The following is a 71,389-nucleotide window of genomic DNA, read 5'->3' on the forward strand; positions in this document are numbered from 1 at the left end:
AAGCTCCGATGAATGAACCGTTTTAGGCACCGAAACCTTCAGAAAGCCTTGTCAGAGATATGTTGATTTATTTTCCCTTTTGTAAATATAACTATTTGCACATCGTTACAACACTGTACATAGCCATAATATGACATTTGAAATGTCTATATTCCTTTTAAACTTTTGTGAATAATGTTTTTACTGTTAATTTTGTATTGTTTATTTCACTTTTGTTTATCTAGTTCACTTGCTTTGGCAATGTGAACATATGTTTCCCATGCCAATAAAGCCATTAGAATTTAATTTAAAATTATATTTGAGAAAGGAAGAGACAGGAAAGACATTGGTCAATGCATGAGGGAACGTGTAACGCCCCACCCAGCAGACTATTGACCAATCGCATTCACGTTGTCATGCTACGTCACCCAATATTGGGTTTCTGAGCTAGCGCCATTCACTCCCATTTCAATTCAATTCAATTCAATTCAAGGGCTTTATTGGCATGGGAAACATGTGTTAACATTGCCAAAGCAAGTGAGGTAGACAACATACAAAGTGAATATATAAAGTGAAAAACAACAAAAATTAACAGTCCCATTTCCCCATCTCCTCAAAGGGATCGACTCAATTCAAAGGGCTTTATTGGCATTGGAAGCATGTTTACGTTGCCAAAGCAAGTGTAACAGGTTAGGTATATCTGGCCTCGTTTATGTGTCAATGAAGGAAACCTCGCGGGCTGATCTTCTTCGTTGGGGTTTAACGGCGGGTGGCATCCAATATTATATTACATTACCGCCACCGCGTGGGCTGATCGATGTTGAATCAAACGTCACACTGCAAACGTTTTTCGCTTTACGTGTTAATAAGGTTTCGTCCATTGAGAATGCGGAGACACAAAACACTTCCGATATGCTGTCTCTTTTATAGGGTTTCCACTATATAGCACAGGCACAAAGTAAAAATTGGACATATCGTAAAAAAATTGTGAAAACAAAACATATATTTTGGATTTTAATTTAAGTTTATGCATAAGGTTAGTTTGAAAATTACATTTTAAGGAAATTAAATTAAATACTTTGTGGCTGTGGTAACTAGTGACGACCCCTTTCTAGTTTCGCTAGCTGTGAGCAGTGTGAACAAATTCCGAACGAATCTATTTTCGTAGATAGCTGCCCAAAAAGAGACCGAAATCAAGGTAATATGAGCATATTGCTCGTTAAATACATGCTTGTTTGGTTATATATTCGACCTTGCGAAAATGGTCCGTTGTATTTTAATAAACAACAACGTTACTTGACATAGCTAGCTAGTTGGCCTGGTAAGTTAGCATGCTGACAAGCATAATGAATGGGACTCCGGACCATTCCGTACTAGCTAGCTAGCTTCTCCACATGTGTTTTAGCCTGTTTGCTAGTTAGCTGTCAGCTAGCTATACAGTTGGTTAGCTGCGCCAACTGGCACGTCTGTCTTTTCAAATTAGGTTGTCGTTTGTGTCAATTTGAGTAGCTAGCTAGCTAGCTAGGTGTTGAGCCAGCGATATGAAACAGGGAAGCTATCCAAGATAAATTACTATTAGCTAGGTATCTATGTGTCATCGCAGGGTATAGATTGCTGTCTGTATTCTTTGCCAGCAACAATACAGGTTGGGGTCTAATTCAAGGTAATGTTGTGGCATTGCGAACCCAGCCTTGCTAATGTAGTAAGCCATTGTAATAAGTACAAAAACTAGTGACAGGTTGATGTCAGAGTGAAAGGGAACAATATGCACACGATTTCCGAAATTGACCCCTGGGCTGTGAGAGCTAAGCCTGGTAGAATTGTCTGCCATGTACAAATATAATGTTAATATTAAGCATGTCCCATAATTTCGTTGTTTGGTTCAAGAGCTGTGCATTGTTTAATTTCTGTTGCTAAATGTTTTGTTGCTGTTGCAGATGCCTCCAAAGAAGGGAGAAGGACCAAAACAACCACCACTGATTGGACGTTTCGGGACTTCTTTGAAGATTGGGATTGTGGGATTGCCGAATGTTGGGTATGGACATGACTACAATTTAGTAGTTGCCCATAGTTGTAAAGTAGGGTTTGGAGAATCATTAGCATGATTCACACTATAGCGCCAACCAGGGTTGCATATTTTGGGGAATATTCAGAGGAGGAAGGAGGAAACTTTACGTGGGAATATATGGGAATTAACGGGAATATATGCAAATTAATATTAATACCATTTAAATGTAGATGCTTTTTGCATTGGATATATTTATCATATGGAGACAGAAACATAAATATTTTACCTTCTCATAAGTAGACATCGTCACTCAATGCCTAGGTTAACCTCCACTGTACTCACATCCTACCATACATTTGTCTGTACATTATGCCTTGAATCTATTTTTCCACTCCCAGAAATCTGCTCCTTTTACTCTCTATTCCGAACGCACTAGACGACCAGTTCTTATAGCCTTTAGCCGTACCCTTATCCTCCTCTGTTACTCTGGTGATGTAGAGGTTAATCCAGGCCCTGCAGCTCCCAGCACCAATCCTATTCTCCAGGCGCTCTCATTTGTTGACTTGTGTAACCGTAAAAGCATTGGTTTCATGCATGTTAACATCAGAAGCCTCCTCCCTAAGTTTGTTTTATTCACTGCTTTAGCACAATCCGCAAGCCGTGTCTGAATCCTGGCTTAGGAAGACTACCAAAAATCCTGAAATTTCCGTCCCCAGCTACAACATTTCCCAACAAGATAGAACTGTCAAAAGGGGCGGAGTTAGCCTGCAGAGTTTTGTCATACTATCCAGGTCTGTGCCCAAACAATTCGACCTTCTACTTAAAAAGATTGTTGCTTGTTATAGACCCCCCTCAGCCCCCAGCTGTGCCCTGGACACCAAATGTTAATTGATTGCCCCCTATCTATCTTCAGAGTTCGTACAGTTAGGTGACCTAAACTGGGATATGCTTAACACGCCGGCCATCCTACAATCTAACTTAGATGCCCTCAGTCTCACACAAATGATCAAGGAACCTACCAGGTACAACCCTAAATCTGAAACCATGGGCACCCTAATAGATATCATCCTGACCAACTTGCCCTCTAAAAACACCTCTGCTGTCTTCAACCAGGATCTCAGCGATCACTGCCTCATTGCCTGGGTCCGTAATGGGTCCACGGTCAAACAACCACCCCTCACTGTCAAACGCTCCCTAAAACACTTCAGCGAGCAGGCCTTTCTAATCGACTTGGCGTGGGTGTCCTGGAAGGATATTGACCTCATCCTGTCAGTAGAGGATGCCTGGTTGCTCTTTTAAAAGTGCTTTCCTCACCATCTTAAATAAGCATGCCCCATTAATTTTTTTTTAAAAACTAAGAACAGATATACCCCAGACTTGACTGTCCTTGACCAGCACAAAAACATCCTGTGGCGTTCTGCATTAGCATCAACTAGTGATATGCAACTTTTCAGGGAAGTCAGGAACCAATATACACAGTTAGTCAGGAAAGCTAAGGTTAGCTTTTTCAGACAGACATTTGCATCCTGTAGCACTAATTCCAAAAGTTTAGGGACACTAACGTCCATGGAGAATAAGAGTGCCTCTTCACAGCTGTCCACTGCACTGAGGCTAGGAAACACTGTCACCACCGATAAATCTATGATAATCGATCATTTCTGAGTATATTGATTCCTGACTTACCTGAAAAAATTCATATATTCGATGCTAATGCAGAAAGCCTCATGATGTTTTCGTGCTGGTCTGGGGTGAAACAATGGCTATATCTGTTTTTAGTTAGAAAGGCCTGCTCGCTGGAGGGTTTGACAGTGATGAGGGGTGGTCATTTGACCGGGGATCCATTACGCACGCAGGCAGTGATCGCTGAGATCCTGGTTGAAGACTTGAGGGCAAGTTGATCAGGGTGATATCTGAGAGGGTGCCGGATTACAGATTTAGGTTTGTACCTGGTAGGTTCCTTGATAATTTGTGTGAGATTGAGGGCATCTAGTTTACGGCCGGGGTGTTAAGCATGTCCCAGTTTAGGTCACCTAACAGTGCGAACTCTGAAGATAGAAGTTGGGTGATCAATTCACATATGGTATCGAGGGCACAGCTGGGGGCTGATGGGGGTCTACTTGCACATCATCTGCACATCTATCACTCCAGTGTTAATGCTAAATTGTAATTATGTCGCCTTCATGGCCTATTTATTGCCCTACTCCTCTATATTTGCACACACTGTAAATAGATTTTTCTTGTTTGTGGTTTTTGTCACACTGCTTTGCTTTATCTTGGCCAGGTCGCAGTTGTAAATGAGAACTTGTTCTCAACAGGCCTACATGGTTAAATAAAGGTCAAATGTAAAAAAAATAAATACTTAATTGCAAATGATTAAATCCTTCCAATAGAAATAAAAACAAAAAACAATTTAGTTACGAATTGAACTTTATTTAAATGAGTTGACTCTTCACATGGGGCGTTTTCGCTGAACAACAAAAGGAAGAGAATATTGAATGATCCCCAATGATCCATCGCATCTCCCGAAAACATTTTCAACATGCATCTGTAAAATGATAGTCTAGAAACTAAAGCTTTGGTTGTCTTCCTCTCAGGCTTCCATGTCTTCTCCCTGGACCTCCTCAATGTCCACCTCTTGAACATTACTCTGAGGCCTCATCTTCACTGTCACTTTCCAACCTTGTTGAGGATGGCTCGTTGTCAGGCTCAAAAAGCCAAAAATTTGCCTGGATGGCCACCAATTTTTCAACCCGTGTATTGGTCAGCCTGTTGCGTGCTTTAATGTGTGTTCCCAAACAAGGACCATTTGCACTCTGAGGCGGCTGATGTTGGTGGGATTGAGGAGGATGATGATGATGATGATGAGGGAAGCAACAGGGGAAAGCGCCTCAGATCCACAAAGTCCCTTCCACCAGGTGGTTGATGAGATATGTTGGCACGACTGCCATATTGCATCTTCATCCCAAAGCCTTTGCTTGGAAATGTACTTCGCCAGACTGCCAAGAACCTTGCTATCATCCAGACCAAGGTGGCAAGGCACGGTAGTGATGACACCATAGGCCTAATTTATCTCTGCACCAGACAGGATGCTCTTCCCAGCATACTTGGCAGAAGTCTTCACACTTTTTGATATATTTCAGAACTGCAGTTTCCTCTGCTTGGAGGAACAGTGAAGTGGGCAGGGCAGTACAGATTTATTCTCTTACATCTGCATGCAGAGTCTGAACATCAGACAGGATGGCATTGTCTCCCTCAATCTGTGCAATGGTTACTGCTGTAGGTTTCAGGCTGCTTACCACTCTCTCCCAAAATACATCATCCAGGAGGATCCTCTTGATGGGGCTGACCATATCTGCAGACTGTGATATTGACATTTCTTGGAGAGACTCCTTCCCCTCTAGGAGACTGTCAAACATAATGACGACACCACCTCAACGGATGTTGCTGGGCAGCTTCAATGTGGTGCTCTTATTCTTCTCACTTTGCTTGATGAGGTAGATTGCTGCTATAACTTGATGACCCTTCACATACCTAACCATTTCCTTGGCTCTCTTGTAGAGTGTATCCATTGTTTTCAGTGCCACGATGTTCTTAAGGAGAAGAGTCAATGCATGAGCAGCACAGCCAAAGGGTGTGATGTGAGGGTAGGACTCCTCCACTTTAGACCAAGCAGCCTTCATGTTCGTAGCATTGTCTGTCACCAGTGCAAATACCTTCTGTGGTCCAAGGTCGTTGATGACTGCCTTCAGCTCATCTGCAATGTAGAGACCGTTGTGTATGTTGGCCCTTGTGTCTGTACTCTTGTAGAATACTGGTTGAGGGGTGGAGATGTTGTTAATTATTCCTTTCCCACGAACATTCGACCACCCATCAGAGATGATTGCAATACAGTCTGATTTCTCTATGATTTGCTTGACTTTCACTTGAACTCTGCATCTAGAAAATGAGTAGATCAAGCATGTCTGTTTGGAGGGGTGTATGCTGGGCGAAGATCATTCAGAAATCTCTTCCAATACACATTGCCTGTGAGCATCAGAGGTGAACCAGTTGTATACACAGCTCGAGCAAGACATTCATCAGCATTTCTCTGACTACGTTCCTCCATTGAGTCAAAAACACTTCTGATTCCAGGAGGACCATGAGCTGTTGCTATCGATAGTGTCTGATTCATCATTTTCACCTCGAATAGAAGTAGAGGGACTTTTGTCAGAGGTTGCTTGTTGTGAGCGCTGAGGGAACTTTATGCACTTGGCATCTTTGTTGCATTCTTCACATATGATTTAGCACAGTATTTGCAAATGTACACAGCTTTTTCTTCTACATTAGCTGCAGTGAAATGTCTCCATCAGATACATCAGATACTGCCCGTGGTATTTTCCTGTAAAGATTAGGAAAAAAATAGTTTAAAAAAATACAGTTCCATGTACAGATAAATAGTTAAGCAGTTAGATTAAGCAACTCCATTGTAAGATAAATATTTTAAGATTAAACATGTATGGAAACCGGTGAATTTACACTCCTCAGCAGGCTCAAGCAAGCTAAAACCCACATGGTAGCAGAAACTAACTAGCAGAAATAGTTAGAAATGATTTAAACACACTTTGCTGTAGGCTACAATTTACTAGTTAACAACAAAATAATGTATGTCATATAAAATATATTCACCCCACCCAGTATTGTAATCAAAACTTACCAGAAAGCATGTAGTCCTTGGCTCAGACAGTGTAGTAGTGTGGGCTCAATAGCGTCTCATTAGTGTGCAAGATCTTGAGATCAGCTGTACATGAGATGGAAGAATGCACTGTGTATGCAGAGGGTTGAAATTCCATTGAATTGGGGATAGTTTAACCAAAATATGCCACAAAACCTATAATTGCCTTGTGTATCCCACAAAAAAAGGTTCAATGTTCTAAGCTAACTTTTTTTAAATGAATTTAAGCAAAATTTCCAAAATTCTCGGGCTTAACTTCCCATGGAAGAATCCTGTAAATTTACCGGAAAGTTTCTGACCCTTTGCAACCCTAGGGCCAACACAACCTGTACTGTGCTGGCTGCATGTCAGTACAGTGCGAATCAGACAACAGTATCTGCTTTGGTTGTTCAGAAGACCTTACCATGCAGATGTCTTGGGCTGTAGAATAGTGACAAACTTTGTCTTGTCATTTTTGTCTACAGGAAGTCAACATTCTTCAATGTGCTGACCAAGAGCCAAGCCGCAGCAGAGAATTTTCCCTTCTGCACTATCGACCCCAACGAGAGCAGAGTACCCATCCCTGACGAACGCTATGACTACCTCTGCACCTTCCACAAGCCCCTCAGGTAGGGTTGTGTTTGTGAGCAGAGTGCACATTCATGTAGAATGTTACAACTACTTCTGCACCTTCCACAAGCCTTGGAAATGTATGTATGAGTAAACACTCTGTACATCAAGTTTGTGTGTGTAACTTCTCCATCTCTTTCTCATTGGACAGTAAAGTCCCAGCGTTTCTGAATGTGGTGGACATAGCTGGGCTGGTGAAAGGAGCTCACGCTGGACAAGGACTGGGCAACGCCTTCCTGTCTCACATTAGTGCCTGCGATGGCATCTTCCACATGACACGTGAGTTTAACACACTCACAGAAACTCACACACATACACTGTAATCCTGGTGTACATTTGTAATGCCAAATCCGCATTAAAACCGCAAGCGTGTTTTCAGCTTCCATTCTAATCAATGGGGCACTCATACCTACTCGATGCTAGCACAGTTCAGATGTGCATGAACAATATACTCAATTCCTATTTTAGCAGCTTTGTGACGTCCAGCACCATTGCATAATCTGGACATAAATGTGTGTAGGTGCGTTTGAGGATGAGGACATCATCCATGTGGAGGGTAATGTGGACCCAGTGAGGGACATTGAGATAATCCATGAGGAGCTACGGCTGAAGGATGAGGAGTCTCTTGGACCAATCATAGATAAGTTGGAGAAGACTGCTGTCAGAGGAGGAGACAAGAAACTCAAACCTGAATACGTGAGTAGAGTGTGTGTGTGTGTGTGTGTGGGGTGGTTGATGAGTGGCCTATTGGGTCTGAGACTGAGGTCCGAAGCTGTGTGTGCGTGCTTGATTCAAGCGCTTGAAACACTTTTCCATGTCCTCTCATAGATTGTTTGAGACCCACAGGCGTGCCTAGGGAGAAGGGGCCACAGATAAAATCAGAATTCAGCATTTGTTTACTCATGTTCTCTCCTTTCATTCCCTTCTTCCCTCATCCCTCACTCAGGACATCATGTTGAAGGTAAAGAACTGGATTTCGGAGGAGAAGAAACATGTCCGCTTCTACAATGACTGGAACGAGAAGGAGGTAAGGACTATGTGTGTGTGCTCACAAAAGACAGAGGGCAGAGTACCATTAGTTGCAGGGGCCTGTATACCAGAACACGCACATAACCCAGTGTGTTGTCTGTGTATGCAGATTGATGTGCTGAACAAATACCTGTTCCTCACGTCCAAGCCCATGATCTACCTGGTCAACCTCTCAGAGAAGGACTACATCAGGAAAAAGAACAAGTGGTCAGTGGGTTCTCTTTCTTAATTCCTTATTTCCTGTCTTTCTGAATCTTACGTGATTTGGCTTGTGATGCCTGGCAACCATTATCTGAGGAGCTGAAATGCTACTTGTTGAGGGTCTGCACTTTGCTTGCAGTAGGGGTTTATTTTATGATTGTGGCATTTTGTGCAAAAAATAATGTTTTTCTAATAGAGTTTTTTTCTCTCTATCTATATACATAGGATTGTCTTCTCTTAAATATACATTCTCTCCCAGGCTGATTAAGATTAAGGAGTGGGTCGATGCCCATGACCCAGGAGCTATGGTCATACCAGTGAGTGGAGGTCTTGAGGCCAAACTACAGGACATGACCGACGAGGAGAAGGACAAATACTGTGAGGAGGCAAAGACTCAGAGGTACACACACGGACAGATCAAATACACAATGAACACATTTTATGATATTGCAAACCGTTACCTTAATAACTGTGTGTGTATTGCAGTGTACTGACTAAGATCATTAAGACGGGCTATGCAGCTCTGCAGTTGGAATATTTCTTCACAGCGGGACCAGACGAGGTTAGAGCGTGGACTGTCAGGGTAAGAGACACAGTTTGGTTATCTCTCTCCCACAATGAGGTGTGGGTGTGAATATCACAGCGTTATGTATTACTCCTCTCTGTCCTACAGAAAGGCAGCAAGGCGCCCCAGGCGGCAGGGAAGATCCACACTGACTTTGAGAAAGGTTTCATCATGGCAGAGGTCATGAAGTTCCAGGACTTCAAAGAAGAGGGCACTGAGAATGCTGTCAAGGTGTGTGTACTTGTGTGAGGCTGAGAGAAAGATTTACTGTGTCGTGGGTGTAGATGGCATGCCATAAGTACTTGTCAAAAGTTTTTTGTCTGATCTTCTCTGGATAAGACCATCTGATAAAGATGGCGCTGTATTGGATGACCTCTGTTTTGCGAGCTCTGACCCAACTTTGCTTTTTTGGGACTATTGCTGTTTATTTTTCCTTTATTTTCAAAGTGTATCCATTATAATTTCTTATAACCAACAATAACACCATATCAGCAGTTACTTATCCCAAATCCGGCCTCAACTTTGACTCATCTGCCGTAGGCTCTTTCTGTAATTCCGCCCCAATTTTCCTGGTACCCAAGGGGAAACATTGGCTTTACAGAGGGGAATCCTGGTGAGATTAAGGCGAAGGGAAAACTGGCCACCATTTCCCTCCATTCCGTTGGCCAATGTACAGTCACTTGAATTACATTTTGACTGCGGATTTGCAACCAACGAGTCTCTTGTAAACTGCAATATTCTCTACTTTTCTGAAACATTGCTTTTGGACAAGATACCACCCCTTGGCTATCCAACTCAATGAATTCTCCATTCACCGAGTAGATAGGACAGTAGATTCATGGAAATTGAGAGGGGGAGGGGTGTGCCTCTATCAACAACAAATGGTATTCTGACTTGAGCGCAAGCACGCCCCCATCCACATCGACAGGGCTGCAGTGTAGCGGGTTGAGAGCTTCACGTTCCAAATTACTAAGGACTTAATGGTCCACACACACATGCGCAGTCATGAACAGCTTCTATCCCCAAGCCATAAGACTGCTAAATAGCTAACAAAATGGCTACACAGACTGAGTTGACCCTTGTATTTTTTCCTATGCATACTGACACTCCAACACACACAACATTTATACTGACTCTACACACACACACTCACATACAATCTTAATTTATGCTGCTGCTACTCTATCATACATCCTGATGCCTAGTCACCTTACCCATATACATATCTACCTCTATCGCTCCAGTATCCCTGCATATTGTAAATATGGTATTGGAACTTACCTGTATATAGCTCCTTACTTTCTTGTGTTCTTATTTTTATTTGTGTATGTTTGTTCTACCTTGTTATTTTTTTGTACTACATTGATATTGATCACTGCATTGTTGTGCATGTGATATTAACTTGAAACTTGCTAAATTACTTTGTATAATGTCAATAAAGTTTTTCTGGTTTGATTTGTCCCGTAGGCTGCTGGGAAGTACAGGCAACTGGGCAGGAACTACATTGTGGAGGACGGAGACATTATATTTTTCAAATTCAACACACCCAATGCACCCAAGGCAGCGAAGAAGTGATGGGACCAACGCGACCAGTACATTAACACAGGGTTCTTGTGTCCCGTCTCATTTTGTCCTCGAGGGCCGCAGTGTCTGCTGATTTTCTCCCCTCTTCCTGGTATTATGAATGTGAGGGTAGAATTAGAATGATTGATTAATTCTATGTATGGTAGGATAAAAATCGAGTGCACACTGCAACCATTGAGGTCAGTACCAGGTCCTGAAGTGTTTGCTGGTCAGTTTATTTGGTCAGGAAAAACTCCTGGCCCTAGTCAGGACTGATTGGAACAAGGAGGGACCATTATTATTATTTTAAGTAAAGTAGGCATCTCTGACTGTGCCTGACCAGAAACCACCAACGTGACTTCCGTATTTGCCCCACCATACAAAATCTGCCCTGGTGCCTTTTTTTTGTTGGCATGGGACCCTGATTATTGCACCTACCCATACACTATATGAAATGTATATCTTTGCCCACCTCACACAAGACATTGCTGCAACATTGTGAATAAGAGGAAGATATAAATCAGTCTTCTGACACCCCTGGCCACGTTCATATTTTGAGGTGAATATTGCTTTAATTTGTTCTGGTTCCTGAAAGGAAAACATCAACTAGCTAGCTACTTAGCTAAACAATGGAAGGTGCACAATCCATGGCTACAAAGCTAGCTGGCGAACTAGCTACCTACTCTGTAAGTTAGCTTGACATGCTAGAAATTAATAGAAGCAAGTTACTAAAATAAATGTTTTATCTTCTGAATCAATTAGTTTTTCCTGTCTTGAATGTAGAAGTTCTAGTTTGTAATCTCCCTCCCAAAAATGCAATCTCAGACTTTGTCAGTGAATCAGGTCTCCATGGTAACCAGACACTTTCTGCCATACAGTACATGCCTTCAAACTACCATAAAACCCCTTTAAGTATGCCCTTACCTAAGGAAAACGTTTGAGGGACTCTTATGCAACACTCCAATTCCCTTAGGTAAGGGGAAATTCTAAGATGTTTTGTGCAACTGGGCCCGGGCCTGACACAAGCATTTTCATGGAAACGCATGCACTGCAACCACAATATAGATCAACAATACACTAAAACAAGACCACAGATTCAGTTTATGTTCAAATGTGTCTTAATTGATGGATGTTCAGGTGCGTGTTGAACCAGGGTGTATGTGCTGTGTTGTATTTTGAAGTGGATGGGGATGCTTGACCATCCTACCAATCCTCGACTTCGGTGATGTCATCTATAAAATAGCCTCCAACACTACTCAACAAACTGGATGCAGTCTACCACAGTGCCATCTGTTTTGTCACCAAAGCCCCATACACTACCCACCATTGCGACCTGTACGCTCTCGTTGGTTGGCCCTCGCTTCATACTCGTCGCCAAACCCACTGGCTACAGGTTATCTACAAGTCTCTGCTAGGTAAAGCCCCGCTTTATCTCAGCTCACTGGTCACCATAGCAGCACCCACTCGTAGCACGTGCTCCAGCAGGTATATCTCACTGGTCACCCCCAAAGCCAATTCCTCCTTTGGTCGTCTTTCCTTCCAGTTCTCTGCTGCCCATGACTGGATCGAATTGCAAAAATTTCTGAAGCTGGAGACTCACATCTCCCTCACTAGCTTTAAGCACCAGCTGTCAGAGCAGTTTACAGATCACTGCACCTGTACTTAGCCTATCTGTAAACAGCCCATCCTACCTCATCCCCATACTGGTATTTATTTAGCTCCTTTGCACCTCAGTATCTCTACCTGCACATTCATCTTCTGCCGATCTACCGTTCCAGTGTTTAATTGCTATATTGTAATTACTTTGCCACCATGGCCTATTTATTTCCTTAACTTACCTCATTTGCACTCACTGTATATATACTTTTTTGTTCTACTGTATTATTGACTGTGTTTTGTTTATTCCATGTGTAACTCTGTATGTGTCGAATTGCTACGCTTTATCTTGGCCAGGTCGCAGTTGCAAATGAGAAATTCTCAACTAGCCTACCTGGTGAAAAAAAAAAAAATGCTTGTAACAGGCTGGGGGGGAACATGTTGATACTGCAAAATAGATTATATGCACAGAGACAGGTTCTGTGCATACGAGTCTTGGTTCATGCAAAAAATATTCCTTGTTGCAATGACTATTTTCCAGCACATATTCTTGAACATTTTCAGCATAACTGAAGCAGTTCCTTACAAAAAGCAGAGGCAATGAGCAACATCTGGCTGGCAGCCTCACAGAACATTGTAGCCAAGATGTTCACGATCACTGGACTTAAAGATAGCGGAGCTTAGTTGCAATGTTAGCCAGCTAACCTAGTAGTGTAACACGGTGAATATACGGATACATTAATACGAAAAATATTGGAACTTAAACGGTGTTGCAATTACATTTTGGCCATTTTCCCAACACTTCCTGCTCCTTAATTTCAACCATAGATTCCCAGATATTTGAGGTTCTTTAAAAACAAACAGGAAGCCGATATCCCATAAAAATGACGGACATATCGCTTGGCCATAGAAGTCTCACCAAACCCCAAAGCTAACCAATCAATTTTGAGAAGAACGGCGGGACTTCCTGTTACGTTCTTGTTAGCGCCCCCCCTTTTTGTGTTTCCCTCACTGTCAATCAAAATAGAAAAAAATCGACCCGAATTCACCGATCAACACAAGCCCGCCTTTGATAAAAGATAATAATGTTCGGAGTTTAGTTGATCAGATAATCTTTCGATTATTACAATTCACGATATGACTGGTACATAACATTTAACCCATCGAAGCATACAACCAACCGGTGAGTTTGTACGTTACAACCGATAGCAGGCTAGCTACGGCTTTTAATCTTTTGCAGGAGACCTATGCTAGGTAGTTAGCTAGTTAACAAAAGTAAACATTCAATCTGTGTCGAAATCCGCCTTGAAACATTGTCGCAAAGTTAGGGTTTGCAGTTTATTCTTCATCGACTGAAGTTTGTCTCTTTGCAGCATTTTAGGAGCGGCAAGCTGTGAGAAATGTAGTGTTTTGCTCAATTTTCCTATCTCTCCATGCTAGCGCCAGAGCAACGTTTGAAACAAGAGGAAATGGCTACCGCGGACGTGGAAGGCAGTCAAAGCGAATTCCTACAGCACGGCGGAGCCTCGGAAAACCAGGTACCCCAACGTTTTCTATCTCGTATTTCGACTCCTCCGAGCTACTACTGTGTGGTGTTTTTAGCTAGCTAGAAGTTCACACGTTTTAAATGTTGCAGGGGGTGTAAAGCTAGTATACTTCCGCCGCTGTGTTCCCCGCTATAACGGCCACCCACTTTACCCCTCTAGAACCCGCCCATAGTGGGTAGGACACAGCCCGTCACTTGGTCAGGTCGCTGATATTTAGCTCGTCTACCTGGGGCTAAAGGGGTACAGTGGGGAAAGGAGGGGTGAGTGGGGAAACCGAACAGAGAACGTGGGAATCTGTGCACCGGACTACAAAATATCTCCCCCACGCCCATGTTGTAGCGATTACGTATTTTGTCTAGCCACTCTAGCTCTATTCGTTGTATGAAATAAGGGACTCTTAGATGTTTTTTGTCTAGTTGTGGTGACTAGCTCTCGAAAACGATTATCCCTATGTAGACTGTTCAGCTGTTACTTTCGCCCACATTTGGCTCCATGTGAATTACAATTCCGAAGCTGTGTTATAACATTTAGAAACGCCAATCATTGCGTTCAGTGGTTTTCAAAACATATGCTAATATCCGCCTTATCTTTCATATCAGCGGGAAATTGTATTTAAAATAAAAAAAATATACTAACTGTAGCAGTTTTGCACAGATCGACAAGCTGTGTGTCTCCAGTTGATGAACTACACTTCATCTCCAGTCTTGCATACACACGTGTTCGTGGCCGCCTATGTCTCTTCTGTCTTTGTAAATAAGCGATGTAACATGGAGATATGCCCGTGTGGAACACAAATCCTATAAAAGTTGTGTAGTAATTTTAACCATTTGTTTAAAAACATTTTAAAAGTATTCCTGATATGAAAAAACGTACAGCAAGCGATGCGTGTTAATGTTTAGACTATCGTCGGGGCTCTTACCAAAACTCTCCTGTCAGAATATAATGTATTCGTCAATAGGCGCTGAATTGGGTAGATGCGTTACATGCTTGAGGAAGTTTGGATCCTTTCTTATCAAACCACTTAGCTACGCCATAGCCTGTATAGCGGATTCAGAAATATTTAGGTTCATGGTTGATTTCTCATTTTTGCCAAAGGGAAATGTCTTGATACTACTGTATTATTACTAGTCCAATGTTGTAGATACCTATAATATAGGATTGGATATCTATTTTAACAATATCCACAATAATTGTCTTGTCTGCTGACACTGTATTGTGATATCAAACCATACTGCATGCCATTTTGCCCTATTCACAGCATGGAGCCTGCACTCTGGTATCTATCTCTGTACCTCTAGCTCTCATCTCAGATAGTACAGAAATGTCATTTCCAAATCAATATTTTTGCTTCATATTCTTTGTGAACTACAATGCAACGGCGTAAGACTTATGGCCAATGCCGTCTGTAACTAGACCAACTTTTTTGCATTCCGCAACATTGAATCTGAGTAACAATTTATGAATGTGTGTCTTCTCTCTGTCAGACCACAGACATGACCGCCATCCAGCTAACAAGTTCAGACCGTTGGGAGTTGTTAACCCCGGTCTCGACCGGGAAGGATGCGCAGCAGGGAGTCGTCCACATTCCTAACTCTGGCATGATGACCTCTAACGGCCAGTATGTTCTCCCTATCGGGAACATGGACAGTCAGCCCATCTACGTCACAGCATCTGGTAACGACGGCTCAGCCAACGGAGTGTCCAGCATACAATACCAGGTAGTGTACTGTACACACACATGCATATACACTACAGGGCCAAAAGTATGTGGACATGCCTTCAAATGAGTGAATTCGGCTATTTCAGCCACACCCGTCGCTGACAGGTGTATAAAATCGACTACACAGCCATGCAATCTCCATAGACAAACATTGGCCCGTACTGAAGAGCTCAGTGACTTTTAACGTGGCACCGTCATAGGATGCCATCTTTCCAACAAGTCAGTTTGTCAAATTTCTGCCCTGCTAGAGTTGCCCCAGTCAACTGTAAAAGTCGTCTGTCCTCGGTTGCAACACCCACTACCGAGTTCCTAACTACCTTTGGAAGCAACGTCGGCACAAGATCTGTTCGTCGGGAGCTTCATGAAATGGGTTTCCATGTCCGAGCAGCCGCACACATGCCTAAGATCACCATGCGCAATGCCAAGCGTCTGCTGGAGTGGTGTAAAGCTCGCCGTTGTTGGACCTTGGAGCAATGGAAGCGGGTTCTCTGGAGTGATGAATCACGCTTCACCATCTGGCAGTCTGACGGACGAATCAGGGTTTGACTGATGCCAGGAGAACGTTACCTGCCCAAATACATAGTGCCAACTGTAAAGTTTGGAGGAGGAATAATGGTCTGGGGCTGTTTTTCATGGTTCGGACTAGGCCCCTTAGTTCCAGTGAAGGGAAATCAACGCTGCAGCATATGATGACATTCTAGACAATTCTGTGCTTCCAGCTTTGCGGTAAGTTTGGGGAAGGCCCTTTCCTGTTTCAGCATGACAAAGCCCCCGTGCACAAAGCGAGGTCCATACAGAAATGGTTTGTCGAGATTGGTGTGGAAGAACTTGACTGGCCTGCACAGAGCCCTGACCTCAACCCCCCCACAAACACCTTTGGGATGAATTAGAACGCCGACTGCGAGCCAGGCCTAATCGCCTAACATCAGTGCCCGAACTCACTAATGCTCTTATGGCTGAAACTGCAGCAAAGTTACAAAATCTAGTAGAAAGCCTTTCCAGAAGAGTGGAGGCTGTTGTAGCAGAAAGGAGGAACCCACTCCATATTAATGCCCATGATTTTGGAATGAGATGTTTGACGAGCAGGTGTCCACATACCTTTGGCCATGTAGTGTGTGTATACACATACATACACACACATGCACTTGCACACACACACCTCTGTTAGCAGAATGTCCAGTACCAGGTCGATTATCATGTTAGCCCTTACACACAATATTCTCTACACACAAATGCCGAACTCTCCCATGTCATCCCTCAGATCCACAACTCAGATGGAACTCTGGCAGGCTTCTCTGCACAGGGATTGGACGATGGCTCGGGCCAAATCCAGCTCATCCAGGACGGTAGCCATGGCAATATCGGAATCAGCATCGCCACGACGACAACCTCTGACCTCCTAACGCAGGCCGGGCATATGCAGCAGATTCAGGGCGTGTCATTGGCCGGGGGCACGACCTATAGCGGCGCGGTTCCCATGGGGCTGTCGGGGGGTAACATAACTTTCCTCCCTATCAACAGCATAGACCTCGAATCACTAGGGCTTGCCGGCGCTCAGACGGTTCCCATAGCAACGACGACCGACGGTCAGCTGATCATGGGCTCCCAAGCGCTGGAGGGGCAGGAAGGTGCAGCCAAACAGCTAGCGACCCTAGTTAGTGAAGCTAACGGTAACACAGACCTCTATGTGCCAACAACCTCATCATCCCAGCTGCCTGAGACCATCGACGGGACGGGGGTTCTGACCCAAGCTACTGCCGTGTCTGCCGGGGTTTCAGACCCATCCTCAGAGAACTACAACTCACACAACCACCTGCAGCAAATACAGGTCAGTCATATGACATAGAATTCCCTAGGCTTTATTCCCAGTGCCCTACACCACATATAACAGTCATATTACAGTGAGCCTTCATACAGGAAAAAAAGTTACTAGTCTTGTTTAACTTGTCTTCAGCAGGTCATATCATATTACTATGTATGTTGCTGTAGGTCCTCCTCGGGACACTGTTCTAAGAGCATGGCTGAAAAAAAATACCATGACTGAATTAAGTCTGTTTCATCCAGGTGTCCACTTCTCATGCCTCGTCCCTCTCGCAGCCCATCCTACAGCTGTCGGGGGACAACCAGGGGGCCCAGGGACAGGATCTATCCCAGTCTGGGCAGACGCTCCAGAGTGTCCAGCTCGTCAACCCTGGAACCTTCCTCATCCAGGCCCAGACAGTCACTGCTTCGGGACAGATACAGTGGCAGACCTTCCAGGTAGGTTGTGTGGGTGTGTGTTTATCTGTTTCACTACCGTACGTAGGTGTGTGGGATCATGCATGTGTGTAACTCTTTCTAACGCACTCCCTCTCAGGTCCAAGGGGTCCAGTCTCTGCAGGGCCTCCAGCTCCCCCAGGTCCAGGGGGGCCAGCAGCTGACTCTGGCTCCTGTCCAGGGCCTCTCTATGGGTCAGGGAGGATCCATCACCCTGCCTAACCTCCAGACTGTTACAGTCAACTCTATAGGACAGCCAGGGATACAATACACACAGGGAGAGGAGGCCGGCAGTCCTGCAGGTAGGAACATGCATATGTATACACACACACACATACATACAAACTCTCCATCTTTCTATTTCTTTCTTACTTTGTCTCTCTCTCTTTCACACACACAACTATCTCTCCCCACAGACATCCAGATAAAGGAGGAGCCAGACTCTGAAGAGTGGCAGCTGAGTGGTGACTCCACCCTCAACCCCAGTGACATCAACAACCTGCGTGTCCAGATGGATGACGAAGACATGGACATGTCCACTGGGGAGGGCAAGAGGTTGAGGAGAGTCGCCTGCACCTGTCCCAACTGTAAAGAGGCTGGAGGGAGGTGGGTTGGAAAGACACACACACAACATATTAACACAAATAAATATATATATATATATATATATATATATATATATATATATATATATATATATATATATATATATATATATATATATATAAAGGGTGGATCCTAGCTTTTAGCTCAGTGGGTTAATGTGGTCAAACCGCATTCTATACTCAGTAGGGTCCGTTTCTACCAAGACAATTCAAATTCAAATGACTGCAAGAAGTTGACTTTGTGTGTTGACCCCAACCCTCTCTCTTGTCACCACTTCCTCCCAGAGGGTCGAGTCTTGGTAAGAAGAAGCAGCATATCTGTCACATCGTGGGCTGTGGGAAGGTGTACGGTAAGACTTCTCACCTCAGGGCTCACCTCAGATGGCACAGCGGAGAACGGCCCTTCGTCTGCAACTGGATGTTCTGTGGCAAGCGGTTTACCCGGAGTGACGAGCTACAGAGACACAGACGGACACACACGGGTAGGAATACACACGAACACCATCTTCACTACATAACACACGCTTAACGCTCACCACACTTATTTTTTCACCACTCTCTACCTCTTTTTCTCCCTTTCATTTCTCTGTCCAGGAGAGAAGAAGTTTGTGTGCGCACAGTGTTCAAAGAGATTCATGCGTAGCGACCATCTGGCCAAACATATAAAGACTCACCAGAATAAAAAAGGTGTGGCTTCCTCCTCATTGTCTCCGCCCCCCAGCGACACCATCATCACCGCAGACGGAACCACCCTCATCCTTCAATCAGCTGCTGGTGCCCATGACCTCCTAGGCAATCAGGAGATCCCACTGCAGCTGGTCACTGTGGCGCCCGGTGAGGTCATGGAATGAGGGCGTGGCTTATAGACTGGCCAATAAACAGGGACCGTGTGGGCTTTTCTCTCCCATTTTTTTTTATATATGAATATATATATATACGTAAATATATATGACAAATATATATATATTTTAAGTAAGAGTTATCATGACTTTGTTTTTTATTTGCAGTCTTTTTATAGGCAGGCAAACAAATGACATTCAATGTTGTCTCTATGTACACACAAACAAAGATGCACACACACTCTCGCAAACATGAATACTCACTACGAAATGCCTTATTTTGTATCATACTGTTGTATAAAATGCTGGAGATGCATGTGTTTTTTAAGCTTTTGCAGATCATGTAATTGTGTTAGGATGCAGGGAATAGGAAAAGTGTAGTAGCCCTCTCTCTAGAGTGATTGATTGATTAATTGACTATATTGAATCATCAATCGCTTTCTCTAGAGTGGGTGTTTGTGTATTGAGAGACTACATGTGGCTTCATTAACTCTTCACCTGAAACGACAAGCATAACACCCTTTTAAGACCTTGTGAACGCTGTCATAGCCATGATATAACACTTTCTTTCTTTAAATTATAAAACACTGACGGAGTTTATAACAACCAATATCTGCATAATGTTAGACCTTTAATGTAGTGGTAGAGTTGGGCTTGCACATTGATTCTCCAACACATACCTTTTATAAGTTAACAATGTTCTGATCAATTAATGTTTGGATTGATTGAAACTTTGCTAACCAATAAAGTTATGTCTGTGTGGACACTTTTTATTTTATATATATATTTTATTTCCATGTAGATTTTTTTCCAGCCCTGTACCCCATGAAAGTGATGTGACCTCATGCTATTAAAGCTTGTGACATGCCCTGTAGTTTCAGGTGAAGCGTTATTAGTGGTTGGATTGATTTGGTGATAAGTTGGCCTTACATGCTGATCTAGGGTCAGTTTAGCGTTTACCCCCTTAATGTTTGAGGTTAGGATTTGGAGAGGGTAACCTGATCCTAGATCATCTGCCTGAAGGAAACTTTGACCCACAGCAGAATGTTTGAGTCATCAGTCTAGCCAACACGAGCACACTTGCAGTGCTTGCTCAAGTCAACTGCGTCTTCAGTTAAACTTGTTTTTTAACTGTTGTTGTTTTCACATTTGTGTTGTATAGTCACATTTTATATTCTGTTTCTATGACTAGCTTAGTCTGGGACTTGTCAGAAGGAAGCGTCTCATATCGGTTTCTACCCATGGAATTAAAATGAGTTAAAGGACACAGGTCTGAAAATCAACTCGATTTCTCAATCGCCCACCCAAAATGGTGGCAACATTTTGAACTTGCCATTTTTGCATTTCTGGAACAGCTGAGGTTCACTGACCAGTATATTTAACATTTCAAATGGTACATCAAATATGGCTGCTGGAGCACGCACCCACTGCAAGACATTTAGTGGAGTCCAATTTTCTACCCTTCTCCCAAAGTGTGTACTCGTTCACTCACCCTCATGGATTTAAATGGAACTTATTGGGAGTGGATTCGGGTGGAAACTTCGTCCAGACATTTTTCTACCAATCCAATGCACACATCTGGGTGAAGCGTAGAATCTGAATCGCAATATTCTACTCATTCGAATTCTATAATGTTCCCACTCTCTTGCTAGTTGCTACTCATTGTAAAGGAAACAATCATGCCATTATTATTTCTAAATGTTATTGTAATCTTTCCTTGTCAGTATGTGCATGTCTTAGCGTCCACTTACCTGTATATTATCTTCTATTCACATTGTTTATAGAAGCCATTTTCTTTAGATAAATAATTTTCTTGTATCAAAAGCTTTTTTTTTTTTAAGAAAGTGTCAAATTTTAATGTTACTTTTTGTAAAACCTTTTTTCAAATGGATCATAATTAAAGCCTGAATCCTTCCAATGACAGACTGTGCGTGCGTGCCTGTTTGTGTCATACTAGTTATTGTATGATAACAGCAAAGATGTTTCCTCTGGTTACAGCAATCTTTGGTTGCAGTACTTCTGAAAACAATAGGTGGCAGCAAAGCCATGTGTGGCAGGATTACCTTAATTGACATCCACGAAGAAGAACGGTTTGTTTTCAACAATGGTTTTTACGAAGAAGAAACTGCAGGTTTGTTGTAATAATTATGTTCTTGTGTCTTTAGCTGTTCGTTGCATTATGTTCTTGATAGGAAATTTAAATAAGAGGCAAAGACAGTAAATTTAGAAAACTGAAACATCTGTCACTTCATTGCACTAGTAAGAGTAAGTATCCTAGCCATGTATATGACTAAACCACATATTTTTATAACTAACCCAAGATAGACCAGAGCCTGTCGTTTCCAATGGTAGCAAATTAATCATAGAGGACAGAACAAGCATGAAGGGGGGCAGAGCCAAGCACGAGCTAGTGTGCTAAATGTCGCATATATTTGCATATTTCCGTTAGAGAACACCTACTCTGAAGTGCGCGTGTGCAATAACTCAATTTGCCTTTGTTCTAAACAGGCAAAGGGCAAAGTCTACAAAAACTCCACTCTGTTTGTTAGAGATTATAGTTTTGGAAACAGAAAACTGTATGGAGATGAATTACATAATTAGCAGAATTCCGGTCAAAATCTCCCACTGCTGGCATTTGGGCTTCACTTTTATACATCCGGTTAAATATCTGTCTCATTGTTCTGTCTGTGACTGAACAACCAATGGAAGGGGTTTAGTTATCATAATCTTTGACTATTGTTTTTTTCCAAGTTGCTACCTAGTAGTAGTGTCGTCTTTTTTTTTTTTTACCCGAGTTGGTTAAAATCGAATAATTGATTTCAAGACTGGGCTGAAAATCGTTCAGTTCGCATTTCGCTTTTCGATGGCCTAGGTAGACGATAGTGCATGGGTGCTAGATCTGCACTATCGGGCTCTCAAAACACTGAAACAGATTGTATTTATTTTATTTAACCTTTATTTAAAAATAGGCAAGTCAGTTAATAACAAATTCTTATTTACAATGACAGCCTACCGTCAGATACGGACATACCGCTTCATTATTAGAGTCCTACTAGGAAGACTACATTTCCGTTCTAGAGGACTGACATGAGTATGATGCTGCCCACTATGAAAGGCTTATTTTGTTTGAAAATAGGTGATGTGTGCTGTGTTCAGACTTCACGGATCCCATGAGATGATGCGGCGCACTCTACAGATGTTTAAATTTTTTTTTAATTTGAACTTTTATTTAACTAGGCAAGTTAGTTAAGAACAAATGATTATTTACAATTACGGCCAAACCCGGACGACGCTGGGCCAATTGTGCGCAGCTTTATGGGGCTTGCCAATCACGGCCGGTTGTGATACAGCCTGGATACGAACCAGGGTGTCTGTAGCACTGAGATGCAGTGCCTTAGACCGCTGCGCCACTCGGGAGCCTCACGCCTATTATTTACTATGCTATTGCCCTATTCGGACGGGTAATACTAAAATCGTTTCCCGAAGGTGTCGGCAAAATTGTGACGTATTTGTAGGCATATCATTGGAAGATTGACCATAAGAGACTACATAAGAGACTACATTTGTGTCACACGTGTCCGCCTGGTGTCCTGCGTCGAAATTGGTGCGCAAACGCCAGGTGCAAGTATTTTTCTATTTGATAGAGAGAAGTGACCAGGCTTCCACGAACGATATCATTGAAGAGATATGTGAAAAACACCTTGAGGATTGATTCTAAACAACGTTTGCCATGTTTCAGTCGATATTATGGAGTTAATTTGGAAAAAAGTTTGGCGTTTGGTTATGGTTGAAAAGCATATTTTGAAAATCTGAGATGACAGTGTTGTTAACAAAAGGCTAAGCTTGAGAGCTAGCATATTTATTTCATTTCATTTGCGATTTTCATGAATAGTTAACGTTGCGTTATGGTAATGAGCTTGAGGCTATAAATAGGATCCCGGATCCGGGTTTGCTAGTCGCAACTGGTTTTGAGTAACTATTCCTTCATTTGAAACTGACAGCTCTATTACACTACTGTGTAGCTGTGTTTACTATAGTTTTTATGTTGCACTACTTACAGTAGGCTACATACAGTAACTATGCTAGTTTCCAGTGACTATCCTAGTTTCCCTTCGAAACTCACTTTTCAACTATTACACTACGGTCTTGCACGGTGTGTAGCTGAGGTTACTCGTTTTCTGTTGTAGTTACAGTTAAGACAGTAACTATCCTAGTCTCCCCTTGAAACTCCCATTACAGCTATATTACACTGCTGTTTTTCACACAGTGCGTAGCTGGGTTGGTGCATGATAGTTTCTATTACTCTACTTTACAGTACATACAGTAACTATCCTAGCTAGTTTCATTTGGAAACTCACAACACAATTGCACTGAGGGTTTCAGTATATACAGTGAGGCAAAAAAGTATTTAGTCAGTCACCAATTGTGCAAGTTCTCCCACTTAAAAATATGAGAGACGCCTGTAACTTTCATCATAGGTACACTTCAACTATGACAGACAAAATGAGAAAAAAAATCCAGAAAATCACATTGTAGGATTTTTAATGAATTTATTTGCAAATTATGGTGGAAAATAAACTTTTGTTATTGACCAAATACTTATCTCAATACTTTGTTATATACCCTTTGTTGGCAGAGGTCAAACGTTTTCTGTAAGTCTTCACAAGGTTTTCACACACTGTTGCTGGTATTTTGGCCCATTCCTCCATGCAGATCTCCTCTAGAGCAGTGATGTTTTGGGGCTGTTGCTGGGCAACACAGACTTTCAACTCCCTCCAAAGATTTTCTATGGGGTTGAGATCTGTAGACTGGCTAGGCCACTCCAGGACCTTGAAATGCTTCTTACGAAGCCACTCCTTCGTTGCCCGGGCGGTGTGTTTGGGATCATTGTCATTCTGAAAGACCCAGCCACGTTTCATCTTCAATGCCCTTACTGATGGAAGGAGGTTTTCACTCAAAATCTCACGATACATGGCCCCATTCATTCTTTCCTTTACACGGATCAGTCGTCCTGGTCCCTTTGCAGAAATTCCGCCCCAAAGCATGATGTTTCCACCCCCATGCTTCACAGTAGGTATGGTGTTCTTTGGATGCAACTCAGCATTCTTTGTCCTTCAAACACGACGAGTTGAGTTTTACCAAAAAGTTATATTTTGGTTTCATCTGACCATATGACATTCTCCCAATCTTCTTCTGGATCATCCAAATGCTCTCTAGCAAACTTCAGACAGGCCTGGACATGTACTGGCTTAAGCAGAGGGACACGTCTGGCACTGCAGGATTTGAGTCCCTGGCGGCATAGTGTGTAACTGATGGTAGGCTTTGTTACTTTGGTCCCAGCTCTCTGCAGGTCATTCACTAGGTCCCCCTGTGTGGTTCTGGGATTTTTGCTCACCGTTCTTGTGATCATTTTGACCCCACGGGGTGAGATCTTGCGTGGAGCCCCAGATCGAGGGAGATTATCAGTGGTCTTGTATGTCTTCCATTTCCTAATAATTGCTCCCACAGTTGATTTCTTCAAACCAAGCTGCTTACCTATTGCAGATTCAGTCTTCCCAGCCTGGTGCAGGTCTACAATTTTGTTTCTGGTGTCCTTTGACAGCTCTTTGGTCTTGGCCATAGTGGAGTGTGACTGTTTGAGGTTGTGGACAGGTGTCTTTTATACTGATAACAAGTTCAAACAGGTGCCATTAATACAGGTAACGAGTGGAGGACAGAGGAGCCTCTTAAAGAAGTTGTTACAGGTCTGTGAGAGACAGAAATCTTGCTTGTTTGTAGGTGACCAAATACTTATTTTCCACCATAATTTGCAAATAAATTCATTAAAAATCCTACAATGTGATTTTCTGGATTTTTTTTCTCATTTTGTCTGTCATAGATGAAGTGTGCCTATGATGAAAATTACAGGCCTCTCTCATCTTTTTAAGTGGGAGGACTTGCACAATTGGTGGCTGATTAAATACTTTTTTGCCCCACTGTACATACTTACTGGGCTCTCATTTTTGATTACTTATCTAAAGCCTTTGATATAATTATAGCCCCAGACCCATTGACCGCTCTGTTTGGTACAGGTGATGGGAATAACCAGGATGGGAAGGCTGTCTCGCTTTGTACTCTATTAGCCAAAAGGCTCATATTGCAATTTTGGAAATTGGAGACTGTACCTACCTTTGAAATGTGGTTACGGGATTTAGGGAATGTAATACATATGGAAAAGATTCAATACAATACCTCCAATAGAAGTCCAATGTTTTACAAAATATGGCAGCCGATACTGGATAAATGGTCTAGTCCCGCTTCATAACTGGGTTGACGATCTGCTGCTACTCTGTGCTGTACTCCACTCAATATTTATTTTTGGCTTAACTACCCTGCTTGTAATGACTATATGCTGTCTTCCTATACATGTACCACCAAATAGGATTTTGTTTTATTTTGTGTATGTGTGAGTTAAGTTTAGTTTTGTCCTCTAAATTGGCCATCCCATTCAACAGTACAATGAATGTCATTGTTAGTATTGCTGTCTTTTTTATTCGATTTTTTATTGGAAAAGAATAAACATAATATTTAAAAAAAATGTTTTAAAGAGAAAGAGTGCCTCAGCATCATCTTCTCCTGCCAGCACTTTCATCACTACTTATATTGTGGCCAGCAGCATACCACCCTGCATACCACTGCTGGCTTGCTTCTGAAGCTAAGCAGGGTTGGTCCTGGTCAGTTCTTGGATGGGAGACCAGATGCTGCTGGAAATGGTGTTGGACTACAAAAATATCCCAATTCCCCAGGGCATTGATTGGGGAAACTGCCCTGTGTAGGGTGCTGTCCTTCGGATGGGATGTTAAACGGGTGTCCTGACTCTCTGAGGTCATTAAATATCTCATGGCACTTATCCTAAGAGTAGGGGTGTTAACCCCGGTGTCCTGGCTAAATTCCCAATCTGGCCCTAAACCATCACGGTCACCTAATAATCCCCAGTTTACAATTGGCTCATTCATCCCCCTCCTCTCACCTGTACCTATTCCCCAGGTCGTTGCTGCAAATGAGAATGTGTTCTCAGTCAACTTACCTGGTAAAATAAAGGATCAATATAAATGGTTGAGAGCTGGTCACCACTGAAACTGACCACAAACCACTCATTGCCATATTCAGTAAACCTCTACTCAATGTGCCCAAGAGGCTTCAAAGCATGCTCCTGATGCTGCAAAACTACAGCCTGAAGGTTGTCTACAAGCCAGGACCAGAGACACACTGAGCAGGGCAACAGCACAATGTACAGGCAGAGGCACTGTCTATCAGCGGCATGCCATCTGTTCAACAGATCAATCAGGCAGACTACTTAAACGTCACAGATCACTGCCTAGCCCAGATCAGGCAACACACTGACAAGGACGAACACCTACAGTCACTGAAGTCCATGGCTCTCACAGGTTGGCCTTCCCTGAAAGAGGAGACACCTTTCACAGTGAGAGAATACTGGACCCTTTGAGATGAGATCAGCGTGCAAATTGTTTCTTGGTCAGAAGGTCATTATTCCCAAATCCCTACATGCAGAGATTCTTACCCGCATACACTCCAGTCACATTGGAGGTGACGCAAGCTACCACCAGGCTCGTGAAACATTATACTGGCCAAACATGCAAGCAGAAAGTAAAGACTTTGTCAGCAGCTGTACACTCATGAACAGCAAAAATAAACCATGATGTCACACGAACTGCCCACAAGGGCCTGGAAAATCGTCAGCATGGACTTCTTCAGCCACAGACAAAAGGACTATCTTCTAATTGTTGATCACTACTCTGACTTTTGGGAAATTGAACTGCTCCCTGACTTGTCTGAAGAGACGGTAATACATCGCTCCAAGGCGCAGTTTGCATGGCAAGGTCAGCCTGACAAGGTCATCACGGACAATGGCCCACAATTCACTGCACAGTTCAAGCGTTTCGCCTCAGAATGGGAGTTTGACCACGTGACCTCCTCTCCAAGACAACCAAAAGCAAATGGCAAGGCAGAGTCAGCTGTCTATATTGCAAAAAAACCTGTTAAGCAGGGCCTTGCATGACAGCAACGACCTATGGAAAGCGATCTTACAGTGGAGGAACACACTCACCGAATACATGGACAACAGCCCAGTACAACACCTTCTGTCCAGACGTCTGAAGACTACCATCCCCGTAGCTAACAAGCTACTTGAGCCCTGCGTCATGGTTGGCGTCATGGACAAACTGCGTCACAGAAAGCAGCTCGTTAAGTGCTTCTACGACTGGACTGCTCGAGACCTACCAGAGCTGGAGGTGGGTGAAACGATAAGGATGAAACCGCTGCTGGGAGACCCACACAGGACTTTGGAGGCTGGGCACGTGCCTACAGAGAGTTGCACCACATTCTTACCTGGTAGATGTTGGTGGCTCCCTCCCTCTATCGCAATCGGGTGGATCTGCCCGTGGCAGAGCAGACGAACCAGAACACACCATACACTCACCTAGATGAGCTGGATCACAGTCCAGGTCTAAGGGTAAGGGGGTGCAGAATTGAGACATGAGCCAACTGAAGGTGAGGCTTCTACCTCACCAAGCTCTCCAGCTCGTGGCCCTAATCCTACCCCTGTCAGAGCCAATACTTACTGACGGGTGGGTCGCCTGTGCAAGCCACCGGACAAGCTTACTCTGTAAGCCACATATGTCAGAGTCAAGGCCCGCGGGCCACATCCGGCCCGCAAGAAGGTTTTTTACGGCCCCTGGGATGATCTTGATTTATTATTAGAACCGGCCCGCAGCAAGCCGGCAGCCCGCAGATCTTTTACACGCACCAATACTACATTTCCCACAATGCAAAGGTGACGCACCGAGCAGTAGGCTGCTTCATTTCAATATTTATTGGCACAGCAGTCGTCAGCATCACAGTAAAATTTACTTTCAGATACCCATCAAAAATGGCAAAACGGAAGGTGGATACTGAGAACCGGGGGTTTCAAACAAGGTGGGAGTCGGAGTATATGTTCACGAAGGTAGCTGGAAAACCTGTGTGTCTTCTGTGTGGAGAAAGTGTGGCGGTACTGAAAGAGTATAATCTGAGACGACATTATGAAACGAAACACGCGGACACACACGCGGACGCAACTGTCAAGGCCAGTTTTATTTTGGCAGAAGAGATCGCTAAATCAGCCCGGCCATTTACGGAGGGGGATTTCATCAAAAACTGCATGATTAAAGTTTGTGACGAAGTTTGCCCAGAAAAAAGGCAACTCTTTTTAAATGTGAGTCTGAGCAGAAACACCATTGCCGAGAGAGTAGACCAGTTGTCCATCAATCTAAAAGAGCAGCTTGTGAAAAAGGGAAAAGATTTTATTGCATATTCCTTGGCTGTGGATGAGAGCACCGACATTTCTGACATTGCCCAGTTGTCAATTTTCATCCGCGGAGTGGACTCCAACCTAAGCGTGACAGAGGAGTTTTTGGCTTTACGTCCTATGCATGGCACAACTACGGGGCATGATTTGTATGAAGAGGTGTCAAGATGTGTAAATGAGATGGAGCTGCCTTGGGAAAAACTCGTGGGTTTGACAACCGACGGAGCACCTGCGATGTGTGGACACAGGAGCGGACTGGTGGCGAAGATACGGGAAAAGATGCAAGAGGAAAACGCGACAGGTGAGCTGACAGCTTATCATTGTATCATACACCAGGAAGCGTTGTGCGGTAAAGCCTTGAAAATGGAGCATGTAATGAGCATCATCACGCGCACAGTTAACTTTATCAGAGCCAAAGGTTTGAATCACCGCCAGTTCAAGGCATTTCTGACGGAGTTAGAAACGGAGCATGGTGATTTGCCTTATCACACAGAGGTGCGATGGCTAAGCCAGGGAAAGGTGCTTCAAAGATGTTTCGAGCTTCGTGAGGAGATTTGTCTGTTCTTGGACAGCAAAGGGAAAGACACAACACAACTCCGAGACGAAATGTTTCTGTGTGAAATGGCTTTTCTGTGTGACATTACGAGTCATCTGAATGCAATAAACTTGCAGCTGCAGGGTCGGGATCGTGTCATCTCTGATATGTACAGTACAGTGAAGGCATTTAAAACCAAACTGACTCTGTGGGAGACGCAGATGCGGAAAGAAAATTTGAGCCACTTTCCCAGCTGCCAGACCATGAAAGAGAAGCTCTCTACCAGTGCGTTCCCGAGCACACAGTTGGCTGATAAAATAGGTATGCTTGCCGCTGACTTTCGACGCCGATTTGCTGACTTTGAAGCACAAAAAAGCAGGTTGGAACTGCTCGGTAACCCATTTGCTGTTGACGTGGAAAGCTCACCACCAAACCTCCAAATGGAGTTGATTGACCTCCAATGCAATGATGCACTGAGGGCAAAATATGCGGCAGTGGGTGCTGCGGAGTTCGCCCGTTTCCTCCCCGGCACAATGCCCCAGCTGCGCATCCAGGCTGCTCAAACGTTGTCTATGTTTGGCAGCACATACCTGTGTGAACAACTGTTTTCTTTGATGAACCTGAACAAAACATCACACAGAAGTCGACTTACTGCTGAACACCTCCACTCAATTCTGAGGATTTCTTCAGCTCAGAGCCTTACCCCGAACATTGATGAACTTGTGGAAAAGATGGGACACCACCAAGTATCACCCTCAACCTCAAACAAGTGAACATTACTGTGCAATCACATATTTAGAGTTTTTACTCAGTTCAAGTTTAAAAGTTAAAATTTAATATTTGTTTTCACTGCATGTTACTTCTCCTTAAACAAAGTGTTGTTTTTGATTAATAGATTTTTGCACTTTATTTTTTTGTATTTCAATCCAATTATATTTTAAAAATATTTCAGTTGAGTGGATGATAGAAAATTGCTATTATTGTTTTTTCTTTGAAGTAAATTTAGCCCACTTTTGCTAAAATAGAAAATATAGTCTACTGATGGTGCCTTGAATACCGGTTTCTTTCATTTAATGTTCATGTTATGGGGATATTTATATAAAGGAAATTTGTCTTTTGTGTCTGTTGAAAATTAAAGATTACTGACAGAGCCATAAGAAAATATTGCTTTATTTATCTGATCATATTGTAATATATTTGTTAGGTTTTCAGTAGGTTCAATTAGGTTCACTAGACTATATGCGTCATTTAAAAAATTTTCAATGAACATTCGAACAGTCCGGCCCTCGTCTTGTAGCTGATTTTTTTATTTGGCCCTCCGTCCATTTGACTTTGACACCCCTGCTGTAAGCAAAAGACTGTTAACTTGAAATTAAATAAAAAAAAGAGGAAGATGACAACTGAGGTAAAAAGAAAATGTCATGCTTTTTCAATTGTTATGACTTGTTTGTTAAGAACTTAATGTTATGTCGTTATGTTTGCACTTTCTATTTAAAAGGATGATGTTACGGAGTCTAGTTGATAGGTAATCGACTAGCCTGGACTGTTCCCCGGACTCCACATGTAGGGATTTGTACAATACTTGAACAAGGCTATTGAAAACTTGACAATGGTTTCCGTCTTTATTCCTTTATCCAACATATCATACTGAAACAATGTCTGGTGAGTATGCAGGCCATGGAAGAACCGGGACATTTTCAGCTTCCAGGAATTGTGTACAGGTCCTTGCGACATGGGACCGTGCATTATCATGCTGAAACATTGGGTGATGGCGGCGGATGAATCCCACGACAATGGGCCTCAGGATCTCTTCACAATATCTATCTTTGCATTCAAATTACCATCGATAAAATACAATTGTGTTCGTTGTCCATAGCTTATGCCCATACCATAACCCCACCGCCACCATGGGGCACTCTGTTCATAACGTTGACATCAGCAAATCGCACGCCCATATGCCGCCATACACGCTGTCTGCCATCTGCCCGGTACAATTGAAACTGCGATTAATCCGTGAAGAGCACACTTCTCCAGCGTGCCAGTGGCCATTGAAGGTGGGCATTTCAAATCAAATCATTATTAGTCACATGCTTACTTACGAGCCCCTAACCAACAATGCAGTTCAAAAAAAATACAGATAAGAATAACAAATAAAAGTAACAAGCAATTAAAGAGCAGCAGTGAAATAACAATAGCGATACTATATACAGGGGGGTACCGGTACAGGGTCAATGTGCGGGGGCACCGGTTAGTTGAGGTAATATGTACATTTGTCCACTGAAGTCGGTTATGATGCCGAATGGCAGTCAGGTAAAGACCCTGGTGAGGACGACGAGCACCAGATGAACTTCCCTGAGACGGTTTCTGACAGTTTGTGCAGAAATTCTTTGGTTATACAAACGCAGTTTCATCAGCTATCCAGGTGGCTGGCATCAGACGATCCTGCAGGTGAAGAAGCCGGATGTGTAGGTGTCAATGGGATTTATATGTTTAAATGAATGACTCGAATATTCCACCCTGTAACCATATGATTGTATGAAATTGATTAGAATCATGAGATTATTCTAATGATGTGTGTGGTTTTAGTCAGTAGAATTATATATCTGTGAGTGTAGTTTTTAGTCAGAATATAGGTATAACAATATATCTGTACAATATGTCTATTATAGTATCTTAAAAACAGACTCGGTGCTGACCTTGGCTGGGGGCCACTGAGAGTACTTCCCAGGGTCTCCCTATCTTGAGGGAGGACGGGGAGTGATTCTCACGGACTCCCCTAATCTTTGTCGGCTGGGTAGCAGGACAGTGTGTGCGTAGGATACCTAATGTTTGTGTGTGAAAGTATGTTCGTAAGAAGCCAGCATAAAATTAATGTTTTTGTACAACAGACCAGCGCTCTCGTGAATAAACCTTATTGACTATTTTAGCTGGGTTCCTGTCTGTTTTCATTTCAACCAGTATCTTACAAATCATGGTTAGCAGACTGAGTAGTTTAATTGAATTGGTTTATGAACATCGAGAACATAATTCTAATGACAGTAGGTTTTGGGCTAGCCTGGTTACACGTGGTCTGCGGTTGTGCGGCCGGTTGGACAATGTTGGTAGAGAAATTAACATTAAATTCTCTGGCAACAGCTCTGGTGTACAATCCTGCAGTCAGCATGCCAATTGCACACTCCCTCAATCTGTCGGATTGTCTTGTGTGCACATTTTAGAATGGCCTTTTATTGTCCCCAGCACAAGGTGCACCTGTGTAATGATCATGCTGTTTAATCAACGTCTTGACATGCCACACCTGGTGGATTATCTTGGCAAAGGAGAAATGCTGGGATGTAAACACATTTGTGCACAACATTTTAGAGAAATAAGCTTTTTGTGCATATTGAACATTGCTGAACATTTTTTATTTCAGATCATGAAACCAATGCTTTATATGTTGTGTTTATATTTTTGTTCAGTGTAGACCAGAATTGGTTTGCACTGGCTTTGTAAATTACAGCCAGCACTCTGAACAGAGGTGCTAAGTAGGTCTACCAGACAATCCTAATGGTCTGTCTGTGCCTTAAGGGATACTTCGTTTTTTTTGGCAGAAACCCTTTATCTACTTCATCAGAGTCAGATTAACTCGTGAATACCATTTTATGTCTCTGTGTGCAGTTTGAAATAAGTTGCTAGCTAGCTCAATGACTGGAAGTCAATGGTAACTGCTAGCATGATAATAGTAACATAGACTTCCAGTCATTGCGCTAACACTAGTTAGCATTGGCTCACGAAACTACCTCTAACTTCCTTGATACTGGACAGAGACATAAAAATGGTATCCATGAGTTCATCGGACTTTGGGGAAGTAGATAAGGGGCCTCATTGCCAAATTCCCAAAGTAAAATAAATTAGAACCTGCATATCACCTTTAAGTGAGTACATGGATTTATTTGACATTTCTCAATGTACAGTGCCTTGCGAAAGTATTCGGCCCCCTTGAACTTTGCGACCTTTTGCCACATTTCAGGCTTCAAACATAAAGATATAAAACTGTATTCTTTTGTGAAGAATCAACAACAAGTGGGACACAATCATGAAGTGGACATTTATTGGATATTTCAAACTTTTTTAACAAATCAAAAACTGAAAAATTGGGCGTGCAAAATTATTCAGCCCCCTTAAGTTAATACTTTGTAGCGCCACCTTTTACCTGAAATGCACAAGGTTCTCTACTCTGACAATTAATCCACACATAAAACGGCCAACCAAATTGTTTCTAGTCATCTCTCCTCCTTCCAGGCTTTTTCATCTTTGAACTTATATGGTGATTGGCATCTACACTTTCATAGTATTACCACGACAACCAGCAACAGTTTGTCTTTCAATCACCCACGTGGGTATAACCATTGAGGAGATGGGAGAGGCAGGACTTGCAGCGCGATCTGCGTCAGAAATAGAAAGGAGTTCTATTTTAGCCCTTGGCAACGCAGACACTCACGAGCAGTGTGGGTGGGTACAATAATTGAATAACATGGATTTCTACATTTATTTTGCATGCTCGCGCATGCCACGTGTCCGGTCTGGCCAGCATGTAAGTGTATGTAAACTTCCGACTCCAACTGTATCTCAGTATTAAAAGTTGTCTGTTATTAACCTTTTACACTTGTGGGAATTGGCCTATATGGAAAGGGCTACATTTAAATGTTTCATACAGAAGAAATATGCAAAGCATTGTAGCAATTGGAATGGAACAGTTTGGAGAATATGGGAAAGTTATTAGGCCAAAGTTGAGAACACAACAGTTCACCTGAAGACTGAATCCAAATATTACACTGTTGATTTTGTGCATTTGACATTCACTGTACTTTTTGCCGCAGTTGTTGATAAAAAAAATCTGAAAATATTCTGGAGACATTCAGTATGATAAGAATATTCCTGGAACATGTGTGGTAGGTGCAACATAAGACAAAAACATTACAAGGATTTGAGTAAGAGGGCCAAGTGGCCACACACCTCTCCAAAGTGTGCACAGTTCCCAAGTAATCTTTTTTGAGCAAGCACACTTGTAGTTGTTTTCTTTGGATCACAACCCAGCATCCCCGCCATCACACAATTGTGTGTTGTTGTTTACCCAAAAACCACCCATTTTAAATCGAATCTGGGTCAGGTGGAAAGCTTGTTCTATTGCCTACATGACTAGCTAAGTTATAAAATATGATCTCACAGTGTTAGTCTTTCACAGTGCAATTCAGATAAATGTTGGTGCTCATAGAAAGGAGTCATGAGTGTGTTCAGGTGCGTGTTCTGAAGCCAATTTTCTTCACAATAGATTAACAGGCTCATTCTGTTCAGAACAACCCAGGGTATGACGCCATGTCATTCTTGTAACTGTACATCAAGCATAGTGATCATAAACGTTGACACTGTATATGACATGAGTTTTGTGATATGGAAATGCGAAGTGCACATTTGGACGTTTGGATGTTTGGTTTGCTTCAATGACATCAAATCGGTATTTGTTATAATCCTGAACACCACATCTTTCAAAATATAGACTCCTCTTAATTTACAGCATTTCCCTCACTCCAATAACAAGAAATGTGCAACATTTTCCCAATTAGCGGGAGGGTTGGTGGCAACTTCTTGTCGTGTGCGGTGCTGAAGTTCAGAACGGCTGTCAGTCAAAACCCATAGAGCGCTGTGAAGCACAGAGCCTGAGCTCTGACATCATTTATAGCATGTTACTGTACAGCCACTGCGTTACATTTTCAACCCGTATACAGGTACGAGTGTAAAGGGTTACTAAATCACAGTGGGAGCACATCAAAGTTATGAACGGGTATTCATCATTTCTTTGTATTTGACCTTCTGTCATCTTCTATCCAAACCAGGACGCCATTAGAGGGCAAGGATATCATCAACCATAGGACAGGGCTGTTCCTGGATATTATCCTCAGGACTAATGCGTCTGCATGTACAGTGGGGCAAAAAAGTATTTAGTCAAGCCACCAATTGTGCAAGTTCTCCCACTTAAAAAGATGAGAGACCTGTAATTTTCATCATAGGTACACTTCAACTATGACAGACAAAATGAGAAAAAAAATCCAGAAAATCACATTTTAAATGAATTTATTTGCAAATTATGGTGGAAAATAAGTATTTGGTCACCTACAAACAAGCAAGATTTCTGGATCTCACAGACCTGTAACTTCTTCTTTAAGAGGCTCCTCTGTCTTCCACTCGTTACCTGTATTAATGGCACCTGTTTGAACTTGTACAAAAGACACCTGTCCACAACCTCAAACAGTCACACTCCAAACTCTACTATGGCCAAGACCAAAGAGCTGTCAAAGGACACCAGAAACAAAATTGTAGACCTGTACCAGGCTGGGAAGACTGAATCTGCAATAGGTAAGCAGCTTGGTTTGAAGAAATCAACTGTGGGAGCAATTATTAGGAAATGGAAGACATACAAGACCACTGATAATCTCCCTCGATCTGGGGCTCCACACAAGATCTCACCCCGTGGGGTCAAAATGATCACAAGAACAGTGAGCAAAAATCCCAGAACCACAGGGGGGACCTAGTGAATGACCTGCAGAGAGCTGGGACCAAAGTAACAAAGCCTACCATCAGCAAGGGCATTGAAGAAGAAACGTGCCTGGGTCTTTCAGCATGACAATGATCCCAAACACACCGCCCGGGCAACGAAGGAGTGGCTCCGTAAGAAGCATTTCAAGGTCCTGGAGTGGCCTAGCCAGTCTCCAGATCTCAACCCCATAGAAAATCTTTGGAGGGAGTTGAAAGTCCGTGTTGCCCAACAACAGCCCCAAAACATCACTGCTCTAGAGGAGATCTGCATGGAGGAATGGGCCAAAATACCAGCAACAGTGTGTGAAAACCTTGTGAAGACTTACAGAAAACGTTTGACCTCTGTCATTGCCAAAACAGGGTATATAACAAAGTATTGAGATAAACTTTTGTTATTGACCAAATACTTATTTTCCACCATAATTTGCAAATAAATTCATTAAAAATCCTACAATGTGATTTTCTGGATTTTTTTCTTCTCATTTTGTCTGTCATAGTTGAAGTGTACCTATGATGAAAATTACAGGCCTCTCATCTTTTTAAGTGGGAGAACTTGCACAATTGGTGGCTGACTAAATACTTTTTTGCCCCACTGTAACTTTGTCCTTTCTGGGATGGGAATTTTGGAGACAGCGCTGTCCTTAAAGCACATTTAGAAACCACTACAGCCTGGGGGTGACTAGTTCCATGTTGCCAGAACTGCAGCAGAATACCGTTTGCATCCGAGCCACAGCCATTCCCCCATGTCCAACCACCACAGGCACATTGGCAACAGGGTACGTAAATACACACACACACACACAAACTAAGTGTTATGAGTGTCGTTGATGTGATGATGTGTGTGTTCCAAGGTGCGGAGAACAGAATGGAATCAGACAGAGGAAGGAGAAGAGAAGTTTCCTCCACCACTGAACCATCAAACACAGAACAGACTCCAACCCCTGAGACCTCCAGTCCACAACCCCCTCAGCCAGACACAGACCAGACTCCAACCCCTGAGACCTCCAGTTCACAACCTCCTCAGCCAGACACAGACCAGACTCCAACCCCTGAGACCTCCAGTCCACAACCCCCTCAGCCAGACACAGACCAGACTCCAACCCCTGAGACCTCCAGTTCACAACCCCCTCAGCCAGACACAGACCAGACTCCAACCCCTGAGACCTCCAGTTCACAACCTCCTCAGCCAGACACAGACCAGACTCCAACGCCTGAGACCTCCAGTTCACAACCTCCTCAGCCAGACACAGACCAGACTCCAACCCCTGAGACCTCCAGTCCACAACCCCCTCAGCCAGACACAGACCAGACTCCAACCCCTGAGACCTCCAGTTCACAACCCCCTCAGCCAGACACAGACCAGACTCCAACCCCTGAGACCTCCAGTCCACAACCCCCTCAGCCAGACACAGACCCCACCCCCGGGACCTCCTCTGACCAACCGAAGCCATGAGTGTCTTTTAAACAGCATAAAAGCTTGCCAGTATAATGCAAAAATGAGCTGTATGAGGTCAGAATTACCCAAATGTTCCTAACCTCTCATGAAATGTATAAAAGCCACATTCTGTTTTAATTCTGTAAAAACCCTGAAAGCCAAAAGTCGAAACACGTTGGTTCCATTGTCCTCATGCACCTCCGTTGATAGGAGAGGTAGCGGAAGATATCCCTTCCCTAATCCCTTATGTGTCCATTCAGCAGAAACATCCCTAAGACAGTACCAGTCAAAAGTTTGGACACACCTACCCATTCAAGGGATTTTCTTTATTTTTACTATTTTTTTACATTGTAAAATAGATATAAAAAAACTATGAAATAACACAAATAGAATCATGTTGTAACCAAAAAAAAATCTTAAACAAATCTAAATATATTTTAGATTTTAGATTATTGAAAGTTGCCAGCCTTTGCCTTGATGACAGCTTTGCACACTCTTAGCATTCTCTCAACCAGCTTCATGAGGAATGCTTTTCCAACTGTCTTGCGGGAGTTCCCACATATTCTGAGCACTTGTTGGCCGCTTTTCCTTCACTCTACGGTCCAACTCATCCCAAACCATCTCAATTGGGTTGAGGTTGGGTGATTGTGCTCTCCTCCTCATGTGCAGGGCCCAGAGTTGTTCCTGCTGATTAGTAGTGCCCAGAGCCTTTCCTTGACCACATGACTTGACCAGGAAAAACGTCTGCCCATGTCTCACTGTTCCCCCATGTCTCCTCAGGACTTTGCTGGCCCATTGGAAAACATCCGCTGAAGAACCAAAGCCTCCAAAAGGAAAGACAATAAAGAAACTTGCTCAAACATCCCAAAAAAGAACAAACAATGAACCATCTCAGAAGTGCAAAACACAACAGGCAAATAAATCACACTGTAGTTACAGCTGAAGAAGAGGAGGATAAACAAAGCTGCCAAAATACAGACACAAACAAAAATGTTCCTCAAATACCAGCCACAAACAAAGAAGTCTCTCAAATGCCCCCAATAAGGGAAGTGGACATGGAGGTAACTGAAACATGGGACGCAGCGGACATTCTGACCTACCAGATTCTATGACATCCTATGGGTTCTCGCTTGCTTATTTACACACACCAGTGCACAGTACACAAAGACTTTTATTTTGTAAAGTTATGTTGGTGAAGAATGTTTCATAAAACAAAGTTAGTTTTCAGAACCAAGAGTTGTACATAGATACTGTATGTCTACATTTGTTTTCTATTTAAAAAGTATCTCAAACAGAGGTTGTCCTCTACTGGTTAAGACCATGGTCAGTTTCGGTACGTTGGTACCAGTTTTAAATGTAGTCAAACGTATTTTCTTAGTTTCACTCCCTGGTAAATGCAACGACTTGGGACTGTTCAAAGTGCTTGCACTAAAGCTGAACATGCAGAAAACCTGAACATTTTGATTATCAGGAGTGAACTTTACATTATTACATCCTGAGCATTGCCCCTGTCGTTTAGTGAAGGGTCAATAATGTTAATCCAGCTGGAAAAACTAACATTTTGTATAAAAACATTGTAAATATTTTTGTTGTTGAATTATTTATTTTGTATAGTTTATCTCTGGATCAATACGTTTAGTGCTATCCTGGATCCTTGGGACATCCCTAAAGATTATGGATATACGTCTCTACCCTAACAATATCGTTGTCCACAAAGAGGCACGGTGGGCTGTCTAGCTCCCGCCTTTCTTTGGATTGGTGGAGACATCTCATTATTGTAATCTGTTTTTTAGTATTTGATGAGGGTTGTTGACGTCAATCTCGAGTATTCAATTGCGGGATACACTACTAGCCTTATAACATGAATATGCATAGCCATCTCCGATAAAATGTGTTTTTTCTCAAAGTTGCTGGGCTGTCACGGTACATATATCGGTACACTCGTAAGCATTCCAAACGTCTATTCGATCAAATGGACCATAGGTAGCAAATTAACCATTCATTGACCTCCATACAAAAACTTGCATTGTGGGCGAAACAACGAAAAAATCGCCACCTGTTGGGGGGGGACCGGTTTTCCGGCAAATTAGGCTACTCTTCCTATCTGGTTTCGACTTTCCTTTTTTAAAATGTATTTATTTTTATTTGCTCATTGGGCTATTCCTTTTATTGACATGTTCAAAGCAGAGCAATGAATACCATTAAAGATCCCACATTAGAACTCCGTAACATGATGCACAGTAAATTACCTGCATCATTACAGATGACATTTTTTATCCAACAGCAACATGTTTATGTGCAATGTGTTGACCTACGTGTTAAAAATGTATCTATGTCCTCATCTGTTCTTTGTTTTTTTTTTACATGTCTGATGTATTTATGTTGTCTGTTTTCTGGTTTAGACGTTCTTTAAAAAAAAATATGATACATTTATTTTATTCATAATACAAAAATCAACTTACATTGCTACATCAAACATGTCTAGCAAACCAAACACAGGTATTAACAATGCTCAAACATACAAAAAATATAAAATACAAAAAATAAACAATTTAAGTGCAATTATATTCACTCTGAAAATATATTATTATAATGATTCATGAAGATGTTATTCTTGTTGTTATTCACTAGGGTTAGTGTTTTAATAAGATAATTAAATTCAATCAGAAAAATTGGTAATTTTGGAATAGAATTTGGAATTTTTGTTTGTGTATAAAGTATTTGGCAACAATAATTTAAAAAAAAAATAAGGTTTAGACTTTCCCGTCTACTCACTGTGGTTGTTCAAGCGTCACATCCGCTTTTGATTTGCTCATGCGTCAGTGAATGCGGCGCTAAAGAAACGGAAGCGAGTAGCAGTGTTTCGCTTCACTTGATAACATTGTTAGTTAACTATAATAAACCAGTTAAATATATATCGTTTAAGTTTCTATCGACAAGAAATGAGCGACAACGAAAAGGATTTTGGCGAGCGGGTGCGTATAATCAACCACGATTCTTGCCCTAAAATGAGCAGACTCAACGACGCCATTTTGCCCTAGCCTAGCTAGGCGGCTAACGTTAGTTAGCACAACCATGATGTAGTTAATAGCATTGATTTGCATCGACTGTATGGATTTTGTACCGTTTATATTTTGTAATTTAATGTCCAGTTACTCTTATGTTAACATTGGTGTCTTTTCAGTGTATTTTGCAACTTAACGCTAGCATATGTTAGCCCAATCAGGCCAAGTGGTTTGCAGCTGTTTTAACGTTAGCTAATTCACATCAAGTAACGTTACATTTTGAATTAACGAGTCTAATGAGACTGCTGGCGAGAAACAGTTACCAATGTACATTTACTCATCATTGCAGGTGAATGCAATATATAACTAACTATAGATTAGTAACTAATTAGCGAAGTGGTTTACGGCTAGAATGTTTAACTTCGTCCTCACTTACTTCTGCAGTCACTTAGCTAATTACAGATTGTACGCCAGATAATGTGACATAACAAAAAATGGTGGCTAAATGAAGATGGTTCACTCGTGCCGTTTACCATAGGGGGGGGGGTCAGTGCCGGTCGACTTAGTGCCGGTCGACTTAACTGGGTGTCTTCCATAGACACCAATAGACGGGTTGGTTGTTTTGCGACAAAACTGACTCGGGCGAAATAGAGGGGGTTGGCTTAATTTTAAGGCTGGTTTACAGTTGGTCTATCGACATGCATGTAGACAGTTGTTTCAGTGACATCATGAACATCCGATTGTTGTCTGACATAAAACTTGTTGTTATGAAAAAGTATAAACGCAAACATGACAGGCTTCATGACAACAAACACAAAAATGACAGGCTGCCACACAACAGCTGCCTGCTGGTCCAAAATAGCACAACTGCTGTATTTTAACACCAATAAACTCATCTGTTTAAAAATGTAATACAGTATATTTCAATCTGGCAAACCAGGCAAATAAAAGTAACTTTCTAAACCATGTTTTTGTTAGTTTCTAGCTTGCTAGCTAGCTGGCTAGCCAGTTCAAATAACGACTATATCATAGCTGACAATGTCTTAAATAAAGCTCATTTTTATTCATTACTTAGGGTGTACACCCATAGAGTTCTTATTCTGTGTTTGATTAAAAAAAATAGATGCATTCGATAGAGAATTGCATCAATAGTCCAAACTCTGTTTCTACCATATCATTCACAAGTTAGACTATTTACTCAGAATTTAGAATGATTAGCGTGAATAGAATGTCATTATGGCCATGGTCAAAAAGTGGTCGCTGCTCAATAGAGCGCTGTCACTGCGCTGCCTTCAAACGTCAACTGACAAGCTAGCTAGTCGCTGCAGGTTTCTGTGTGATAACATGGGTTTTTTCTAAAGGAAATCTACGGAATACAAAACTAAATTGGGTCTATATATTTATTAATTTACAAAGCTAAGACTAAATTTCAATATTTACCTTCCCTGAAGACAATCTGTTACAGTTTTCATAGTTATTTCTGAGTATTTCCCTTTAAATCGCAATAGAAACAGCCCCTCTCAATGTTGATTGACCCGGGGTTAGAGGAATACAAAGCCACTGATCTGATGTTGAAAATGACATGGGTATCAAGTTTACTTTGATTGGTCCAAACCGTGGAGACACCTCTAAATGTTACCTCCAACACTGAAAAATGGAAGAGATGCAACCAAGAGCTGGGCAGTTAAAACTAGCAACTGTCGCAACAAACTAATGTTCTTATTTAATCAACACTGTTAATTATTAAGTACAAGCATATTAATGTTCTAATATTGTAGAGAACAATCTGATTAGTTGAATGTGATTCATAATGACAGAAAACTACGTTTAGACATTACTTTAGTAGCACTTGAATTTCGGTATTTCACTTAATTCTAGAGCAGTGAGTGAACACCCTACAATATTACAGGAAAATAAACAAGACAATTATTTACAAATGAATGGCGAGAAAATTACAGAAAATAGCTTATGGTTCTGAGTGTGACGAAAATAAAAGCAGGTCATTCTACCGGAGAATTTAAGAACTTGTGCACTGTCTGTCAGGTAACCATGACAATGGCAGCCGCGGGGTCAAAGTTGAACTTTATTCATCTGTCTTATATATATATATATATATATGACAGGTTTTTTTCCACAGAAGTAGTGCACTGGGCCTTTACTAATACTGTATTAGCGGACCGCTGTAGCAAGGGCAAATTGTATATATTTTTTTGAAATATACAATATCTTCCCGCTGCTATGTCCACAGAGTATAAATTAAGTGTTTTGATTATCAACACTTGTCGTATTCAAATTGTCTAAAGACATGTTGATAGACAGTATAAACCAACCTATAGATTGTTGACAACATCTGAACTATATTTCGTCTCCACTGTTTATTGAAAACATAAATATATTTGCACAATGAGCACTTCTCTCATGCATCGTTACAGTTGTTGGTTAGCTAGGGAATTTTAGCCATATTAGCGTAGGTGTGACATGAGTCAAAACAAGACATGGTAGCAATAACAACCTACGATTCCCCACATGGCAGCATCTTTTTATTGTTGCTAGCAATCTGACCAATGGCCATCCAGAATCTCAACAACACACAGACTTCTGCCCTGTTGAAGCGTGTGCATACAAACCGCCACCATAGATTTTTCAACTGACCTGTTCTTGGCAATACTTTTTCCACCGAATCGAGAACAAAGAAAGTATCTTAGAAATGTCTGTTGCAGGTGGTTCTACAAAAAACACCATTCAGAAAAATTATAAATCCATGTTTTGTATGGAGTGAGATATGCTTCCAGCATGTGTGTAGTTCTTTGTTTTGGTCGCACAATTTAATGCGCTGTCATCTACTTCTACACATGGCCGTGTTGCATAGAAACTACTAGTTTCTGAAAAGATACTGGGAAATCCTAGATGTGCGGCAGCTAAGCCGGCTAGGAACCATCTTGCGCGGTACAGAACATGGATTTATTATCTTTAGAGTTTTCGCTGGTTTTTGTAGAGCTGCCGGCAATTTGAAATTGACATTTTAAAGGTACTTTCTTTGTTCTCGATTCGGTGGAAAAAGTATTGCCAGGAACAGGTCAGTTGAAAAACCTATGGCGGCGGTTTGTTTGAGTTTATTTTATTTTTTTACAGGGACAGTGCACATTAATCAATGTTTCAGTAAAAATGCCGGTTTTAGCCAGCTGGCTAATTTTCAACCGCAGTCCCTGGGTAGGTTATTAAAAACAATTACAATATTGACAATCACTGAGCAGTGAGCACACGCAGAGCAACAGAGGACAAGCAAGACATAGCATACAGACAGAGCAACATAGGACAAGGAAGACATAGCATACAGACAGAGCAACATAGGACAAGCAAGACGTAGCATACAGACAGAGCAACATAGAACAAAAAGCAGCAAGACAAAATTCATAAAAGCAACAGTGTTTCCACACCTCACAAGCTACAGACAACAGGGGGCCTTTCTCTAATGCCCAGTAATGGACAACAACAATCTTTGGTTATATCACATTATCTGGCATAACCTCTGTAGCTATGTATTAGTCAGTTACAATGTATCAAGCTCTTCCACATGGCACCACCCATGTGAGAGTACTGTCTCTTTCTAAAGTTGTTATTTAGTTGCACTGTAATGGTCCTGCAAAAGCCATTTTTGTTTTAAGTCACACATAAACAAATGTTATACTGAGTGGGGCATTGAAAGAAGTAGCTAATTTACTTTAAACCCGTACTCAGATTTATTATAGCAGTTCTTCAATCTTTGTCCAAGGGCTTGATAAACCAGATGTGCTAGTACTGGGCTGGAACAAAAGCCTGCACTCCTTGTGTGACCCTCGGACTAGGATTAAAGAATACCATAATTTGATAACTTTTCTAGTCTTCATTCATCATATTATGATGTTGTGCATTTCAGAGAAATCAATATACATATTTCCTTAACATTGCTTTGATTTAATGCTTTTCAGGTGAGCCAACTTATTTAGTCTGATTTTAGTGTAAAGAGCCTGGTTTTTTGCACATTTTGACCTCTGTAGCTCTTATAAAAATTTAAAAAACCAACCCTTTTTATCATCCTTGTCTGTTTTTCGTTAAGGTTGAGTTGGGAAGAAGCAAAATGGCGGAAGAAGTTTCAGATATGAAGTTTGAAGTTGTTAAAGGGCATATTTGATGAAGCTGATGGTGTTGATGCATGCTAATGTAAAATGAAGCTGGCAGAAGCGAGCGGCCACGCTGTCCACTGGTAGAGTGATGTAATGGCAGAAATCAAATGGGAGGAAGGAAGTGGGGGAAGAGGAGAGAAAAATGAAGTCAGAAATGGTGTGAAACGGAAGAAAGAAGAAAAGAGATGGTTGTTTTGAAGTTATGAAGTTAAAGAAGTGATGAAGTTATGAGAAGTGTTCGGGGGTATGGTTAATTCCCTATAGCCTGCTATGTTATTACTACAATCCTATTTCTCTCTCCCTCTCCTTCTGTTTTCCAAAGCAGTGTTTCCCAAGCCATCCCTCAAGGACCCCCAGTCATTACACCTGTTTGTTCTCTTCCACCACTGGTACACCTGATTCAACAAAATATCAAGCTCTTTCTCAAATTGAATCAGGTGTACTAAAACAGAAATGTGCAACAGTTGGGGTCTCCCTGAGGGATGGCATGAGAAACACTTCTTAAGCATGCATGCCAACTGTTCCTCCATCTCAGACACATTACCTAGTCCTCAACACGCAAGGTTAAACTCTGCTACGCTGCCTAGAGTGTAAGAGAACAATCCGCTCATCATAGAACTGTGTTAAGATTAACTAGATTAACACCTACTTTAAGCCTATATGACTTCCTCTGGTCGCCTGTAACAGGCAGATCTAGTTACAACAAATACCTGTCGTTAATGAAATGTTATGATTTTTTTTCTTAAACTACTGGAGCTGAAATATAAGAGGGGCCTGTAGCAGGTTTGAGTGAGGTTCCTTCTGTACCTCCTCTCTCTCTATCCTGACAATTTCTATGTTTTGATTCTGAATTGTGTTTTATGTATATCTGGCCCGTTCAGGACTCGCGGTCCGCTTCCAGGAGTGTGAGCCCAAGGGGTTCTGGGAAGTCTGCCAGCCGCTCCCCGGCCCATTCCCCAGCCCGCTCCAAAGATGGCTCCAGACACTCCAGGTCTAAGTCCCACTCCCGATCCCGCTCCAAGTCCAGGTAAGAACCCCAGCTCCAAGGAGGTTTTGTGGTGACTCTTTTAGGGGCTGCTGGGTAGCATAGTGTGTATTTTTGTTCAGGTCCACATAGAGCTTGTGTTGTTTTTGTGTTATGGCTTTATTCATGTTTTTTTTTCCAAACGCTTTTTAAATCAGGGACCATCAACTAGATTCTGCCGTGGGTGGATTTTTTGTTGTTGTTGTTGAGCGGATGGTCAGGGGGCCGGAACATAATTACAAATCATTTGTAGACTGCAAATTGACCGCAAGAAGTCCAAACAAACGATCATGTTTACCTCTCTATTATGTGTGGGAATACTTTGGAACAGATTTCCAAAATTAAAATCACTTGGAGCTGATGTGCTGGTGTTTTTACAGTCTTATGTTGAATAAAAAATGTGAATAACAAACACTGGGGTGGCCAAATAAAATCAGCCGCCAGTTAGAAACCCTGCTTTAAATGTTCTTAACATGTATTTTATTTTATTTTCCCCAGGTCTCGTTCCCACAGAAGCTCCCGCAGGCATTATTCCCGCTCTCGCTCCCGTTCCCACCGCCGCCGTTCCCGTAGCCGATCCCGAAGCGGGGAATACCGCCGCCGTCGGAGCCACAGCCACTCCCCCATGTCCAACCGCCGCAGGCACATTGGCAACCGGGTACATACACACACACACACCTCTGGAGACGAGACTCTCTTAGGCAAACCCCACACACAACCCCTATCCTTCTCACAATCATCCTCTATAGGCCAACCCGGACCCAAACTGCTGCCTGGGTGTGTTTGGTCTGAGCCTGTACACCACAGAGAGAGACCTGAGAGACGTGTTCTCCAAGTACGGCCCCCTGGCTGACGTCAGCATCGTCTACGACCAGCAGTCACGACGCTCCCGCGGCTTCGCCTTCGTCTACTTCGAAGTCCGAGAGGACGCCAATGAGGTAGGAAGGCAGGGAGGGAGGGGTTATTGCAGGGGAAGAACAGAGAAGAATCAGAACTTTTGAGTGAGCATGGAGTGAGCATAAACGTCTTTGTTCTACTCCTCCACCCTCCCTCTCTGTTTCAGGCTAAGGAGAGGGCTAATGGAATGGAGTTGGATGGACGGAGGATCAGGGTCGATTTCTCCATCACTAAACGACCACACACTCCTACCCCTGGGATATATATGGGACGGCCCACATAGTGAGTGGCCGTCTTTCTTAGACTCACGCATCTGGGATGGCCCACGTGATGCACACACATTCAGTGAATCCTCTAACCGTGTGTGTTTTCCAGTGGTGGCGGCGGCGGCAGCAGCAGCAGCAGCGGTGGTGGAGGAGGAGGAGGAAGTGGCGGCCCCAGCTCAAGCTCATCTCGCCGTAGCTCGAAGGATTACGACCGCGGCGGTGACCGTGGTTACGACAGAGGCTATGACCGTGGGTACGATCGCTATGACGACCGAGAGTGCTACAGGTCCTACAGGTGAGACACCTGGCCTGGATCTTATAGTTAGTGGTTGCTAAGCAGGACTGGGGCAGTTGGTTGGTGGATGCTTATTGTGTGTTGTCTCTCCAGACGCAGGTCTCCGTCCCCGTACTACAGCCGAGGAGCCTACCGGTCTCGCTCCCGCTCGCGGTCTTACTCCCCACGTAAGTCAACCAGACTTAGCACTGCTTAACATGGTTAACTTGACGGCTATACTAGTGACGCAGCGGCGGGGCCTCAATGTCTAAATGTCTCCCTCCTGTCTCCACAGGCCATTACTGAGCAGAGGGAGAAGAGAAGCAAGATGATACTTTTTGTGGGGTTAGGGCCAAGGGTGGGGTGCATATCTGGGGAAGTTAGGGAAATGGTAAAGGATGTAATTGTGAACTTGATAAACAGTCATATTTTTTGTTTATTTTAGTTACATTTATTCAGTAGGTGGATTTCTGTACATGAGCTTCTTTCTGTCAGTCTTGCCGTTGTGTTTAGAGAAGCTGTCGATTTGTTAATCCAGGTTTCTCCCCAGGATTTAAAAAAAATGGTGGTGCTGCTGAATACAGTGAACACCTGTAATTCCCATTTCCTGCAATCAAGAGCACATTTCGGTAGGGTTCATTTTCACATAGTGGCGCAGCACCCCTCTTACATTCTTTGGGGAGAACCCTGTTTAATCCATCTGATCTGTATTTTGTATCACCAGGCTCCTTTTTACTGGGTAGATGTGTTTAAGTACAGTGATATTTAGTGCACGATAGGCTCTAGGGGAGGGGGCCCAAGGTAAATGCAGCTCTAGGATCTGATTACCTTACCCCCAATTCTAACCTTAACCTTTAGGTTGATAAAAAAAATCTTACCCTTTATCAGTGGTTAGGGGGCAACTTCTTCCTCCTGTATGTTCGGGAGAAGAGCCAAGAGCTAGAAGCTCTACCCTAGTTCAATGCTGTGTGTATGGGTGTACCATGATTTTAAGTCTGCAGTATTCCAAGCAATAATAAAACTGCATATTTTCAAGTTTTGTCCATCAATACTTTCTTAATGTATCCTGTACTTGGTGTGTGGCAAACTAGTGAACATTATGTGAGGCTATAGGAATTGGTAAACCTTACAACAGAGAAGGGTCTTGTTACAAACATAAACAATTAAAAGGCTAAGATAAATGTTAAGGATGATGGTATTATATTTATGGCCCACATGTCCACAGGACCCCAGCAAAGGAAAAAGGGAGGTATTGAAATCATTGATCTTATTTTTCTTACTCAACAATGACCATGTTTGCATTGCATCCCATTATTATAAAAGTGATATGACATAGGCAGGTAACCCCAACAACAACTGCTCCCCGGGCGCTGATGACGTGAAGGCAGCCACCAGCACCTCTGATTGAGGGGTTGGGTTAAATGCTGAAGACGTTTCGGTTGAATGCATTCAGTTGTGAAACTGACTAGTTATCACCTTCCTCGAGGAAGAGCTGCCTTTGTTCTAATGTAATTGGTTGGATGAAAGTTTGCTCAGTACGTGCTTACAGTGACTGGGTCCAGGATGTCTACAAGATGTCTAAACTAATTAAACAGCAATAGTGGAGTTTAAGATCTAATCGCTGTACAGATGTATGTTCTTAATTTGATCACCCTGTTGCAGGAAATTTTTTACTTGTTGTTTTTGAGGTTTAAAAAGGCTTCTGAAGTTTAATTTCCACTTTGAAATGTCAGACTTGATTTTTCCCTCATGAAAAATGTATCATCCCCTACAAAAATGTCTTAATTTTAATTCACGTTTCCTGTTACTGCAGGATTACTTTCCTGCTGTAGCAAACTGTCAAATTTAAATCCTTCATCTGTGCTGACAGGGCCATTTTAGTGTATACGACTTGAGTGCCAATTCTGTCAAGAACAGAGCTGCCCCCAGATGCAAAATGTGTACACCCAGAATCAGGTTGCCACACAGCGGGTTACTGGTTTGAATCACGTTGGTGATTTCTTCCTAACAATCAGTGGGCAAAGCTTAGTGATTGGTGTATAGATGGGTAAAATCAAGAAACCTCTCTGTGGAAGTAGGATGCAGGTGAATGGAGGACATAGACCTTTCCATGTGGTAGGTCCCTGGTTCAGTTCCTGGTGGGGAGGGTGTTCTAAGGCCTGGATTAAATTCATAGTGCAGCAAACTGGACAGCCAACAATGCAGCTATTACAGGTATTTTCCCCCAATGTTTGCATATATTGAATTCAGTGGAAATACTGCACATGTCGGCTCAATCATAAAATACCTTTAAGTCAACTTTGACTAGCTGCTCTACAGCGCTCATTTGGATTGAATCGTTGCCTAAGAGGCCTGGTTTCAATCCAATGCCCGTTATAGAGTAGTGCATTACGCTTCGAACACACCGACTGTCATTGCGTTTTAAAACACCAGAAGTACATTCATTTCCAATGGAACGCTCTGCGTTTGCCTTTCAGCATTGCGTTGCAGAAGGCAGTTGCAGTGCGTTCTGTGTGGTGCATACGTTGGATTTATCGAACATATGCATCAAATTTGTATGCGTAGACTTGACAAAAAGTAGCAAAATGTGATTGAATTTTTGTTGCACACATATCCAGTAAAAAAATGTGGGATAACATAAGATTGACTGTAGAATTTCTTTACATGTTTTATTCATTTATTTTCCAAGCATTATTTATTCGATGACATCCACAAATTAATTGTGAGAGCCTATAATATAATTTCCCTCCAAAATGCAGTTTTGTAGCGAAATGCAATAATAAATAGTCTAGAGAGCAGAGTAGGCTCTTTCAACAATGAGACCAACGTTGAGGAAGGTGGTCTTGATCACGCTGTTGGGCCGGGACCAGCCCCGCCGAAAGCGCAGGTCTTTGTGGGTCCAGAGATGGTTAGTCCCGAAAGCAGGCAGGAGAGTTCCACCGTTTAATTCAAGAGCTTAGACTGTTTGGAGAGGAATTCCGAAGTAACTTTCGTCTGGACCGAAGGCAGTTCGATCACCTGCTCCAGATGGTTGGAGCCAGGCAGTGTTGCCAACTCCTCAGTAAGGAAAGTAGCTAATGGCTGTCCTAAAAGTTACTAAATGACGTCATCGCCCAATTTGCATAATTGACCATGTGCATGTATTTGTGATGGATGCTGTAGGAGAGAGGAATAACGTCGTGGGAAAGACAAAGGGTGAGTAAAACACCCTAAATATGTTTTTTGATGAGGATTACAATATAATTAGTAGAGCATAACACACAGTAATGAGGTAGCTTTATGAGTAGATATAATACGTGGGTGGAATTCAAGTTAGACACAATATTGATAATTATTTTGAATTATATTTCAGATTCTTGGCGACAGGGGACTCCTACAGGACCATGGGATTCAGCTTCCGAGTTGGACGGTCCGCGGTGGCAGGCATTGTCCCCTCTGTGGCACAAGCCATTTGGGACAGTCTGGTTGGTGAATTCATGCCTGTCCCCAAGGAGGAAGACTGGAGGGCCATTGCTGCCGAGTTCCTGGAGAGGTGGAATTTCCCCAACTGTCTTGGCTCCATTGACGGGAAACATGTAGTAATCCAGGCTCCACCGTGCTCACGTTCGCAATTCTACAACTACAAGGGTTCATATTCAGTTGTACTCTTGGCTGTTGTAGATGCCATCTACTGTTTCCCCGTTGTCGATGTTGGTGCTTACGGCAAGGGAAGTGATGGCGGGACCCTCCGGGACTCTGCCTTTGGCCAGGCACTTCAGGATGGCACCCTGGAGATTCCACTACCTGCATCACTCCCTGGAGCTGAAGACCTGGGACCTGTTCCCCACGTCTTCATCAGCGACGAGGCCTTCCCTTTAAGACCCAACCTCATGAGGCCCTACGCTGGACACCAGCTGCCATTGCCAAAGCCTGTAAGGATCTTTAACAAACGACTGTCCAGGGCAAGGTTAGTTGTTGAATCCTTTGCGATTCTGGAAGCCCGGTGGAGAATGTATCGGAGAGTGCTTGGTCTCAGCCCCTCATATCGATGCCTGCGTGAAGGCCACATGTGTTCTCCACAACTACCTGTGGAGGTCATTCCAGGAGCCGCTCCGGATGGAGATGGGCACGCCAAATGGTCACCTACCTGATGTCACCAGGGCAGGTGCCAACAACGCCCCCAGACAGGCACTCCAGGTGAGGGAGAAGCTGACCACCTACTTCTCATCGCCAGCAGGTGAAGTCCCATGGCAGTATGCCGTGGAGTGAAACGGCTCTTCTAAGAGCCCCATAACACAGGTTATTTTAAGAACCATCCACCGTTGTCCATAAAATTGCATTTTTTCCCCAGATTACTTTATGTATCATTGTCTCTCTTCATTTGGAAGTTATATTTAAGTGAAATTTGGGAGTAAAGACCACACTTTAACCCCTTCCCTCTCCCATTTAACATCAGTATTATACACACCTGGCATGGTACATCAGGTGAGCAGGAGCACTAATTAAGGTTATACAACATACAGTTAGTATGATAAAAGGTAACCTAGGGTCCATACAAATAGTACAGTTTACCACCATGTTCACTGGCCTGACAAAATACAGGTAGGAAGAGAATGTGTTTTTACTTTCATCTTGTCTTAGATCTGCAAAGGTGTAGGGAAGAAATAAGCAGATTGTCTAAATGATATATTAATAAACAAATTAAACTGACTATGAAAACAATTGAAGTATTCAAGTACAGGAAAGAACATGACAGGTTTGTGTGTTGTAAAAATGTTAAAAACATAAAACTATTGAAAGAGGTGTATGTGCGTGTAAAAAAAATAAAAAATAATGTGTAGCCTGTAATCTGTAAGAGAACAAGAGCATGCATTTTTGGCACAACTGCAGACAGATACAGGCACTACTCATAAAGCCTAGACGTAGTAGGGGAACTTCAGACATGGCCATAAAGAGAGAGAGGGCAGGGCACTGGAGATCTGAGGTACAGACAGGAGTGGAGGACAGGTGTGTCTGTCTGAAAAAAGAAAAATAAATGTGTAGCCATAACACAGCTAAACAAACAAATGGCCCCTGGATGTCATGGACCAGTCGATGGAACATAACTTCACAAATCGTTTCAACACCCTGGTTTTCAAGTGGTTTTAAATGAAATAAATATTATCACCTTTAGTCTTGTTAAAGACCAACAAGAGCATCTGAATTCTCCGGTGTATGAGTTTCAATTCTGTCAATTCAGAAATCTATGTAACACTAATAATGAATGCTATCCTAAGACTTTATAAACAAATTACTTCATGAATTGACAATTTAAACGGAACTGACGTGTGTGAAAAGAAAGGTGCAATGAGGGAGGTCAAAACCGCAACCAGACAACTCCTCTTCCTGTCCTTCCTGTGAGCTGGTCTGCTAAATTGACTCCATCTCTGGAAGGGAAGAGAAAAACAACACATACAAGCTTAACATAACATAAATCTCACCTTTTATGGTGTTATATTAACTAAATACTGCTTGTATAGTGTAGTTAGTGGCATAAATATTGGAACAGTGTGGTAAAGTTGATAATACTTGCTGTTTACTCATGGAATTTGTATTTCCGATCAAAAGATGAATATGACAGGCAAATATTTAGACAGCAAACAGTTTTAGGATATTTTCTAACCCAGAAACAACAGCTATACATTTGCCTCATATTAATACTTTGATCTGAAATACCAATTAGCCTACATGAGTATACTGTAAAAATGACCTACTTTACTTCACAGGTAGTGTCATAAGTGTTGCGACAGTGATGTGGAGAGGAAAGAAAACGTACCATTGAACTCGGCTTCGAAAAGCAGCTGATACATTTTAACCTTGACTGTTGCTTTTCTTTGCTGAGGCAGCCTCTTCAGTGTTGGCACTGGGCTCATGGCAAAGAGGGCCTCTTCATCCTCCTTCCTGTGAACATCAGGTTGGGCTGCATCCCTCTCAACGGCTTGGAGGAGCCTCTGCTGAAATTAGTTGAGTGGATCTGGGGGCTGGTGTGACGTTGTTCCTCATTGTTTCTCTCCACTGCCACATCCTGTTCAACGAGGTCCTCTGTGGTCACTTCCGTGAGGTTCATAATAATCTCAGGTGGTCCTAGATCCAGAGGTTCTTCCTCCATTTCATCATCTTCCATGGCTGCACCGGTGGTGGTCATACTTGTGGATGATGTAGATGTTGTAGAGCACATATGTCAGAGTCAAGGCCCGCGGGCCACATCCGGCCCGCAAGAAGGTTTTTTACGGCCCCTGGGATGATCTTGATTTATTATTAGAACCGGCCCGCAGCAAGCCGGCAGCCCGCAGATCTTTTACACGCACCAATACTACATTTCCCACAATGCAAAGGTGACGCACCGAGCAGTAGGCTGCTTCATTTCAATATTTATTGGCACAGCAGTCGTCAGCATCACAGTAAAATTAACTTTCAGATACCCATCAAAAATGGCAAAACGGAAGGTGGATACTGAGAACCGGGGGTTTCAAACAAGGTGGGAGTCGGAGTATATGTTCACGAAGGTAGCTGGAAAACCTGTGTGTCTTCTGTGTGGAGAAAGTGTGGCGGTACTGAAAGAGTATAATCTGAGACGACATTATGAAACGAAACACGCGGACACACACGCGGACGCAACTGTCAAGGCCAGTTTTATTTTGGCAGAAGAGATCGCTAAATCAGCCCGGCCATTTACGGAGGGGGATTTCATCAAAAACTGCATGATTAAAGTTTGTGACGAAGTTTGCCCAGAAAAAAGGCAACTCTTTTTAAATGTGAGTCTGAGCAGAAACACCATTGCCGAGAGAGTAGACCAGTTGTCCATCAATCTAAAAGAGCAGCTTGTGAAAAAGGGAAAAGATTTTATTGCATATTCCTTGGCTGTGGATGAGAGCACCGACATTTCTGACATTGCCCAGTTGTCAATTTTCATCCGCGGAGTGGACTCCAACCTAAGCGTGACAGAGGAGTTTTTGGCTTTACGTCCTATGCATGGCACAACTACGGGGCATGATTTGTATGAAGAGGTGTCAAGATGTGTAAATGAGATGGAGCTGCCTTGGGAAAAACTTGTGGGTTTGACAACCGACGGAGCACCTGCGATGTGTGGACACAGGAGCGGACTGGTGGCGAAGATACGGGAAAAGATGCAAGAGGAAAACGCGACAGGTGAGCTGACAGCTTATCATTGTATCATACACCAGGAAGCGTTGTGCGGTAAAGCCTTGAAAATGGAGCATGTAATGAGCATCATCACGCGCACAGTTAACTTTATCAGAGCCAAAGGTTTGAATCACCGCCAGTTCAAGGCATTTCTGACGGAGTTAGAAACGGAGCATGGTGATTTGCCTTATCACACAGAGGTGCGATGGCTAAGCCAGGGAAAGGTGCTTCAAAGATGTTTCGAGCTTCGTGAGGAGATTTGTCTGTTCTTGGACAGCAAAGGGAAAGACACAACACAACTCCGAGACGAAATGTTTCTGTGTGAAATGGCTTTTCTGTGTGACATTACGAGTCATCTGAATGCAATAAACTTGCAGCTGCAGGGTCGGGATCGTGTCATCTCTGATATGTACAGTACAGTGAAGGCATTTAAAACCAAACTGACTCTGTGGGAGACGCAGATGCGGAAAGAAAATTTGAGCCACTTTCCCAGCTGCCAGACCATGAAAGAGAAGCTCTCTACCAGTGCGTTCCCGAGCACACAGTTGGCTGATAAAATAGGTATGCTTGCCGCTGACTTTCGACGCCGATTTGCTGACTTTGAAGCACAAAAAAGCAGGTTGGAACTGCTCGGTAACCCATTTGCTGTTGACGTGGAAAGCTCACCACCAAACCTCCAAATGGAGTTGATTGACCTCCAATGCAATGATGCACTGAGGGCAAAATATGCGGCAGTGGGTGCTGCGGAGTTCGCCCGTTTCCTCCCCGGCACAATGCCCCAGCTGCGCATCCAGGCTGCTCAAACGTTGTCTATGTTTGGCAGCACATACCTGTGTGAACAACTGTTTTCTTTGATGAACCTGAACAAAACATCACACAGAAGTCGACTTACTGCTGAACACCTCCACTCAATTCTGAGGATTTCTTCAGCTCAGAGCCTTACCCCGAACATTGATGAACTTGTGGAAAAGATGGGACACCACCAAGTATCACCCTCAACCTCAAACAAGTGAACATTACTGTGCAATCACATATTTAGAGTTTTTACTCAGTTCAAGTTTAAAAGTTAAAATTTAATATTTGTTTTCACTGCATGTTACTTTTCCTTAAACAAAGTGTTGTTTTTGATTAATAGATTTTTGCACTTTATTTTTTTGTATTTCAATCCAATTATATTTTAAAAATATTTCAGTTGAGTGGATGATAGAAAATTGCTATTATTGTTTTTTCTTTGAAGTAAATTTAGCCCACTTTTGCTAAAATAGAAAATATAGTCTACTGATGGTGCCTTGAATACCGGTTTCTTTCATTTAATGTTCATGTTATGGGGATATTTATATAAAGGAAATTTGTCTTTTGTGTCTGTTGAAAATTAAAGATTACTGACAGAGCCATAAGAAAATATTGCTTTATTTATCTGATCATATTGTAATATATTTGTTAGGTTTTCAGTAGGTTCAATTAGGTTCACTAGACTATATGCGTCATTTAAAAATTTTTCAATGAACATTCGAACAGTCCGGCCCTCGTCTTGTAGCTGATTTTTTTATTTGGCCCTCCGTCCATTTGACTTTGACACCCCTGTTGTAGAGGGTCTCGCTGCACCGGTGGAGGCGGTGGTCACACTTGTAGATGACGTTGAGGGTCTTGATGCACCGGTGGGGACAACACTTGTGGATGACGTAGTAGAGGGTCTGGCTGTAAAATTGCCACTCGTTGCCCGAGGCACAATAAATGGATCCAGAAAAGAATGTGGCAGAAGCGCCAAGGCTGCTGGCCTGAAGCTGCTGACCCAGACCTCTTCTTCTCTTTCTCTGCCCTTCTCTCTCTCTGATACCTGTCCCTGAGTCCTCTCCACTTCCTCCTACAGTCTTCTTCTACATAGACATGAACATGATAAGCCAAACCATTACCTAGCATAACTATAGTTATTAGATGGCTATCATGGACGTGTCACCTACTGTACACATAGACAGACACACACACACATCTGACCAAATTATCAGTGGTACAGTAGTATCTACCATTTCTATTACTATTTATCTGACATACACACTCACACTATTTCAAACTTGATTATTTTGGAAAGTTATCAGGGGTAGTAACTAGCATAATTTATATAACTGTTTCTTTCACACACATACCTCATTGGCTAGGTTAGCTAGCTAGCTACCTAGCCACATCTAGCACAATCTCACTACTAAACTGACCTGGAAATCCTACTATTGTGGACACTTGTCTCCAAGCAGCATTTTTTATGTGTTTATGTGCCTGTAGCTGTCGGCAGTTGTGTCAAAAATACACGGTTTTGAGGATACTGCGAAAAAGATTATCTCCTCCATGTGTGCAACCGCATGCTACCATCTGCAAAAGATACCTGCATCAGTATAGTTGCCTAGCTGCACAAAATGTTATGCAGCAGTGATGCAGTCGGTGTGTTCGAAACGTTAGAACAGACATTTAGGTAGTTTACGCTTGACCCGACATGGGCAGTGTTTACCCTGAACACAATCTCCACAAACGTCAGGAACAATGCCTGTAAAAGGTGCATTGTTGGTTGTCCTGTGTGCTGTTCTTCTGTGTAACACACCTTGAATACTTGCCTATCTGTTTTCTAGCACAGTTGTCAGTGGGGTGGAGCTTATACCTCGATCACACCGACAGCATCATTGCATTTTGGTACAACAGAAGTACATTCATTTCCAATGGAACGCTGCGTTTGCCTTGCCTCAATGCTTTGCAGGGCGTTCTGTGTGGGGCATACGTTGCATTTATCGAACGTTGGCATCAAACTGTATGCGTTGAACTGCTTGGCAGAAATGGTAGCAGAAGGTGAACGTTGAACTTTTGTTGCACACATATCCAGATCATGCTGCGGACCAATGACACTGTAGGTGTGATCTAGCTGTTAGAGCAGCAGGTGCCGCCTCGATCAGACGACAATAACATACCATTAATGCTGCTTAATCAATTCTGCAGTCAAGCATGTTTACTGAATGTGCGCAACAAAAGTTCACAATTCAACTTTTTCCAATATATCTGTCAAGTCTATGCATACAATTTGATGCTTACGTTGGATACACACCACACAGAACGCACCGCTGCAAACACAGCATTCCATTTGAAATGAATGTACTTCTGCTGTACCAATGACACTGTCGGTCTGATCATTGCGCAAAATGGTACGCAAGCAGCATTTTTTTGTGTTTATGTCCCTGTAGCTGTCAGCAGTTGTGTCATCTGGATACCATTTCTGTCAAGCTTCCACGCATACAATGACGCATACGTTCGAAAAATCCAACATATGCACCACACAGAATGCTGTAGGCAAACGCAGCGTTCCATTGGAAATTAATGTACTTCTCGTGTACCAAAACACATTCTTTCCTGTCACATCTTGTGGCCTTGTTTATGTGCTGCTGTGCGGTTTGTTGCCAACTTTACGGTTTTTACTTTTTAATAATAGTTCCATATTTTATCCCCCCCCTCCCCCGCTCAACTTTTTTCATTAAACTCTTTCACCCCGGACTCTTTATCTGGACATGGTTCTACAGGACCTCCACCAGCCGAATCTAAGTAGTAGCATTAACAATATGCCTTTTAATTGCAGTTGCTGTACACATAATATACAGGAGAACGATCGCCTTATGGTGGGGATAGCCGTGCTGAAAGCCCAGCTTCAGACGCAATCGTTAGGCAAGGGTAATTTAAGTGTAGGAAAGGATAAAACAGCTTCTAGTTTTGTCCTGTGGAATAAATATTGTGGATCTGAATGTTTTTCCTCATAATCCTGGACTATCGGACCACCATTTTATTACGTTTGCAATTGTAACAAATAATCTGCTCAGACCCCAACCAAGGATCATCAAAAGCCGTGCTATAAATTCTCGGACAACCCAAAGATTCCTAGATGCCCTTCCAGACTCCTTCCACCTAACCACCTAACTGAGGAACTCAATTTATCCTTGGGTAATACCCTAGATCAGGTATTCCCAACTGGGGTATGCATACCCCCAATGCCTTCGGGGGTACATCAAATAAAAATGTGATTCACTCCATTTATATTTTCCAACTGGGCTATACATTTAGATGTTTTTTTCTCTCTCACCTGAGTGGCTTCATTTCACTGCCAAAAATTAAATTAAACCATCTAGTGTACAGCGAAATAACAACACAATGTCAAATACAGGTAGTCTAGTCAAATAATTAACATCCAATCACATTAACCGTTACTCTCTCACGGGAATTCCACTAACGGTCGGTATGTAGCCAAACGTAGCTGCTGCTCATGTTGGTATCTGTACTGATGGCACACAAGTCATGACAGGGAGACATAGTGGAGTGGTAACACACGTGCAAACAGTTGCTCCCGTAGCCACTTGGTTACACTGCAGCATCCTCTGAGAGGCTCTTGCTGCCAAGGGAATGTCTGACAGCTTGAAAGATGTTTTGGACACTACAGTGAAAATGGTTAACTTTGTTAAAGCAAGGCCCCTGAACTCTTGTGTATTTTCTGCACTATGCAATGATATGGGCAGCGATCATGTAACGCTTTTACAACATACAGAAGTGCGCTGGTTATCAAGGGGCAAAGTACTGACACATTTTTTTTTTTTTAAATTGAGAGACGAGTTTAAAGTTTTCACTTGTCTGACCGCTTGCATGATGATGAGTTTCTCACACGACTGGCCTATCTGGGTGATGTTTTTTCTCGCCTGAATGATCTGAATCTAGGATTACAGGGACTCTCAGCAACTATATTGTGTTTTTTTGTTTGTTTATATGCATTGTTTGTAACTTATTTATTTACTCTTTTTGTACATAAAGTTGCCGCAAACGTCTCTTATGACCGAAAATAACTTCTAGATATCAGGACTGCGATTACTCACCACGGACTAGCAGAATCGTTTTTCTACTTTCACGACGCTGACGAGCCCGAGGCAGAGGATATTTGGCTCCCGTGGGAACAGGCCCCGACCCCAGTGATCTGCATGAAGAGGAGGCGGAAAAAGAGAGGCCGGAGAGCGGGCTGCTTTCTGAGAAGTAGGAGGCGATTGAATAAACCCCCACTCCGCTCAATTCTGCTAGCAAACATGCAATCTTTGGACAATAAAAGGGAAGATTAAACTACCAATGGGACATTAAAAACTGATGCATACAAAGCTCTCCCTCGCTCACCATTTGGCAATCTGACCATAATTCCATCCTCCTGATTCCTGCTTACAAGCAAAAATGAAAGCAAGAAGCACCAGTGACTAGATCAATAAAAAAGTGTGAATGAAGAAGATGCTAAGCTACATGACTGTTTTTGCTAGCACAGTGTCATGACGTTGGCCTGTGGGTAAGGTTAATGACCCCCCCCCCCAGCCCCCTTAAGTTAATACTTTGTAGCGCCACCTTTTGCTGCGATTACAGTTGTAAGTCGCTTGGGGTATGTCGCTTTCAGTTTTGCACATCGAGAGACTGAATTTTTTTCCCATTCCTCCTTGCAAAACAGCTCGAGCTCAGTGAGGTTGGATGGAGAGCATTTGTGAACAGCAGTTTTCAGTTCTTTCCACATATTCTCGATTGGATTCAGGTCTGGACTTTGACTTGGCCATTCTAACACCTGGATATGTTTATTTTTGAACCATTCCATTGTAGATTTTGCTTTATGTTTTGGATCATTGTCTTGTTGGAAGACAAATCTCCGTCCCAGTCTCAGGTCTTTTGCAGACTCCATCAGGTTTTCTTCCAGAATGGTCCTGTATTTGGCTCCATCCATCTTCCCATCAATTTTAACCATCTTCCCTGTCCCTGCTGAAGAAAAGCAGGCCCAAACCATGATGCTGCCACCACCATGTTTGACAGTGGGGATGGTGTGTTCAGGGTGATGAGCTGTGTTGCTTTTACGCCAAACATAACGTTTTGCATTGTTGCCAAAAAGTTCAATTTTGGTTTCATCTGACCAGAGCACCTTCTTCCACATGTTTGGTGTGTCTCCCAGGTGGCTTGTGGCAAACTTTAAACAACACTTTTTATGGATATCTTTAAGAAATGGCTTTCTTCTTGCCACTCTTCCATAAAGGCCAGATTTGTGCAATATACGACTGATTGTTGTCCTATGGACAGAGTCTCCCACCTCAGCTGTAGATCTCTGCAGTTCATCCAGAGTGATCATGGGCCTCTTGGCTGCATCTCTGATCAGTCTTCTCCTTGTATGAGCTGAAAGTTTAGAGGGACGGCCAGGTCTTGGTAGATTTGCAGTGGTCTGATACTCCTTCCATTTCAATATTATCGCTTGCACAGTGCTCCTTGGGATGTTTAAAGCTTCGGAAATCTTTTTGTATCCAAATCCGGCTTTAAACTTCTTCACAACAGTATCTCGGACCTGCCTGGTGTGTTCCTTGTTCTTCATGATGCTCTCTGAGCTTTTAACGGACCTCTGAGACTATCACAGTGCAGGAGCATTTATACGGAGACTTGATTACACACAGGTGGATTGTATTTATCCTCATTAGTCATTTAGGTCAACATTGGATCATTCAGAGATCCTCACTGAACTTCTGGAGAGAGTTTGCTGCACTGAAAGTAAAGGGGCTGAATAATTTTGCACGCCCAATTTTTCAGTTTTTGATTTGTAAAAAAGTTTGAAATATCCAATAAATGTCGTTCCACTTCATGATTGTGTCCCACTTGTTGATTCTTCACAAAAAAATACAGTTTTATATCTTTATGTTTGAAGCCTGAAATGTGGCAAAAGGTCGCAAAGTTCAAGGGGGCCGAATACTTTCGCAAGGCACTGTATTTCATGAGTGTGTGTGCTTGCATTGTTAACATCTGCCTAAGTTACTGCCCAGATCTTCCAGTCTGGACAACCAGACGACGGGTCCGGAACGGCGATCCCAATCTGGACATCCGCTGCCGAGCCATGGAGCGGACTTCTTCATTTGCAGACACCCTACCCGGGTCGACCACCAGAGGGGGGGACTGCAATGGCGCTCCCAATCTGGACATCCGCTGCCCAGCCATGGAGCGGACTTCTTTATTAGCAGAAACCCTACCCGTGACAACCACCAGATGGGGACCACAACGATGGTCCACAACCAGGACAACCCACGGTACTTTTAATGTTGGTTTGCAACAGGCAGGTTAATCGCAAGATTGAACCCAACATGGGGGGGACTGTCATGATGTTGGCCTGTGGGTAAGGTTTATGACCACCTCATAAATACCTTTCTCCCCTCTCTTTCTAGACTCTACTGAAGGACTCTTGAATAGCCTTTGTTAAACATAAAGAGTCTGGGAACATCCACCGGTGGGGGGAAAGGAACCATATTTTGGTAATAGAACCAGTTGAAAATATGCGTTGGTACTTAATGAATATGACGTCAGTTTAGGTTGTCATCTGAGACATTATGACTGATGCCAGGACAACATAAACTGTATCTGGGAAAGTCTACACATTCTAGTTATCAGATTCACATGGAATTGTTGTGCAATTTAAATGTTTGAATATGAAACTATTTGTGAAAAGATTAAATGTAATTTTAGCTTCCAAATGAGAGAATTGGGTTTTCATAAGGTTAGAGCTCTGCTCAATCAGTGGCCCGCCCCTGTGAAGAGACATGGGTTATAAACTATGAAACACACCCTTCTTTCCCTCCACTATATAAGCCCTTGATGAAAATGTAACCTTCTGTTCCGAGGACGATAGGACTAACATGTCAACTACAGAACTAAGCCAATCTCAGCGTGAGCTTTGGTTGTGAATGGTATGAACTTTGAACTCTTATTCACTAAAGAAGTGAGACATCCTAGCCATTGAGTTAGCAACAGAGGCTGTAAACGTGGGCTAGGAAAGGACGGACGACGTATCCAGTCTAACACACAACAAAGTTACTACAACCTATCCAATTTACCACCAGAGACATTCTTCCGAGGACAGGAAGATCTCTGTTGGCCAACACCGCCAGCATCTACGACCAACCTACCGAAGCGCAGCTCAGAGTAAATATTTATTGCATTTTCATTTTCCAAATGGGCGGTAATTTAGAATGCATAAGATACTGTATTTACGATAGCACAGCTTCTCCCTTTGTTCCTCAGTCTTCCCGCTCTTTCACTCAAACCCAACCCCCTCCCTTTGTGTAACCAGCCATGTTGGCTCAGTCCACCAGGGACTTTTTCTGTATGACATAATTTGCATTCTGTGTACATGTAATTCTGTGTGATTAGTAAGGTATTTAGTAAATAAATAATTAAAACCAATTTTGTATTGCTGATTCAATTTGTTAGCCAGGGTTCGTGATGAGACTGAAATAAGGTGACGATTGATATTGACTGCTATTGATGTAAAATATTACTAGGTCTTTCAGAGTTTATTCGGAAGATAACAGCTCTATAAACACTCTTTCGTGGTGCCCCGACTTTCTAGTTAATTACATTTACATGATTAGCTCAATCATGTAATATTGATTACAGAGAAAGGATTTTATAGAATAACATGTACACCACATCTGTCATTGGCTGTAAGTGCATCGATGATGTTGTCCCCAAAGTGACCGCATGTACATACCCCAACCAGAAGCCATGGATTACAGGCAGAATCCGCACTGAGCTAAAGGATAGAGCTGCCGCTTTCAAGGAGCAGGACTCTAACCCGGACGCTTATAAGAAATCCTGCTATGCCCTCCGACGAACCATCAAACAGGCAAAGCATCAATACAGGACTAAGATCGAGTCATTCTACACCAGCTCTGACGCTCGTTGGATGTGGCAGGGCCTGCAAACCATTACAGACTACAAAGGGAAGCACAGCCGAGAGCTGCCCAGTGACACAAGCCTGCCGGACGAGCTAAACTACTTCCATGCTCGCTTCGAGGCAAATAACACTGAAACATGCATGAGCGCACCAGCTGTACCGGAAGACTGCGTGATCACGCTCTCCGCAGCCGATGTGAGTAAGACCTTCAGACGGTCAACATTCACAAGGCCGCAGGGCCAGACGGATTACCAGGACGTGTACTGCGAGCATGCGCTGACCAACTAGCAAGTGTCTTCACTGACATTTTCAACCTCTCCCTGTCCGAGTCTGTAATACCAACATGTTTTAAGCAGACCACCATAGTGCCTGTGGCCAAGAACACGTAACCTAACGTAACCTGCCTAAATGACTACTCACGTCTGTAGCCATGAAGTGCTTTGAAAGGCTGGTCATGGCTCATATCAACACCATCATCCCAGAAACCCTAGACCCACTCCAATTTGCATACAACCCAACAGATCCACAGATGACGCAGTCTCTATTGCACTCCACACTGCCCTTTCCCACCTAGACAAAATGAACACCTACTGGAGAATGCTATTCATTGACTACAGCTCAGTGTTCAACACCAAGGACCCTGGGACTAAACACCTCCCTCTGCAACTGGATCCTGGACTTCCTGACAGGCCGCCCCCAGGTGGTAAGGGTAGGTAACAACACATCCGCAATGCTGATCCTCAACACAGGGGCCCCTCAGTGTACTCCCTGTTCACTCATGACTGCACGGCCAGGCACGACTCCAACACCATCATTAAATTTGCTGATGACACAACAGTGTTATTTATGCCTGATCACCGACAACAATGAGACAGCCTATAGGGAGGAGGTCAGAGACCTGGCCGGGTGGTGCCAGGACAACAACCTCTCCCTCAACGTGATCAAGACAAAGGAGATGATTGTGGACTACAGGAAAAAGAGGACCAAGCACGCCCACATTCTCATCGACGGGGCTGCAGTGGAGCAGGTTGAGAGCTTCAAGTTCCTTGGTGTCCACATTACCAACAAACTAACATAGTCCAAGCACACCATGACAGTTGTGAAGCGGGCACGACAAAACATATTCCCCCTCGGGAGACTGAAAAGGTTTGGCATGGGTCCTCAGATCCTCAAAAGGTTCTACAGCTGCACAATCGGCTGCATCACTCACTGGTATGGCAACTGCTCAGCCTCCGACCACAAGGCACTACAGAGGGTAGTGCGAACGGCCCAGTACTTCACTGGGGCCAAGCTTCCTGTCATCCAGGACCTCTATACCAGGCGGTGTCAGAGGAAGGCCCTAATAATTGCCAAGGACTCCAGCCACCCTAGTCATAGTCTGTTCTCTCTGCTACCACACGGCAAGCGGTACCGGAGCGCCAAGACTAGGTCCAAGAGGCTTCTAAACAGCTTATACCCCAAAGTCATAAGACTCGTGAACATCTAGTCAAATGGCTACCCAGACTATTCGCATTTCCCCACCGCCACTCTCTGTTGTCATCTATGTATAGACACTTTAATTAACTCTACCTACATGTACATACTACCTCAACTAACTGGTGCCCCCGCACATTGACTCTGTACCGGCACCCCCCTGTATATATTTTATTTTTTACTTTAATTACTTCTTACTTTTATCTTATCTGTATTTTTTGAAAGTGCACTGTTGGTTAGGGGCTCGTAAGTAAGCATTTCACTGTTGTATTTGGCGCATGTGATTAATAAAATTTGATTTGATATATATAAAGTGTGGGGCAAAATTGAGGCTATGATTAGGAAGTTAGAGCTCTTCTCTTCTCTTACAAAAAACAACATTTGAGAGTTTGCTAACCCTGGTGCTAGAGGGGGTACGCAGCTGGAGGTTGAATGTTTAAAGGGTTACGAGACTACAAAAAGTTTGGGAACCACTGCCCTAGATGCAGTCGCACCCCTAAAAACAAAAAACATTTTTCATAAGAAACTAGCTCCCTGGTATATAGAAAATACCAGAGCCCTGAAGCAAGCTTCCAGAAAATTGGAACGGAAATGGCGCTACACCAAACTGGAAGTCTTCCGACTAACTTGGAAAGACAGTACCGAAGAGCCCTCACTGCTGCTCGATCATCCTATTTTTCCAACTTAATTGGGGAGAATAAAAACAATCCAAAATGTATTTTGATACTATCGCAAAGCTAACTAAAAAGCAGAATTCCCCAAGAGAGGATGGCGGATGGCTTTCACTTCAGCAGTGATACATTAATTCATGAACTTCTTTGACGAAAAGATCATGATCATTAGAAAGCAAATTACGGACTCTTTAAATCTGCGTATTTCTCCAAAGCTCAGTTGTCCTGTGTCTGCACAACACTGCCAGGACCTAGGATCAAGGGAGACACAGAAGTTTTTTAATACTATATCTCTTGACACATTGATGAAAATAGTCATGGCCTCTAAACCTTCAAGCTGCATACTGGACCCTATTCCAACTAAACTACTGAAAGAGCTGCTTCCTGTACTTGGCCCTCCTATCTTGAACAAAATAAACGGCTCCCTATCCACCGGATGTGTACCAAATTCACCAAAAGTGGCAGTAATAAAGCCTCTCTTGAAAAAGCCAAACATTGACCCAGATTTATTTTATTTTTTTAACTATCGGCCTATATCGAATCTCCCATTCCTCTCAAAATGTTTTGAAAAAGTTGTTGCGCAGAAACTCACTGCCTTCCTGAAGACAAACAATGTATACGAAACGCTTCAGTCTGGTTTTAGACCCCATCATAGCACTGAGACTGCACTCGTGAAGGTGGTAAATGACCTTTAATTGGCGTCAAACCAAGGCTCTGCATCTGTCCTCGTGCTCCTAGACCTTAGTGCTGCTTTTGATACCATCGATCACCACATTCTTTTGGAGAGATTGGAAACCCAAATTGGTCTACACAGACTAGTTCTGGCCTGGTTTAGATCTTATCTGTCGGGAAGATATCAGTTTGCCTCTGTGTATGGTTTGTCCGATGAAAAAACAACTGTAAATTTCGGTGCTCCGCAAGGTTCCGTTTTAGGGCCACTATAGTTTTCACTATATATTTTACCTCTTGGTGATGTCATTCAGAAACGTAATGTTAACTTTCACTGGTATGTGGACGATACACAGCTGTACATTTTGATGAAACATGGTGAAGCCCCAAAATTGCCCTTCTTGGAAGCCTGTGTTTTAGACATAAGGAAGTGTATACAAATGTTTTACTTTTAAACTCAGACAAAACAGAGATGTTAGTTCTAGGTCCCAAGAAACAAAGAGATCTTCTGTTGGATCTGACAATTGATCTTCATGGTTGTACAATCATCTCAAATAAAACTGTGAAGGACCTTGGCGTTACTCTGGACCCTGATCTCTCTTTTGACGAACATATCAAGACTGTTTCAAGGACAGCTTTTTTCCATAACATTGCAAAAACTACGTAACATTGCAAAAACCCAGAAACGTTCTGTCCAAAAAAAATACAGAAAAATGAATCCATGCTTTTGTCACTTCTAGATTAGACTATTGCAATGCTCTACTTTCCGGCTACCCGGATAAAGCACCAAATAAACTTCAGTTAGTGCTAAACACAGCTGCTAGAATCTTGACTAGAACCCCAAAAAATTGATCATATTACTCCAGTGCTAGCCTCACTACACTGGCTTCCTGTTAAGGCTAGGGCTGATTTAAAGGTTTTACTGCTAACCTACAAAGCATTACATGGGCTTGCTCCTACCTATCTTTCCGATTTGGTCTTGCCGTACATACCTACACGTAAGCTATGGTCACAAGACACAGGCCTTCTTATTGTCCCTAGAATTTCTAAACAAACAGCTGGAGGCAGGGCTTTCTCCTATAGAGCTCAATTTTTATGGAATGGTCTGCCTATCCATGTGAGAGACGCAGACTCGGTCTCAACCTTTAAGTCTTTATTGAAGACTCATCTCTTCAGTAGGTCCTATGATTCCGTGTAGTCTGACCCAGGGGTGTGTAGGTGAACGGAAAGGTACTGGAGCGACGATCCGTCCTTGCTGTCTCTGCCTAGCCGGTTCCCCTCTCTCCACTGGAGAACCTCTCTCCACTGGAATTCTCGGCATCTAACCCTATTACAGGGGCTGAGTCACTGGCTTACTGGTACTCTTCCATGCCGTCCCTAAGAGGTGTGCGTCACTTGAGTGGGTTGAGTCACTGACATTATCTTCCTGTCTGGGTTGACGCCACTCTCGGGTTCGTGATGTGGGGGAGATCTTTGTAAGCTATACTCAGCCTTGTCTCAGGTTAGTAAGTGGTGTGGGGGCTGTGCCTTGGCAAAGTGGGTGGGGTTATATCCTGCCTGATTGGCCGGGTCTAGAGGTATCGTCGGACGGGGCCTCAGTGTCTCCCGACCTCTCCTGTCTCAGCCTCCAGTAATTATGCTGCAATAGTTTATGTGTCGGGAGGCTAGGGTCAGTCTGTTATACCTGGAGTATTTCCCCTGTCTTATCCAGTGTCCCATGAGAATTTAAGTATGCTCCCTCTAATTCTTTCTCTCTGCGGATCTGAGCCCTAGGACCATTCCTCAGGACTACCTGGCCTGATGACTCCTTGCTGTCCCCAGTCCACCTGGTCGTGCTGCTGCTCCAATTTCAACTGTTCTGCCTGCGGCTATGGAACCCTGACCTGTTCACCGGACGTGCTACCTCGTCACGGACCTGCTGTTTTCGACTCTCTCTCTCTACCGCACTTGCTGTCTCAAACTCTGAATGATCGGCTATGAAAAGCCAACTGACATTTACTCCCAAGGGGCTGACCAGTTGCACCCTCTACAAACACATTATTTGACCCTACTGGTCATCTATGAACATCTTGGCCATGTGCTGTTATAATCTCCACCCAGCACAGGCAGAAGAGGACTGGCCACCCCTCAGAGCCTGGTTCCTTTCTAGGTTCCTGCCTTTCTAGGGAGTTTTTCCTAGCTATGGTGCTTGCTGTTTTGGGTTTTAGGCTGGGTTTCTGTATAGCACTTTGTGACAATGGCTGATGTAAAAAAGGGCTTTATAAATACATTTGATTGCTTGATGATGCTGTAGGTGTTATTGAAGGTGAGAGTCAAATATTAGAAAAGGCTTTTACACCTAGATCACACCTACAGTGTCATTGCCCAATATGGTACGCAGCATCATCTGGATGTGTGCAACCAAAAGGTCAACATTTACCTTCTCGATTTCAACTGTTGTTTTCCAACCTTACCCAATATACACTTCACTTATCATATTTCTAATCTACAAAAATTTGAAATGACTAACCGATTGAACAACATTAAATATGTGAATAAAAGGTTGTCCCTACCCTTGATGGCACCTTGGACTAGCTCCAGGGATGTGGACCAGGCCACTGGTTCTAATGTTGTTGATGCCTGAGGCTTGAATCTCACTGTGGTTGTTTTTCTAGTTTCAAATATGTTTTATTATGAAGCATTGGTATCCATGTATACAATTGTACTGTTTATTCTGTGAGCGTCATTTTTACACGAGACAACAGTAATATACACAAAATTATCACAAGTATTACCACGCAATATTATTGCAAGAATGTATACATCAAGAACAGTATGAAAGGAAAAGCCTTGAGTCAAAATAAACGCTGTGGTTGTTTTCTAACGATTTATTTTTTAGTTTAAAGATTAGTGGGCAAATCTGTTTTGGTTCACAGTCTTTGCTTTTAGTCAAATTACATTTGTGAGTGTAATGAAAACAAATACCCTGAAATTAGCATGGATACTATGACTGCAGGAATAACCTTTGTACAAAACACATACATTTTTATTACATTGTCAACAACCACAGAAGTACAACCAGAACAACTAAATACAAAATGAGACAAATACACTAAATCCACAGTGGACACAATGACAAAAAACACAAGAAGGTTGCTGGGATTATGTACATATCAAATGAACAAGGTGGAGAAGACAATTGCTAAGACAAAGGCCTGGTATGTACAATTACAGTAAAACAAATACAGAAGACGAGGCAGACTATTCCCCACCCATTAAGTTAGGGTTATAACCTTTCACAAAAAAAGAAATTCTTCCTGAGACGTCATGTTGTGAAGTTTGTTATTTTGATAACATGCGTCTACCTACCTATCCATCCTCTTCGGCAGATTTAACATCTAATGGAGCACATTTGGCTGCTACCTCAGCCAGACACTCCAGGCTTTTCCGGGTGTGACTACATATGTCTGCCGGTATCCTCCTGTTAACAACTATTCTGATCACTCGCGTGGGTTGTTTGTTTGTGTTGCCTATTTCAGGTGTTGCAGCAGGTTCAGGGTCCTGGTTTTTGTCGTGTACTTGAAGCATTGAAACAGATTCGTTTGCCCTCATCCTAGTGTCAACTATTCTTATTACCCGGGTCTGAAAGTCACTCATTTTGTACCTTTTAGCAAGTTCCATGTCTGTGCAGCTTCTTTTGGGCACGGAAGCGGTTTCCTTGTCTGTGTTGGTTACTTGAATGTGTTCCTTTATCGTTTCCATTATCTGAGACGTTTGAGCAAGTTCTGCTTTTGTTTCGTTTGCTTGAGGCCTTCGAACAGGTTCTTTGTCAGTCCTCTCTGCCGTTGAAGTGGTTTCCATGATGGTCCTGCCTAATTTACCAGGTTCCATGTCCGTGCAGCTTAATTGGGGCATTTGAACGAGTCCCTCCATTGACCCCCCACTCAGTCTTTGAACAGGTTCAAAGTTTTCCGCACTTACTTGAACAGGTTCATTGTTCATCTCACGTATTTGGGGCATTTCAGCAGCACTACAGCTTTCCATCCTATTGACAATAATTTTTATTTCCCGGGTAAGAGCAGATTCTTTGCCTGTTTTGCTTATTTTATGCATTGAAGGGGTTTCCTTGCTTGTGTTGATCACTTGAGCAAGTTCTTTCCTTGGCCTGCCTCTTTTGCGCTTTGGAATAAATTTAATTTGATCTAGTGTTTCAGGTGTCTTTGCAGGTACTTTCGTTGTCTGATTTACTTTAGCCTTTCCAGCGAGTTTTTGGGGTTCAGCGGGTCCTTTATTTGTTTCCCGTCCTTCGATACGTTGCCGATTCATTTCACCAACTTGAGGCATTAGACCGGCTTCTGTGTGTAAGTCGGTTTCTTGGGACATTTCAATTGGTCCCTTCCTTGTCCGCCCTCTTTTAGATGTTACAGCAGGTGCCATGCGTGTGTCCATTTTCTGAAGCATTTCGGAGGGTTCCTTGTTGGTTTGGGTTATTCTGGGCATTTGAGTTAGTTCTTGGTTTGTGCCGTATACTTGGGGAACTTGTCTGGGTCTCTTCCTTGATCTCATGTTACTGGGCATTAAAGTGGTGTTCGCGTTTACCTCGCTTACCGGAATGGGTTTCATGCAAGGGTCGGTTAATAGTGGAATTTGAACGAATCCCTTCTTTGGCCTCCCATTCTTGGCCTGTACAACTGATTCTTTGTTTGTCTCAGCAAGTTTAATGTCTGGATTGCTTACTTGAATGGGTTTGTTTTGTGTGTCAGTTACCTGGGGCGTTTGGACAGGTTTCTTCCTTGGACTTCTGAGCTTGTGAACAGGTTCCACGTGTGCGTCGGTTATTTGTGGAGTTTGAGTGTGTTCTATGTTTGTTTTACTTATTTGAGCAAGTTCCTTCCTTGGCCTGCCTCTTTTAGGAATCTTCATTTGTTCCATGCATGTCCTGCTCATTACAGACATTTGAGCAAGTTCCTTCCTTGGCCTGCCTCTTTTGGGCATTTTAATTTGTTCCATGTTTGTCTCGCCCATTACAGACATTTGAGCAGGTTGTACATTTGTCTCACTAATATGAGCAGGTTTCTCGTTTGTATCGCTCAATTGAACGGGTTCCACGTGTGTGTTGTCTACTTGAGACGTTTGAACGGGTTCCACGTGTGTGTTGTCTACTTGAGACGTTTGAACGGGTTCCACGTGTGTGTTGTCTACTTGAGACGTTTGAATGGGTTCCACGTGTGTGTTGTCTACTTGAGACGTTTGAACGGGTTCCACGTGTGTGTTGTCTACTTGAGACGTTTGAACGGGTTCCACGTTTGTGTTGTCCACTTGAGACGCTTGAACGAGTTCCACGTGTGTGTTGTCTACTTGAGACGTTTGAACGAGTTCCATGTTTACCTTAATTATATGAGAAGTCTCCATGTCTGAACGGTGCGCGCCAGTTGCGTTTACTACTGGAGGCGATTGAGCAGGTTTCTTTTTTGTCACCTTCCTTCTCTTGAGATTTTGAACAGGTTTTTCCTTTGCCTCCCTTTTGTCCTCACTGTTCTTCGTCCATCGACTCAATGTAGGTCTGTGAAGGCATGAGAGGGACAGGAAGACACTAGTAGGTTTGTGCCTTGAGATAAGAGCAAATGGTTGAAGTGAAAACCTGTATACACAGGTCCTCAACCGAAATTCAGTTTGATTACTACAGCTCCGTAGAGGATCACTTCTCTATAACTTACTTCTGGACTTTGTGGTAACCATGTTCTTTGATCAGATTCTGGTACTCCCGGGAGTCAGGCCTCTGAGTAGGGCCTTGGTAGTCGTCGCTCCTGCAGTGGACACGAGAGGAGAAAGGTCAGGGGGCACAATAAGAGAGGGATCATCACCAAACACAAACACATCAAAAACACAGACTCTCACCTGGAGCAAGATCTGGAGTCAGGTCTGGAACTCCAATCGGACGAGGACC

The 71,389-nt window shown here is 42.9% G+C and overlaps 4 protein-coding genes and 2 pseudogenes across 7 annotated transcripts in view; 4 read left to right on the forward strand and 2 right to left on the reverse strand.

Annotated features, from left to right (window-relative positions):
- Positions 1-847: 847 nt before the first annotated feature.
- LOC139373131 (obg-like ATPase 1) lies at positions 848-11,423 on the forward strand. The gene is made up of 11 exons (XM_071113262.1): positions 848-1,177; positions 1,917-2,014; positions 7,163-7,306; positions 7,459-7,586; positions 7,828-8,003; positions 8,254-8,334; positions 8,446-8,543; positions 8,797-8,937; positions 9,024-9,120; positions 9,211-9,333; positions 10,570-11,423. The coding sequence occupies exons 2-11, from the start codon at positions 1,917-1,919 to the stop codon at positions 10,675-10,677; spliced, it is 1,194 nt and encodes a 397-aa protein (XP_070969363.1). The 5' UTR covers positions 848-1,177; the 3' UTR covers positions 10,678-11,423.
- A 1,866-nt stretch (positions 11,424-13,289) lies between these two features.
- Positions 13,290-21,137, forward strand: LOC139373132 (transcription factor Sp3-like). Of its 3 annotated transcripts, XM_071113265.1 has the most exons (9): positions 13,290-13,444; positions 13,702-13,799; positions 15,293-15,526; positions 16,790-17,356; positions 17,593-17,787; positions 17,885-18,086; positions 18,201-18,390; positions 18,675-18,871; positions 18,984-21,137. In XM_071113265.1, the coding sequence occupies exons 2-9, from the start codon at positions 13,731-13,733 to the stop codon at positions 19,238-19,240; spliced, it is 1,911 nt and encodes a 636-aa protein (XP_070969366.1). In that variant the 5' UTR covers positions 13,290-13,444; positions 13,702-13,730; the 3' UTR covers positions 19,241-21,137. The 3 variants fall into 3 exon arrangements, with proteins under 3 accessions (XP_070969366.1, XP_070969364.1, XP_070969365.1); XM_071113263.1 differs by lacking the exon at positions 13,290-13,444 and having other exon boundaries at positions 13,695-13,799; XM_071113264.1 differs by lacking the exon at positions 13,290-13,444 and having other exon boundaries at positions 13,695-13,799; positions 17,626-17,787.
- An 18,779-nt stretch (positions 21,138-39,916) lies between these two features.
- LOC139373134 (transformer-2 protein homolog beta-like) lies at positions 39,917-47,781 on the forward strand. The gene is made up of 8 exons (XM_071113266.1): positions 39,917-40,092; positions 45,167-45,312; positions 45,808-45,967; positions 46,059-46,247; positions 46,373-46,488; positions 46,582-46,767; positions 46,861-46,934; positions 47,042-47,781. Exons 1-8 carry the CDS (start codon positions 40,060-40,062, stop codon positions 47,050-47,052), a joined length of 915 nt encoding a protein of 304 aa, XP_070969367.1. The 5' UTR covers positions 39,917-40,059; the 3' UTR covers positions 47,053-47,781.
- A 1,781-nt stretch (positions 47,782-49,562) lies between these two features.
- On the forward strand, positions 49,563-50,994 carry LOC139372498 (uncharacterized; annotated as a pseudogene).
- A 1,140-nt stretch (positions 50,995-52,134) lies between these two features.
- Positions 52,135-56,249, reverse strand: LOC139372260 (transcription factor Adf-1-like; annotated as a pseudogene).
- An 11,859-nt stretch (positions 56,250-68,108) lies between these two features.
- Positions 68,109-71,389, reverse strand: part of LOC139373135 (uncharacterized) — a 5,910-nt gene continuing 2,629 nt past the window's right edge. Inside the window, exons 6-8 of one of the 2 annotated variants that reach the window (XM_071113268.1) lie at positions 71,341-71,388; positions 71,160-71,249; positions 68,109-71,005 (exon numbers count right to left, since the gene is read on the reverse strand). In XM_071113268.1, the coding sequence (XP_070969369.1) occupies positions 68,812-71,005; positions 71,160-71,249; positions 71,341-71,388 (2,332 nt within the window). In that variant the 3' untranslated portion in view covers positions 68,109-68,811. Of the gene's footprint in view, positions 71,006-71,067; positions 71,250-71,340; position 71,389 lie in introns of those variants that run through there. The other variant, XM_071113269.1, reaches the window with a different exon arrangement.

The sequence above is a fragment of the Oncorhynchus clarkii genome, chromosome 18 (assembly GCF_045791955.1).
Source record: "Oncorhynchus clarkii lewisi isolate Uvic-CL-2024 chromosome 18, UVic_Ocla_1.0, whole genome shotgun sequence".
Lineage (NCBI taxonomy): Eukaryota > Metazoa > Chordata > Actinopteri > Salmoniformes > Salmonidae > Oncorhynchus > Oncorhynchus clarkii.

Coding starts and splice junctions, on each gene's coding strand:
- LOC139373134 (XM_071113266.1), top strand. CDS start 40,060: ATGAGCGACAACGAAAAGGATTTTGGCGAGCGG. Junction 45,968..46,058: donor GCAGGCACATTGGCAACCGG/GTACATACACAC, acceptor CATCCTCTATAG/GCCAACCCGGACCCAAACTG. Junction 46,489..46,581: donor TATATGGGACGGCCCACATA/GTGAGTGGCCGT, acceptor TGTGTTTTCCAG/TGGTGGCGGCGGCGGCAGCA.
- LOC139373132 (XM_071113263.1), top strand. CDS start 13,695: ATGCTAGCGCCAGAGCAACGTTTGAAACAAGAGGAAATGGCTACCGCG. Junction 17,788..17,884: donor TACAGTGGCAGACCTTCCAG/GTAGGTTGTGTG, acceptor ACTCCCTCTCAG/GTCCAAGGGGTCCAGTCTCT. Junction 18,391..18,674: donor TGTAAAGAGGCTGGAGGGAG/GTGGGTTGGAAA, acceptor ACTTCCTCCCAG/AGGGTCGAGTCTTGGTAAGA.
- LOC139373131 (XM_071113262.1), top strand. CDS start 1,917: ATGCCTCCAAAGAAGGGAGAAGGACCAAAACAACCACCACTGATTGGA. Junction 8,004..8,253: donor AGAAACTCAAACCTGAATAC/GTGAGTAGAGTG, acceptor TCCCTCACTCAG/GACATCATGTTGAAGGTAAA. Junction 8,938..9,023: donor GAGGAGGCAAAGACTCAGAG/GTACACACACGG, acceptor TGTGTATTGCAG/TGTACTGACTAAGATCATTA.